At 48.7% G+C, this 70,904-nt stretch overlaps 4 protein-coding genes, 1 non-coding gene and 1 pseudogene across 5 annotated transcripts; 2 read left to right on the forward strand and 4 right to left on the reverse strand.

Annotated features, from left to right (window-relative positions):
• Positions 1–3,298: 3,298 nt before the first annotated feature.
• LOC100083691 (olfactory receptor 1361-like) lies at positions 3,299–4,240 on the reverse strand. Its single transcript, XM_001514207.3, has one exon. It carries the CDS (start codon positions 4,238–4,240, stop codon positions 3,299–3,301), a length of 942 nt encoding a protein of 313 aa, XP_001514257.3.
• Positions 4,241–10,360: 6,120 nt separating this feature from the next.
• Positions 10,361–11,326, reverse strand: LOC100089750 (olfactory receptor 1361-like). The gene has a single exon (XM_001519030.3). It carries the CDS (start codon positions 11,324–11,326, stop codon positions 10,361–10,363), a length of 966 nt encoding a protein of 321 aa, XP_001519080.3.
• A 3,279-nt stretch (positions 11,327–14,605) lies between these two features.
• Positions 14,606–17,004, reverse strand: LOC100089757 (annotated as a pseudogene).
• An 18,192-nt stretch (positions 17,005–35,196) lies between these two features.
• Positions 35,197–35,334, forward strand: LOC114807856. The gene has a single exon (XR_003755895.1). It is a non-coding gene; the product is annotated as a small nucleolar RNA SNORA7 (small nucleolar RNA).
• A 14,230-nt stretch (positions 35,335–49,564) lies between these two features.
• LOC100681172 (olfactory receptor 1-like) lies at positions 49,565–54,841 on the forward strand. The gene is made up of 4 exons (XM_007661198.2): positions 49,565–50,508; positions 51,870–51,927; positions 54,109–54,180; positions 54,824–54,841. Exons 1-4 carry the CDS (start codon positions 49,565–49,567, stop codon positions 54,839–54,841), a joined length of 1,092 nt encoding a protein of 363 aa, XP_007659388.2.
• Positions 54,842–55,320: 479 nt separating this feature from the next.
• Positions 55,321–56,974, reverse strand: LOC100092276 (olfactory receptor 1361-like). Its single transcript, XM_029054206.1, has 2 exons — positions 56,060–56,974; positions 55,321–55,497 (listed from the first exon to the last, which is right to left on the reverse strand). The coding sequence occupies exons 1-2, from the start codon at positions 56,972–56,974 to the stop codon at positions 55,321–55,323; spliced, it is 1,092 nt and encodes a 363-aa protein (XP_028910039.1).
• Between the last annotated feature and the right edge of the window lie 13,930 nt (positions 56,975–70,904).

The following is a 70,904-nucleotide window of genomic DNA, read 5'->3' on the forward strand; positions in this document are numbered from 1 at the left end:
GTGGGGTATGAAAGGGACTGGCACTGCACCTGCAATCCAATCCCCAATGGTCCTCATTAGGGCCAGTCCTGAGTTGGTTCCCTGGGCTCTACTCTGGGGAGATCATCGCTTTGGGGAAACCTTGTCTTAGGGGTTTCCCCAATCTAACTATCCTCTTAACCCCTGATTGTAGTGAAACTGGCTCAATTCTTGGGCCTTAGGAGCCAAGCAGTGGAGTTACTCTATGGTTTTTGTCTTCCCAGTCCCCTCTTCTGGCTACCTGTAATTTACTCCATTGTCTGTCTCTCCTGCTAGCTTGTGAGCTTCTCGAGGGGTGTGACTGTGTTTACTTTAGGCTTCAGGGCTCTCCATCACCTTTCCCCTTCCTATCTCCCCTCCCTTCTTTCTTTCTACTGCTCACCCCCCACGCTCCGCTCCTCTGCCGCCCACCTCCTCACCGTCCCTTGGTCTCGCCTATCCCGCCGTCGACCCCTGGGCCATGTCCTCCCACGGTCCTGGAATGCCCTCCCTCCTCACCTCCGCCAAACGAATTCTCTTCCCCTCTTCTAAACCTACTTAAAGCTCACCTCCTCCAACAGGCCTTCCCAGACTGAGCTCCCCTTTTCCCTCTGCTCTCTCTACCCCCCCCCCCACCTCTCTGCAGCTAAACCCTCTTCTCCCTCCTTTCCCTCTGCTCCCCCCCCCCCGTCCCATCCCCTCAGCACTGTACTTGTCCGCTCAACTGTATATATCTTCATCACCCTATTTATTTTGTTTAATGAGATGTACATCACCCTGATTCTATTTATTTGCAATTGTTTTAATGAGATGTTCTTCCCCTTGACTTTATTTATTGCCATTGTTCTTGTCTGTCTGTCTCCCCCGATTAGACTGTAAGCCCGTCAAAGGGCAGGGACTGTCTCTATCTGTTGCCGATTTGTACATTCCAAGTGCTTAGTACAGTGCTCTGCACATAGTAAGCGCTCAATAAATACTATTGAATGAATGAATATTATCTCTACTGATCTTTGATTAGAACAAGAGCCAGAATTAGAACCCAGATCCCCTAACTCCCACATCTGTCTCTTTCCAGTTGGCCATACTGGTTCTCCAAGCTTCTCCAGAGCAGAAATATTTTCTACTTACACTATTTTAATCTTCCAAATACTAGTACAGTGCTCTGCACAGAGTAAGTGCTTAATCAAAAAGTATAACACTTACATAAATGACATATTATCTACTATTGTCCTATACATAATTTATTTTAATGTTTGTCTCCTCCCCTGTAAAATGTAAGCTCTTTATGGGCAGGAGTCATGTCAACCAAATTTATTATATTGTACTCTTCGATGACCTTAGTACATTGACACAGTAAGCACTCAATGAATGATTCTGATTAACTGATTATTTGAAATGTGCTCTTCTCTTTGGCACTTCTCCCTGCACTGAGACCTCTCCTTCATATGCACTGTGGGTCCTCTTGTCCCGAATCACTATGGAAGGGCCCAAGGTCTGGGCCATGGGTCAGGAACTGACCAGCATGAAGAAACCAGGAAAACTCCAAGCACCATTTCCTGAATTAGGTGGAAAATGACAATAGGTCAGCAAATGCCCACTTCCAAGAAGTGCCATTCTTTAGGAAGGACCACAGAGTCTCTGGGAGGGGTGGGGGTCTGGGAGTGGACTAATGCCAGCCTCAGGAAGGAGCCCTAGCTGAGGGAGCAGAGGACACACTGACTGGCTGTCCAGGGGAAAACAGTAACAATAATAATAATAATGGTATTTCTTAAGCATTTACTATGTGCCAAGCACTGTTCTAAGTACTGGGGTAGATACAAGCAAGCAAGTTGCCCCACATAGGGCTCATAGTCTTAATCCCCATTTTAGAGATGAGGTAACTGAGGTACCGAGATGTTAAGTGACTTGCCCATAGTCACACTGTTGATAAATGGCAGAACTGGGATTAGAACGCAAGACCTCTGACTCCCAAGATCATGCTCTTTCCAGTAAGCCACGCTGCTCAGGAAGATTCCCAGGTGTCAAGAATAGGATGAGTAATGGGAAAGAAAAGGATACAGTTAGAAAAAGAGGAAAAGGCAAGTGTATGGAGTCCTGTCCTGAGACATGGGTCAGACTGGGGAACAATGGGGATTGTTGGACCACAGAAGTGTAGGGGAATGGTCAGCGGGGAGTCAGGAGATGGATGAGAGACTGGGATGGGAGGTAACAGAGGACCAGAGAGGCTGGACTGGTCGAGGAGGAGGTGCTCAGGACGGTGGCGGTCAATGAAGAATAACGATATGGATAATGCCCAACCAATTCCCAGGAAATTGTATACTTTGGAGTCTTTGTGAAAGTACACTAGCCTCATCAGTACTCACTCCCTGAGGAGAAGCTGGGAGCTCAGGCCCAGGCACTGTGGCTGGTTTCCAGTGAACTCGTGATGGCTTCAGATGATCCGTCCCTTGCTGCCCCTTACCTTAACATCCCCCTACAGTGCACATAATCATCGAACCCCTAGTTCACCCTTAGCCCCGTACCATTCTCCGCACCATCTCCTGCAGGCCTGGAGCCATAATCGGTTGGTTTCTTGAATATGGAAGGGAAAAGATGAGCTTCAACAGGGAAATGTGATTCAGGGAAGGTAGTCTAAGATTCAGGGAGTTTGGAAAATCTGAGCCCCAGAGGTCTGGTTCCAGCTCTAGGGGAGCAGAGAAGCAGCATAGCTTAATCAATCGATCAATCAATCAATCAATAACATTTATTGAGCACTTACTGCGTGCAGAGGACTGTACTATTTGCTTGGGAGAGTATAATATTGCAGAGTTGGGAGAAATGTTCCTTTCCCAAAAGGAGCTTACAGTTTAGAAGAGAAGATAGACTTAAATATAAATAAATTACAGATATGTACGTGTTGTGGGATTGAAGGTGAGGTGAATAAAGGTGCAATTCCAGTTACAGCTGCGACACAGAAGGGAGTGGGAGAAGAGGAAATGAGAACTTGGTTGGGGAAGGCCTCTTGGAGATGTGATTTTAATGGAGTGAGCTCAATGTAATGAGCACAGTACTGTGAGTCACAAGGCCTGGGTTCCAATTTTTTCTGCAACACTTGCCTGATGTGCAACCTTGGACAAGCCTCAGTCTCTTCATCTGTAAAATGGGGATTAAAAGCTGGTGTCCCTTCCCCTTAGACTGTGGGACAAAGTCTGTGTCTGGTCCAATGGCATTGTATCTACCTCAGTGCTTAATATGGAGCTTAGCATAGAGTAAGTGCTTAACAAATATGAAAATTATTACAATTAGGGGTCTGAAATCACAGTTACAGATTGGAGGGTTTCTTCCTACCGAGAAACCTGTGCAGGGCCCGTTGCAGTTTGTGGTTGCGAAGGCTGTAGATGAAGGGGTTGAGCATGGGGGTCACCACTGCGTACGACACTGCAGCTAAGCTGCTCTCATCAGTGGAGCCCGGGGGTGAGGGGCACAGGTATTCACCGATGACCGTCCCGTAGAACAGCGAGACCACAGCCAGGTGGGAACCGCAGGTGGAGAAGGCTTTGTGCTTGCTTCCTGCTGAGGGCATTCTCAGGATGGCAGAGATTATGTGGGCATAAGAGCCCAGGATGCACATCAGAGGTAGTACAATCACGGTCCCACCCACAGATATTAGTGCCAGCTCATTGATGGAGGTGCTGGAGCAGGACAGTAGTAGCACTGGGGCCAGATCACAGAAAAAGTGGGGAACAGTGCGGTCAGCACAGAAGGTTAATTGAGCCAACAGGATGGTGTGTAATAGAGAATTGAACTGAGCCATGACCCAGCAGGCAGCCACCAGCAGGACACAGCGCCGGGGGCTCATGGCTGTGGTGTAGCCCAGAGGCTGGCAGATGGCCATGAAGCGGTCATATGCCATCACGGCCAGGAGGAATTCATCCAGATCACCAAATAGAAATGAAAAATATACCTGGCTCAGACAGCCGACATAGGATATGGTGTGGCTGCCGGTCTGCATGTTGGCCAGCATCTTGGGGACGGTGGTGGAGGAGAAGCAGATGTCAACAAGGGACAGGTTGGAGAGGAAGAAGTACATGGGGGAGTGGAGGTTTGAGTCAGTGCCGATGGCCCCGACAATGAGTAGGTTCCCCCCGACAGTGACCAGGTATAGAGTCAGGAAGAGCACGAAGAGGATCCGTTGCTGCCCGGGGTCACTGGAAACACCCAGCAGGATGAACACTGAGTCACCCGTCTGGTTTGCGGGACCCATGGCTGGGTTGGTTCTGCAATGAGAAAGTCATGATTGAAAGTAAAACAACATGTATATACATAGGCACAAATACACACACAAACATATCTGTTCACCCACATATGTACATATATACATACAAAAATGCGCAGACATGTCACATATCACATCTCACATCTCCAAGAGGCCTTCCCCAACCAAGTTCTCATTTCCTCTTCTCCCACTCCCTTCTGCGTCGCAGCTGTAACTGGAATTGCACCTTTATTCACCTCACCTTCAATCCCACGACACGTACATATCTGTAATTTATTTATATTTAAGTCTGTCTTCTCTTCTAAACTGTAAGCTCCTTTTGGGAAAGGAACATTTCTCCCAACTCTGCAATATTATACTCTCCCAAGCAAATAGTACAGTCCTCTGCACGCAGTAAGTGCTCAATAATCTTATCATAAGTCAGTCAATCAGTGGTATTTATTGAGTGCTAGGTTGAGTGCAGAGCACTGGATTACATGACTGGAAGAGTAATAGCAATAATAATAATAATAATGGCATTTATTGAACACTTACTATATGCCAGGCACTGTACTAAGTGCTGGGTGGATATAAGCAAATAGGGTTGGACACAGTCCCTGTCCCACATGGGGTTCCCAGTCTCAATCCCCATTTTGCAGATGAGGTAACTGAGGCCCAGAGAAGTTAAGTGACTTGCCCAAGGTCACACAGCAGACAAGTGGCAGAGCCGGGATTAGAATGCTTGACCATTTGACCCCCAGGTTCATGCTCTAACCACTAAGCCATGCAACACAATTAATGGACACATTCCCTGCCCATAATGAACTTGCATGCTTGCAGATACAAATACATTCATATGCACATTTTTATATGTTAACACATGTATATATATGTGTATATACATGCATGTACACACACATGTTACCAGGCACACTTTTGCATATGTATACATGTATATACTCATATGCATGCAATTGCTTACATAAACACATATACACATTAATCTGCATGAGGGAGGGTCTGGGCAGATAGAAAACCCTCTGAGAGATATACAAGCCATCCCTTGCTGGTGGTTGGTCCGTCATGGGAGCCATTTGCTGTCACTAAGCCTATTCTCGCTTGCCTGCCCATTGCCTTCCCCTTGCTCTGGCTTCCTCACTGCTGATCTGCTGGGAATGCCTCCATCCTCTCTTCCTTTTCCCTTGCTGCTCACCCCCAGCCAGCCCTTACCTGCAGCCCAATTTCAATACCGTCTTTGCTTAGTGTTAACCTTGTACAGGGGTGGTGGGCAGAGGTGCTGAGTGTGTCTGTGGGGGTAGGGATCCTACCCCCTGGCTCTTTTGTCAACACCAGGGTCAATGGCCCTACACCTCCTTCTCCAACAGCAGGGTGAGTGATGGAAGGACTTCCTGTTACACAGCATCCACTATGCAGTGACTCACTCGCTGAGTCATTGACTATTCCTCTAATCCCTTCTCCCTCATCCCTCTCCCCTGAAACAATCTCCCAAACCAGAGCTGGGGAAGTGCTCAGCTGCCCATGGAAGTCTAGGCCACAGGCCCTTCTCCTCTTCTGTCTCTGCTACACCAGTCCCCAGCCATCCCCTCTTCCCATTTCCAGGGACAGCAAGTCTGGCAATTGGAGCCCAGGCACAGACACACAACTTATGGGCCCAGGAGAACACAAGGCCCAGGAGAAGTAGCATGGCCTAGTAGATAGAGCACAGGCTTGGGAGTCGGAAGGACCTGGGTTCTAATTCCAGCTGGACTATGTGCCTGCTGGGTGACATTAGGCACAACACTTTACTTCTCCGTACCTCAGGTGACTCATCTGCAAAATGGGGATTAAGAGTGTGAGCCCCACATGGGACATGGACCATGTCCAACCTGATTAGCAGAGTGGCTTAGTGGAAAGAGCACGGGCATGGGAGTCAGAGGTCGTGGCTTCTAATCCCGGTTCCGCCACTTGTCTGCTATGTGACCTTGGACAAGTCACTTAACTTATCTGTGCCTCAGTTACCTCATCTGTAAAAATGGGGATTAAAAAATGTGAGCCCCACGTGGGACAATCTGATTACCCTGTATCTACTCCAGTGCTTAGAACAGTGCTCAGCACATAGTAACCACTTAACAAATACCATGATTATTATTATTATTATTATTATTATTATTCTTAGCTTGAATCTACCCCAGTGCTTAGTACAGCGTCTGTCACATAGTAAGTGCTTAACAAATACCATTAAATAAAAACAAACAAACAAACAAAAACACCATCATCAGCCAGGACTACCACCCCAGGGACACAGCCCCTCTCTGCTGAATCTTTGGAGCCAGAGTGGATAAAGGCTGGGGCTTCGGCAGCAGAGACCCAGCCTGACACCACAGACAACCATAGACATGTGCATGCACACACATGTACACAGTCATACAAACAATAACATGAACCTCTCAAGGGAATTCCCATCTTATCTCTGGACCAGGGACCTTCCCACCCCCTTCTTTATTTCCCCCCACCACACCCCGCCCTTTGTCCTGTCAATGTCTCATTCTAATTCTGGAGCTCAAATCCTGCTCTCGCCTCTCCCTAGTCCACCAGTCACTTAGGGCTCCAAAAGACCTGTCCCCTGGCAGTGTTGTGAATAGATCCAGGCCCTTTCAACACTAAGCTCCCTCGGAGGGAGCAGTTGGGTGGGTTGTGATAGGGAAGGGGCTTCGTTTGCCAGGTGAAATTGGAGCCCCTGGCCTCTGCTCTGCTGCTTTCTGGAATGGCTACTCTATCCTGTCTGTTGTCCAGGGGATTTTGAGCATGACTCCTTGGGAGATGCTGCCTGCAGGGAGGGAGGCATTTGGTGGTGGTGGGAGAGGGTTGGATTAAGGGTAAGGGAAGTGGGGTTTGTATGTGTGTGTGTGTGTGTGTTTGAGAAAGAGAGAGAGAGAGTCCCCCATCTCCCTTCCCATCATTCTGACCTGACTGGTCAGTCCATGTGAACTCAAACACTGTCACCAAGAGCCCTGTCTCTGCTGCCTCCACTCTCCCCGGACCTGCGGTAGAGCCGGTTGGGCCGGGGGAAGCTATGGGTCCCTCTGTGAGATTCTTCAGTCCCTCTTCCTGCAGCTCCAATCTGGCTAGCCAAAGCCACAACCAGAGACTTGTCTAAAACTGCTGACTCAGTCACATGACGCCTTGTGGGATGGAAAATTCCAGATAAGGTGTGGGTCTAAGGATGGAGACGGGAGACAGAGGACCTTTCCTCTAATTCCAGAGAACCGAAGGTGTTTTCGAGAAGAGAAAGTGGTTTATAAAGGGGGAAGGCACTCCACCTGGCTATCCAATCCCCATGCTCCTCATTAGACTCAGTCTTCGGTTCGTGCCCGGGCTCTGCTGCTCCCTAGGGATACCATCACTTCAGGGAGACCTTGTCCCATGGGCGTCCCGACTTTAGCTATCTCCCTAAACCCCTGAGTCTAGCAAAACTGGTTCAAATCTCAGACCCCAGGCACCGAGCAGTGGATTTATTCTAGGTTCTCTGTCACTCTTTTCATCATCCCATTAGTCTCTCCTGCTAAATGGTAAGCTCTCTCAGGGTAGGAATTGTATCTGCTATTTCTACTGTACACCCCCAAAGTGTTTAGCACTCTGCTCTGCACTAGATTATAAACTGGTCGATAAGAGAAATCTTGTCTATTTACTGTAGTCTTCCAAATATTAGCACAGTGTTCTGCACCTTAGTAAGTGCAAAATGAAAAGTACACCACTTAATGTAAATATCCGTACATTCTACTATTTCCCCTAACAGTAATTTTGTTTAATGTCTGTCCCCTCTGCAAATGTAAGCTCCTTGTAAGGCGGAGTCTTGTCTACCTACTCTATCATATGGTACTCTCTCAAGCACCAAGTGAAATGTTTGGGGCATGGTAAGTGCTCAATGAATACCATTAATTGACTATTATTGTTAATAATAATAATAATAAGGGTATTTGTTAAGCACCTACTGTGTGCCAGGCACTGTAATAATAATAATAATAATAATCCTGATATTTGTTAAGCACATACTGTGTGCCAGTCACTGTACTAAGCACCTGGGTGGACACAAGCAAATTAGGTTGGACAGAGGCCATGTTCCCCATTGGATTCACAATCTTAATCCCCATTTTACAAATGTGGTAATGGAGGCTCAGAGAAGTTAAGTGACTTGCCCAAGGTCACACACCAGAGAGGTGGTGGAGCCAGGATTAGAACCCACAATCTTCTATTGTACTAAGCATTAGGGTAGATACAAGCGAAACGGGTTGGACAGAGTCCTTGTCCCATTTGGGGCTCACAGTCTCAATCCCCATTTCACGGATGAGGTAATCAAGGCACAGAGAAGTAAAGTTTCTTGCCCAAGTCACAGAGCAGATAAATGGTGGAGGAACTCATGACCTTCTGACTCCCAGGCCTGTGCTCTATCCACTACGCCATGCTGCTTCTCATACATGATTGATTGAGCTGTGCCCTGCTCCCTGGGTGGATCCCCTCCTCCAGACTCACTGTGGGTCCTCCCATCCCTAGACACGAAGTCACCTTGCAGCAGGGCCCCAAAGAAAGTAATGCTGGCTGCCCCCAAAACTCCCTAAGGAAGGGCCCGATGTTCAGGGAAGGGTTGGGAACTGGCTAATGAGACCCCTGCAGTAGAAACAGGGAAAAGACTAAACACCATTCCCTGAATTAGCTGGAAAGAGATGACCATTCAGCAGTTGCCCACCTCCAGGAAATGCTGTTCATCGAGAGGGACCACTGAGCCTCTTGGTTGGTTGGAGGTGGGGTGGTGGTGTTTGAGCATGGTGGAGCCCTTGTCCGTGGAAGGAGCTGCGGGAGAGTGATGCACACTGACTGGCCACCCAGGGAAGAACAGTTAGGGTGTTGCATGGGGCAGAAGATTTCACAGTGAAAGACAGGGAAGGAGGCCAGTGTGAGGAGCTCCACCCTGGGGTAGGGGTCTGCATGGAAAAGAGAGAAGGCCCCTGGACTTTCAGAGGTGTGGGAAGATGGTCATCTGGGTTGGGAGATGGGTGTGAGATGGGTTTGAGATGGGGGCATGGGACAGCAGAAGACCAGAGAGGCCAGATGAGTCAAAGAAGAGGTACCCAGGAGGATATGGTGGAATGGCCAATGAATTCCCAGGAAATTGTGCACTTTGGACTCTTTGTGAAAGTCCCGTGGCTTCGTCAGTGCTCACTCCCTGCAGAGAAGCAGAGAGCTCAGGCCGAGACACAGTGGCTGGTTCCCCAGTGAACTCATGATTGCTTCAGATTGCTTCCCCTTACCTCATCATCACCATCCAGAGGATATAATCTTTCACCCCCAAATTCAACCTTGGCCCAACCCCATTCCCCTCCCCATCTCCTGCAGGTCTGGAGCCACCAAGCCTCACCCCTTCTGAATATGGAGGGGAAAGGGTGAGACCCCAACAGGAAATATGATCCTGGGAAAGTGGTCCAAGCTCTAGAGGGTTTGGAAAATCTGAGCTAAAAGCCCCAGAGATCTAGCTCCAGCTGAGGAGAAGCAGCATAGCTCAATTGATCAATCAGTCACCCAAACAATCAATCATTCAATCATATTTTTTGAGCATTTACTTTTGCAAAGGACTCTACTATGCACTTGGGAGAGTATACTATAACAGAGTTGGTAAATACATTTCCTTCCCACAAGCAGCTTATGGTTTAGCGGAGAAGTCTAAAATTAATATAAATAAATTAATTACAGATGTGTACATAAGTAGTGTGGTGCTGAGGGTGGGGTGAATAAAGGTGAAAATCCAAGTGCAGGGGTGAAGCAAAAGGGAGTGGGAGAAGAGAAAATGAGGGTTTGGTGGGGGAAGGCCTCTTGGAGATGTGATTTTAATAGAATGAACTCAGTGGAATGAGCACAGGACTGGGAATCACCAGGCCTGGGTTCTAAGTTTTGCTGTACCACTTAGCAGATGTGTGACCTTGGACAAGTCACTGAACTCCTTATGCCTCAGTCTCTTCATCTGTATAGTGTGGATGAAATAGCTGGTATCCCTTACCCCTTAGACTGCGGGCTATTTTATTTACCCCAGTGCTTGGTATGGTGCTTGGCATAGAGTAAGAACTTAAACAAATTATTCTATTTAGGGCCCTGGAAGCTCTCTAGCAGGATAAAGGGCATCCTCTGGAAGAAGAGCTTGTGCAGGGCCCGGTGCAGGTCATGGTTGCGCAGGCTGTAGATGAAGGGATTGAGGAGGGGGGTCACTACTGCATACAAAACTGCGGCTAGGCTGCTCTCATCTGCGGAGCCAGAGTGTGAGGGGCAGAGGTACACACCAATGACCGTCCCGTAGAAGAGCATGACCACAACCAGGTGAGAACCACAGGTGGAAAAGGCTTTGCGCTTGCTTCCCGCTGAGGGCATTTTCAGGACGGCAGAGATTATGTGGGCATAAGAGCCCAAGATGCATATTAGCGGGATTAAAATCACCACCCCACCCACGGACATTAGCATCATCTTATTGATGGAGGCGTCGGAGCAGGACAGAGCAAGCAGGGGGGTCAGGTCACAGAAGAAGTGTGGGACAGTGTGGTTGGCACAGAAGGCTAACTGAGCCAACAGGATGGTGTGTAGAAGGGAATTGAGCTGAGCAATAATCCAGCAGGTGGCCACCAGCCGGACACAGCACCGGGGCCTCATGGCTGTGGTGTAGCCCAGGGGCTGGCAGATGGCCATGAAGCGATCAAAAGCCATCACGGCCAGGAGGAAATCATCCAGATCTCCAAATAAAAATGAAAAATACACCTGGCTCAGACAGCCGACGTAGGATATGGTGTGGCTGCCGGTCTGCATGTTGGCCAGCATCTTGGGGACAGTGGTGGAGGAGAAGCAGATGTCGACCAGGGACAGGTTGGCGAGGAAAAAGTACATGGGGGAGTGGAGGTGTGAGTCGGCGCCTATGGCCAGGATGATGAGCAAGTTTCCCCCCACGGTGACCAGGTACAGAGTCAGGAAGAGCAGAAAGAGGAGCTGCTGCTGACCGGTGTCACTGGACAGACCCAGCAGGACAAACGCCGAGTCGCCCGTCTGGTTTGCGGAACTCATGGCTGTGATGGTTCTGCAATGAGAAAGTCATGATTGAAAGCAACATGTACATTCATAGGCACAAACATATATACGCCCACTCATAAATACACAGGCATGTTCGCATGCATATGCACACATTTGTTCACACATACACATAAAAATAAAAGGACATATGGATGTATATGCTTTCAGGCATACTATTCATGCACATATACACAAATATACATACACAAATGTAGACACATATGCATGCATGGACATATACACAAAGACACAAATGCATCTGCCCATATATACTCAGATGCATGCACATATACACACCTACCAATGCAAACTTTCACATGCATATGCAGGCACAAATACATATTTTTTAATATACTTATATATGCATAATCTGTTGATCTGCTGGGAATGTCTCCTTCCTCTCCTCCCTCTCCCCTGCTGCCAACCCTAGCCAGCCCTTATCTGCAGCCCCATTGGATGTCATCTCTCTTTAGTTGGGTGCTTGGCTAAGTGTGTCTGTGAGGATGGGGGCCTGGAGGGGTTAAGTGTGTCTGTGAGGGTAGGTGGCCTACCCAATGAATCCTCTCCAACCCCAGGGTCAATGAGGGAAGGACTTCCTGTTACACAGCAGTCACTACGCATGGAAGGTCACCCGCTGGGTCACTGACCATCCCCCCAATCCCCTCTTCCTGCTCCCTCTCCCAGACACCAATCTCCTGATCCAGGGTCAGGAAGATGCTCAGCTGCCCATGGAAATCTAGGCCACCAACCCTTCTCCTCCTCTGCCCTCACTCCAGCCCCTGCTATGCCAGGATCCCATTCATTCATTCACTCATTCACTCATTCATTCAATCGTATTTATTGAGCCCTTACTTTCATTCAATCATATTTATTGAGCATTTACTGTGTGCAGAGCACTGTACTAAGCTCTTGGAAAGTAAAATTCGGCAACAGTTAGGGACAATCCCTAACCAACAACAGCTCAGGCTCACAGTCTAGAAGACTCCAGCCCCCAGTCATCCTCTCTCCCCATTTTCAGGGACAGCGTGTCTGACGATTTGGAGCCCTGACTCAGACCAATGACTGATAGGCCTAATGAAACCCCACTGCCAGTCATGACTACCATCCTATGGACCCGGCTCCTCTCCACTGAACTTGTGGGGCCAGAGTAGGTAAAGACAGGGGTTTTGGCAGCAGAGACCCAACCTGGCACCACGGGCATCCGTAGACATTACTTGGTTAGGTTCTGCTTCTCTTCCATCTCCTCTTTCTCACCACCTCTGAACCAAAGACTAGGATTTAAAGCTTTTCCTGACACCCATGCCACCCCCTCCACCTTACCTTCCATGTCCTGCCCCTTCCCTGCTGTCATCACTCCCACCCTTCCTGCTATTCCTCCACCCACACTGCCCCCTCCTTGCTAGTCATTCATTCATTCATTCGGTCGGTCAGTCAGTCAGTCAGTTAGTCAGTCAATCGTATTTATTAAGCACTTACTGTGTGCAGAGCACTGTATTAAACACTTGGGAAAGAACAGTACAACAAAATAAACAGTGACAATCCCTGCCCACAAGGAGCTCAAAGCCTAGTCTACACACTCTTCAGGCTGACACACACACATACATACAATTACACAAACAATAGCATAAACCTCTCAAGGGAATTCCTATTTTTGCTCTGGTCCACAGACCCTTTCCACTCCCTTTTGCTATCCTCTTCCCTCCTTCACTGCCCTGGCCCCCTGTCCCTTGTGCTGTCAAGCTCCTCTATGGTCCCAGAGGCCAAATCCTCCTCTTGCCACTCCCTAATGCACCCCTCACTCAGGACTCTGATGGGCCTGTTCCCTGGCAGCTCTGTTAACTGATCCAGTGCCCTTCAACTCCAAACTTCCTCGGATGGAGCAGCAGGGTGGGAGCTGCCAGAGGAAAGGGGCTGCACTTGCCAGGCAAACCTGAAGCCCCTGGCCTCTGCTCCGCTGTTTTCTGGAATGGCCACTGTGTCCTGTCTGCTGTCCGAAGGATTTTGATCATGGCTGCCTGGGAGATGATGCCCACAGGGAGAGAGGCAGTTGGTGGTGGAGAGAGGACTGGGTTAGGAGATGGTTTATGTTTGTGGGTGCATGTGGGGGTGTGAGAGAGAGAGACAGACAGACTTCCCCATTTCCCTTTCCATCCATCATTTCTGACCTGAATGGTCAGGCTGGGTGAGCTCAGAGATTATCACTGAGGGCCTTGGCTCTACTGCCTCCACTCTCCCCCATCCTGTGGACCAGCCAGCTGGGCTGGGGGAAACTATGTATCCCTGTGTGAGATTCTTCAGTCGCCGTTCCTGCAGCTCCTATCTAGCTGGTCAAAGTCACCAATCCGAAACCTATCTAAAACCACTGGCTCTGCTGCCTGAGGCCTTTTGTGATGGAAAATTCAAGACAGGGTGTGGGTCTAAGGAGGGAGACAGGAGATAAAGGAAGCTTTCCTCTAATTCCAGAGAACCAAGGAGCTGAGGGATGAGGTGCATATGAGAGGAGAAATTGGTTTATGAAGGGGGCTGGTACTGCATCTGGCTATCTAATCCCCAATGTTCCTCATTAGGGCCCATCCTCAGTTTATGCTCTGGGCTCTGCTCCTCTCTAGGGAGACCATTGCTTCAGGGAGATTTTGATCCAGGTGTGTTCCCACTCTAGCAATCTCCCTTAACATTTGGGTTTAGTGAAAGTGGTTCAGATCTCGAGCCCCAGGGGCCAAGCAGTGGAGTTACTCTAGGATCTCTGTCTACCTGATCCCCTCTTCTCACTATCTGCAATTCATTTCTGGGGCTGTCACTCCTGCTAGATTGTGAGCTCTTTAGGGCAGGGTTTGTGTCTGCTAACTCCACTGCACTCTCCTAATGCTTAGTTCACTGATCTGAACTAAATAAATTGAAAGCTGCTCTATAAAACAGATATTGTCTATTTATTGTAATTTTACATTAGTACAGAGTTCTGCACCATAGTAGGGGCTTAATTAAAAGTACCAACTTATGTAAATATTCTTATGCACTACTATATCCCTTATCGGGATTCATTTTAATGTCTGTCCTCCTCTGTAACTGTAAGATCCTTGAGGGGAGGGGTCCTCTCAAGCACCCTCTCAAGCACCTAATACAGTGCTTGGTACACAGTAAGTGCTCAGTGAATACCATTAGTTGATTGGTTGACTGATTGAACTGTGCCCTTCTCCTTGCTCCAGCTCCCTGGGCTGGATTCCCTCCTCCAGACACACTGTGGATCCTCCTGTCCCCAATCACTGCAGCAGGGGTTCAGGGGGAGCCATGCTCACTGGCCCCCAACTTTCCTTCTGAAGGACCTGAAGTCCCAGCAAAGAGCAGGAACTTGCTGGTGTGACCCCTGCAGTAGAAATCAGTGAGAAGTCTTAAAATGACTGGTCAGCAGCTGTCCATTCCTAGGAAACACTGCTCATTGGGAAGGACTACTGAGCCTCTAGAGGGGGGAGTGGGGTTCTCGGGGTGGATGAGTTCCAGCTCCTGGATAGAGCCCTAGTCACCAGAGCCTGGGGCATGCTGACCAGCCACCCAGGGAGAAGCAGTTAGTTGCCCAGGTGCCAGGGGATGGGATGTGTGATGGTGGCTTAGAAGAAGAGAGCCAACAGCAGGTCCCAGAAAAAAAAAACAAACAGGCCCACAGCCCCTAGCCCAGTGTATATCTGCCTGCACCTGCCACAGGCAGGAAGGAAAAAGGAGCAATTAAAAGTTCAAAGGAGGTCATGAGATGTCCCATTAGACATTGGAAGGACAGGGGCCCACAGAGGTGGGGGTAGAAGAGGACATGATGAGGAAAGGAGGAAAGTGCTGGTGTAAGGGAGCCCTGCTCCGAAGTGGGTCTACAAGGGGAACAGAGGAGGCACTCATCTGGAGCCACTGGACTATCAGAGGAATGGAGGGATAGTTGGGGGGCAGGAGATGTGTAAGAGTGAGGAGAGCATCAGCAGAAGATCAGGGACACTGAGTGGGACAAAGAGGATGGCCCAGGAATGAGGCAGCCAATGGAGGCTGAGGATATGGAGGAATACCTAACCAATTCCCAGGAACTGTGCACTTCAGAGTCATCATGAAAGTCCATCAGTGCTCATTCCCTGTGGAGAAGCAGGGAGCTCAGGCCCAGACACTGAGGCCAGTTTCCAAATGACCTCTTGATTGCTCTAGATGGCATCCATCTCTGGCTGCTCCATACCTTGTCATCATTCTCTGGGAGAGACGACCCTCATCCCTCAAGTTCATTCTTCACTCTGTGAAGAATCCCCCAAACTATCACACGTGAATCTGGAGCCACCATCACTGCTGCAATTCGTTTTCTGAATGTGGAGGGGAAGATGTGGGACCTGGCAGTGAAATGCAATCCCGGAGAGGTGTGTCAGGCTCTGTTGAGTTTAGAAAATCTTAACTAGGGCTAGGACATGGGTCCCTGGGGAACTGGAGGCGTAGAGAAACAGCATAGCTCCATGGAATGGGTACAGTACTGAGCGTTTTGAGGCCTGGGTTCTAATCCTGACACTGTCATTTTTCAGTTGAATGCCTTATTCTCTTTATCTGTAAAATGAGGATTAAATACCTGTTCTCCCTGCCCCTTATATCGTAAGCCTCATGTGAAACAGGGATTCTGTCTTATTTGATTGTATTATACTCAGCATTTACCACAGTGCTTGGCATATAGGGAATGCTTAACAAATACTACGATTATTATATTTGGGGGCCTGGAATGTCTGTAGCAAGATAAAGGGAGTCTTCCTGCAGAAGAATGTGCACAAGGCTCGGTGCAGGTCATGGTTGCGCAGGCTGTAGATGAAGGGGTTCAACAGGAGGGTCACCACTGCATACAACACTGCGGCTAGGCTGCTTTCATCAGAGGAGCCAGAGAGTGAGGGGCACAGGTACTCGCTGATAACTGTCCCATAGAACAGCGAGACCACAGCCAGGTGGGAACTGCTGGTGGAAAAGGCTATGCGCTTGCTTCCCGCTGAGGGCATTCTCAGGATGGCAGAGATTATCTGGGCATTAGAGCCCAAGATGCACATCAGAGGAATTAAAATCCCCGCCCCACCCATGGACATTAGCACCAACTCATTGATGGAGGTGTCAGAACAGGACAGCGGCAGCAGCAGGGCCAGATCACAGAAAAAGTGGGGGATGGTGTGGTCAGCACAGAAGGTTAGCTGAGCCAACAGGACAGTGTGTAACAGGGAATTGAGCTGAGCGATGACCCAACAGGTGGCCACCAGCAGGACACAGCACTGGGAGCTCATGGCTGTGGCGTAGCACAAGGGCCGACAGATGGCCATGTATCAGTCAAACGACATCACAGCCAGGAGGAAGTCGTCCAGATCTCCAAATAGAATGGAAAAATACACCTGGCTCAGACAGTCAGCTTGGGAGATGGTGTGGCTGCCCGTCTGCATGTCAGCCAACATCTTGGGGACGGTGGTGGAGGAAAAGCAGACGTCAACAACGGACAGGTTGATGAGGAAAAAGTACATAGGGGAGTGGAGATGCGAGTCGGTGCCGATGACCAGGATGATGAGAAGGTTCCCCACGATGGTGACTAGATACAGAGCCAGGAAAATCATGGAAAGGAGCTGCTGCTGCCCGGGGTCCGTAGACAGGTCCAGTAGGACAAACGCTGAAACACTCGACTGGTTAATCATCCGTGTTTCCAGGATAAAACTTAATCTGATGGATGGAGATGAGAGAAAATATTTCACAGGCAAGGAGGATGCAGTAAATTTTTACTCACTTGGCTCTTTGATGTAACCTTAGGTTTCAAGCGTTCAGTGGAGGAAGTGTTTCCAGTCAAAGTTGAATGCATCATCTGATCCTCATCCTTTTCTCAGCATGTTGCACTCAATTAACCACTTGACTAGGCACGAATTCCTTACCATGAAAAGGGTATCTTCTTCTATGCAATCCATGTCCTTCACATCATCGCATCAGCTTCCAGCTTCACCCCTGCTCCAGTCCCTCATCCCCTCAATCCCTGATCCCTTTACCTCTCTCAGCCCCACATCTCCCCTGCTCCACCCCTGAACCCCACGATAATAATAATAATAATAATAATAATAATAGTATCTGTTAAGCACTTACTATGTGCCAAGTACTGTTCTAAGCATTGGGGGAGATACGGGTTGTCCCAGGTGGGGCTCACTGTCTAATTCCCCTTTTTATAGATGATGTAACTGAGGCAGAGAGAAGTTAAGTGACTTGCTTAAAGTCACACAGCTGACAAGTGGCAGAGCTGGGATTGGGACCTACGACCTGTGCCTCCCAAGCCCATGCTCTTTCCACTAAGCCACGCTGCTTCTCAGCCACGCTGATTCCCCAAGATTCTTGGATGCTCCAGGAGTCCGGACCAGGGTAGCAGGCTGACCCATTGCCTCACAAAAAGAAGTGCCGAGGCCCTTATTCGAAAGTTCTTTGTTTTAATGGAACTGAGGGAAATGAGATGTGCCTTCATCTCCTACCCCAGATCTTATTTCCTGCAATGCTTTGTCCAGCTGCTAGAGTAAAAGGAGAAAAGTGAGAGTAGAGTGAAATCTGAGGGAGCTAGACTGAGTCCTCACCAGCTCTGTCCCTGATAGAGCCTTTTATTGGGTGGGACCCCTGTAGATAAGGGAGTCAAGGAGAGAAATTTCTGTTATTCCCCATTCCCATTCATGCTGCTTTGTCCCTCTCCATATCTACACACACACACACACACACACACACACACATACACACCTCTCACACACATACAGTCCTTCCTTACTGCTTTCAAGCATACCCATGCATCTCCTATCCTAAAAAAAAAAACCCACCATAAAACCTCCCTTGACCACTTGGAATCAGTTTTCACCCCATTTTTCTTTTGAAATTCCTTTCCAAACTAATTGAGCAAGTTGTCAGCACTCACTACCTTCATTTCCTCTCCTTTATTGATCTCCTTCTCCCCAGCAACCTGTCTTTCACCCCCTTCACTCCACAGAAACTTCCCCCTCTAAGGTCACCAGTGATCTCCTTTTTGCCAAATCCAACAACTTCTACTCCTTTCTAATCTTCCCTGACCTTTCTGCTGCATTCGACCTGTAGGCCATCCCTTTCTCCTAAAAATATTATCCAACACTGACACTGTCCTCTCCTGATTCTTCTTTTATCTCTTTGGCTACTCCTTCTCAATCTGACAGACCCCTCCTCTCCCTCCTATTGCCCAACTATGGAGGCGCCTCAAGATTTAGTTCTGGATCCTCTTCTTTCCTACATCTACATTTACTGCCTTGGAAAACTCATTCCCTCCCACGGTTTCAACTAATCATCACTATACTGATGATTCCCAACTCTACTTTCCCAGCCCTGAACTGTGTTCTCTGCAGGTGTTGCATTTCCCCCTGTCTTCAGAACATCTCTATTTGGCTGTCCCATCAACACTTCAAACTTAACATGTCCAAAATAGAACTCCTCAACTTCCCACCCAATCTCTATCCTCCCCGTGGCAATCTCATCACTATTGAACACACTACCACCCTCCCTGTCTCATAAACACAAAATTCTAACATTATCCTTGACTCATTTCTATCATTCAACCACATATTCAATCATTTCAATTCTACCATCACATCTCTAGAATCCACCCTTTCCTCTCCATCCAAACTGCTGTTACCCTAATCCTGACATGTATCATACCCCTCCTTGACTACTGCATTAGCCTACTCCCTGACTTCCCTGTCTCTTGTCTCTCCTGACTCCAGTCTCTATTTTACTCTGCTTCCCTGATAATTTTCTTAAAATAAATTCAGCCCAAGTCTCCCCACTCCTCAAATAACCAAAACTGTTTCCCATCCACCTTTGCATCAAATAGAAACACCTTATCACCAACTACAAAGCACTCAATCAGCTATAACCCTCCTACCTTACCTCACGGACTCCCTACTACAACCCAATCTGCACACTTCATTCCTTTCATACCCACTGACTCTCTGTACTCACCATTGGCCCCTTGTCGATGCTGCACGAGAAACAGCGTGGCTTAGTGGAAAGAGCATGGGCTTGGGAGTCAGAGGTCATAGGTTCAAATCCCGACTCTGCCACTTGTCAGCTGTGTGACTTTGGCCAAGTCACTTAGCTTCTCTGTGACTCAGTTACCTCATCTGTAAAATGGGGATTAAGACTATGAGCCCCACATGGGATAACCTGCTTACCTTATATCTACCCCAGCACTTAGAACAGTGCTTGGTACATAGTAAGTGCTTAGCAAATACCATAATTATTATTATTATTGTTGTCTATGTCCTCCCTCTTGCCTGGCACTCCCTCCTCTTTCATATTTGACAGACCACTACTCTCCCCACATGCAAGGCCCTCCTAAAATCACATCTACTCCAAGAGGCCTTCCCTGGTTAAACCTTCATATCCTCTACTCACTTTCCCTTCTGCATCATCTATGCACTTGGATTCGTACACATGAAGCACTTAATATTAATCCCACCCTCAGCACCACAGCACTTATGTGCATTTCCTTTTATCCTTCCATTTCCCCTATGCCTGACATTTCAATGCCTGCCTACTCCTCTAGATCGTAAGTTTCTTGAAGGCAGAAAAGATCATTATCAACTCTATGGTATTATACTCTCTCCAGCACTTAATACAGTGCTCTCTACAGAGTAAGTGCTCTCAATACCATTGATCGATACATTCACAACTGCACATAAACCCATCATTCAGTGATGAGGTATCTCCATCTCTTTTCCTTTCTCCACCGCCCTTTGACCCTGCCATCCATTTCATCAATCCTCCTGTTTCTGGGCAGCCCTGTGCATGGGCTCTGGATCCTCTCAGCCCTACCTCCCTCAGAAGAAGCAGCAGGAGTAGAGGTTGCCAGAGAAGATGGACCCCAACCCTAAACAGGACCTCCAGGGGCTGCACTAGCTTGGAAAATGTGAAGCCCCTGTGATCTTCCCCTCTGACTTTTGGGATGGCCACTGGGTCCTAGATGCTCTCCAGGAGGGATTAGGGAAGGACAACCTGAGAGATGCTCCCTTTCAGAGTCTGGGGCTGGGCTTTTCATTCATTCATTCAATAGTATTTATTGAGCACTTACTATGTGCAGAGCACTGTACTAAGCGCTTGGGATGAACAAGTTGGCAACAGATAGAGACAGTCCCTGCCTTTTGACGGGCTTACAGTCTAATCGGGGGAGATGGACAGACAAGAACAATGGCAATAAATAGAGTCAAGGGGAAGAACATCTCGTAAAAACAATGGCAGCTAAATAGAATCCAGGCGATGTACAATTCATTAACAAAATAAATAGGGCAATGGAAATATATACAGTTGAGCGGACGAGTACAGTGCTGTGGGGATGGGAAGGGAGAGGTGGAGGAGCAGAGGGAAAAGGGGAAAAAGAGGGTTTAGCTGCGGAGAGGTAAAGGGGGGGGGTGGCAGAGGGAGTAGAGGGAGAAGAGGAGCTCAGTCTGGGAAGGCCTCTTGGAGGAGGTGAGTTTTAAGTAGGGTTTTGAAGAGGGGAAGAGAATCAGTTTGGCGGAGGTGAGGAGGGAGGGCGTTCCAGGACCGCGGGAGGACGTGGGCCAGGGGTTGACGGCGGGATAGGCGAGACCGAGGGACGGTGAGGAGGTGGGCGGCGGAGGAGCGGAGCGTGCGAGGTGGGTGGCAGAAAGAGAGAAGGGAGGAGAGGTAGGAAGGGGCAAGGTGATGGAGAGCCTTGAAGCCTAGAGTGAGGAGTTTTTGTTTGGAGCGGAGGTTGATAGGCAACCACCGGAGTTGTTTAAGAAGGGGAGTGACATGCCCAGGTCGTTTCTGCAGGAAGATGAGCCGGGCAGCGGAGTGAAGAATAGACTGGAGTGGGGTGAGAGAGGAGGAAGGGAGGTCAGAGAGGAGGCTGACACAGTAGTCTAGCCGGGATATAACGAGAGCCCGTAGCAGTAAGGTAGCCGTTTGGGTGGAGAGGAAAGGGCGGATCTTGGCGATATTGTAAAGGTGAAACCGGCAGGTCTCGGTAACGGATAGCATGTGTGGGGTGAACGAGAGAGATGAGTCAAGGATGACACCGAGATTGCGGGCCTGAGAGACGGGAAGGATGGTCGTGCCATCGACGGTGATAGAGAAGTCTGGGAGAGGACTGGGTTTGGGAGGGAAGATGAGGAGCTCAGTCTTGCTCATGTTGAGTTTTAGGTGGCGGGCCGACATCCAGGTGGAGACATCCTGGAGGCGGGAGGAGATGCGAGCCTGAAGGGAGGGGGAGAGGACAGGGGCGGAGATGTAGATCTGCGTGTCATCTGCGTAGAGATGGTAGTCAAAGCCGTGAGAGCGAATGAGTTCACCGAGGGAGTGAGTGTAAATGGAGAACAGAAGAGGGCCAAGAACTGACCCTTGAGGAACTCCAACAGTTAAAGGATGGGAAGGGGAGGAGACTCCGGCGACGGAGACCGAGAATGACCGGCCAGAGAGGTAAGAGGAGAACCAGGAGAGGACAGAGTCCGTGAAGCCAAGGTGAGATAAGGTATGGAGGAGGAGGGGATGGTCGACAGTGTAAGAAGAGCTGGAAGAGAGACGGCTGGAAGAGAGACGGATGGGGAATGGTTCAAATTAGGGGAGGATCAATGACATGTGTCTCTGAGTAAGACTCTCCCATGTCCCTCCTCAGCATTACTGACCTGTCCAGTCCGTCTGGCTGATTTCAGTGCTCTGACTCTGTTTCCTCTGATTTCCCTCTGCCTGTGGTAGAGGACTGCTGGGCTGGAGTGAAGCTGGGTGTCCCTGTGTGAGATTCTCCAGTCTCTCTTTCTGCAGCACCAATCTAGTTGGTCAAAGCCGGCATACGTGACCTGCTTCAAACCTCTGGTTCTGCCGCCTGTTGTCTTTTGAGATGGAAAATTCCTAGTAAGACAAGGACCCAGGCCCTGCCCTTCCAGAGATAAATTTAGGGGGAGTCAAAGGCTTGAGACTGGGGACAGAGGAGCCATTTCCTCAGATCCCAGAGAACCAAAGGGCCGAATGATAAAATGCTTTTGAGAAGAGAAAGTGGTTTATGAAGGGAGCTGTCCCAGCACCCTGCGATCCAACCCCCAATGCTCCTCATTAGGCCGATTCCTCGATCAGTGCCCTGGACTCTGTTCCTCCCTGGAGAGACCATCACCCCAAGACCTTAGAGGAGAAAGTACTCCTGGTATTAAGTTGCTCTGGTACCTCTCCTCCACCCCTGAGCCCAGGGTCTCAACTCCAGTCTCACAGACAGGGTTCTCCATTCTTCATCTCCCTAAACAGGGCTCCTTGCTCTCCAGCACCAAAGACAGACCCTTCTACTCCCACCACCCTAGTATCCAGCCCCTAAAACTGTGCTGTGCTCCCATCTCCAGTCTCAACAACTGGGCCTTTTGATCACCAACAGCAAAGACGGAGCCTCATTCACCAGAATCAAGGACAGAGTCCTCATCACCAGCCTCAAGGACAGGCCTCTTCCAACTGCATCCCTAAGGGCAGTTTTTCTTAGTCTCTAGCTCCAAAGACAGGGCCCCCAGGTCTTCATCTCCTAGTACAGGGCCCCATTCTCCAATCCCAAGGGCAGCAACTCTAGGTTTTCGTCTGAAAGAAAAGGGTCTCCTTTACTCCAGTGCTAAAGAGAGGGCCTCATTTCCAATCCTTCAGACAAGGCCTCGTTCTCCAGCTTCAAGGGTAGAGCCCCTCATATTTGACAGTCAGTTACCCTCCCCTCCCCCTTCAAAGCCTTATTTAAAGCACATCTCCTCCAAGAGGCCTTCTCTGACTAAGCCCTCTTTTCCTCTTCTTCTACTCCCTTCTGTGTTGCCCTGATTTGCTCCCTTCATTCATTCCCCACTCCCAGCCCCACAGCACTTATGTATTCATTCAATCATATTTATTGAGCACTTACTGTGTGCAAAGCACTATACTAAGCACTTGGAATGTATTATAGACACACACTTGATATCAACTCAAGCTACTGCAGTCTCTACCCTCACCAACTCTGAAATCCCTCTATTTGACCACAACCTCCTCACTTTCCTTCTCTCGCACCCTCCTCCTCCCTGTAAATCTGTACTGTTCCCCCACAGAGACCTCCGATTTTTAGACCCCATCCAATTTTCTCAACTCATAATGCCCCGCTTAGCCTCCATACCGAAACTAGCTTCTCTTGATGACCAAAATTGACACACTCAACACCACCCTCTCTACTCAATTCAACTCACTCATTCCCCATCCCTTCATCGATCTCATACCACTAACCCACAGCCCTGCATCACCTCCACAATCCACCTACTCCGCTCTTGTGCACGAGCCACAGAGCGATGTGGTGGAAATCTAAATATCAGGCCAACTTCTTTCACTTCAAGTCTATTCTTGCATGCTTTAAATCTGCCCTCTCCTCTGCTTAAAATTATTTCTCCATCCATATTGACACCCATGCCCAATGCTCTCACCAGTTGTTCCAGGCACTTAACTCCCTCCTCAGGCCTGCTTTACCCCCACCTCCTCCATCCCTTGCCCCTTGGCCCCGACGACCTGGCCACCTACTTTATTAGAAAACTGAAACTATAAGGCATCATCTCTCTAAAATCTCCCCTGCCCCATCTTTAACTCTCTCATCTTTCCCAGCAGTATCTCTAGATATTTCCAGCATTCTCTCAAAATCCATCTCCCCTTCTTGTGAATCTGACCCTATTCCTACGCCCCCTCCCTTCATCCCTCCCTAACAACCATCTTCAACTGTTTGCTCTCCAATGGCTTCTTCCACACTGCTTTCAAACATGTCTATGTCTCCTCTTTCCTAAAATAAAACCCCTCTCTTGACCCCACGTTGCCCTCCAATTATCACCCCATCTCCCTATTACCATTCATTCCTCTCCAAACTCTTTGAGTAACTTGTCTACACCTGCTGTCTCATATTCCTCTCTTCCTATTCTCTCCAAAACCCTCTCCAATCTGACTTCCGTCCCCTTCACTCCATAGACACTGATTACTCAAAGGTCACTAATGATTTCCTTCTTGCCAATTCCAATGGCCTCTACTCCATCCTTATTTTCCTCGACCTCTCAGCTGTCTTCAACACTGTCAACCACCGCCCCCCCCGGAATTATTATCTAACAATAATAATAGTAATAATAATTATGACATTTGTTAAGCATGCACTACATGCCAGGAACAGTACTAAGCACTGGGATAGATACAAGCAAATCAGGTTGGACACCATCCCTGTCCCACATAGGGCTCCTAGTCTCAATCCCCATTTTCTAGATGAGGTAACTGAGGCACAGAGAAGTGAAATAATTTGCACATGGTCACACAGCAGACGAGTGGAGGAACTGGGATTAGAACCGATGACCTTCTGACTCTCAGGCCTGTGCTCTATCCACTGTCATGTTGCTTCTCTGGCTTCACTTGGCTTCACTGACACTGTTTTCTCCTGGTTCTCCTCTTGTCTCTTTGATCTCTCATTCCCAATCTCCTTTGTGGGCTCTTACTCTCTCTCCAACCTCCTAACTGTGGAGGTCCCTCAAGGTTCAGTCCTGGGTAATCTTCTACTCTCCATCTGTATTTACTCCCTTGGAAAACTCATTCACTCCCATGGCTTCAACTACCAACTCTATATGGATGACACTCAAATCTATATCTCCAGTCCTGATTGTTCTTTCTCTCTCTGCAGTCTCATATTTCCTCCTGCCTTCAAGACATTTCTACTTGGATGTACTCCTGCCACCTCAAGCTTTACATGTCCAAAATAGAACTTCTTCCCTCCAAAACCCTGTCCTCCCCTTGAATTTCCCATGAATGTAGACAGTGCCACCATCCTTCCTGTCTCACAGGCCTGTAACCTCGGAGTAATTCTTGACTCTTCTATGTCATTCAACCCACATATTCAATCAATTACTAAATCCTGTAGGTCCCACCTTCACCACATCACTAAAATCTGCCATTTCCTCTCCATCCAAACTGCTACCCCCTTAATGCAATCACTTATCTTATCCCTCCTTCAATACAGCCTCCTTGTTGACCTCCCAGCCTCCTGTCTCTTCCCACTCCAGTCCATATTTCACTTTGCTGCCCAGATCATTTTTCTTCAAAAGCCTTCAGGACATGTTTCCCCACTCCTCAAGAAACTCCAGTGGTTGCCCAACCACCTCCACATAAAACAAAAACTCCTCACCAGTGACTCAATCACCTTGGCCCCTCCTACCTCATGGCACTACTCTCCTACTACAACCCAGTCCACACACTTCACTCCTCTAATGTTAACTTTCTCACTGTACTTCAGTCTCATCTATCTCACTGCTGACCCCTCACCTATATCCTGTCTCTGGCCTGGAATGCCCTCCCTTCTCAAATTCAACAGACAATTACTTTCCTCCCCTTCAAAGTCTTATTGAAGGTACAATTCCTCCAAGAGATCTTCCCTGTCTAAGCCCCCCTTTCCTCTTCTCCCACTTCCTCTGCATCACCCTGACTTGCTCCCTTTATTCATCCCCACCTCAGCCCCATAGCACATATATATCTGCATATATCTGTCATGTATTTATTTATATTAATGTCTGTCTCCCCCTCTAGACTGTAAGCTTGTTGTGTTCAGGGAATGTTATGTTTATTGCTATAGTGTACTCTCCCAAGTGCTTAGTACAGTGCTTTGCACACATAATTACTCAATAAATAAGATTGGATGAATATCTGTACTTTATATTACTGTTTGTCTTCCCCTCTGGTCTGTAAGCTTGTTGTGGGCAGGGAATGTGTTTGTTATATTGCACTCTTCCAAACACTTATTACAGTGCTCTGCACACATTAAGCTCTCAATAAATGCAATTGACTGACTGATAATAATACTAACAATGATTATGGTATTTGTTAAGCACTTACTATGTGCCAAGCACTGTTCTAAAGCACTGGGGTAGATACAAGGTAATCAGGTGGTCCCACGTGGGACTCACAGTCTCAATCCCCATTTTATAGATGAAACAATTGAGCCATGGGGAAGTGAAGTGACTTGCTCAAGGTCATACAGCAGGCGAGTGGTGGAGTCAGGATTAGAACCCAGGGCTTCTGACTCCCAAGTCCATGTTCTTGCCACTAGGCAATGCTGCCAGTGCCCCCATCTCCAGGCCCGAAGATGGAGCCCCAATCTCCAGTCACTTGGAGAGGGTTCCCTGGTCTCAAGCATTTAGGACAGGGCCCCATTTCCCAGTCTCAAGGGCAGGATCTCGATCTCCAACCTCAAGGGCAGAGTCCCGGGGTCTTCATACTCATCTAAGGAACCTTTGTTCTCCAGAGCCAAGGACAAGGCCCCTATCTTCAATCTCAAGGACAAGGCCCTTCTGTCTTCATAACAATAATAATAATAATGATGTATTTGTTAAGAATTTACTATGTGCCAAGCACTGTTCTAAGCTCTGGGGTAGATACACGGTAATCAGGTTGTGTCACGTGGGGCTCACAGTCTTAATCCCCATTTTACAGGTGAGGTAAATGAGGCACAGAGAAATTAAGTGACTTGTGCAAAGTCACACAGCTGACAAGTGGTGGAGCTGGGATTAGAACCCATGATCTCTGACTCCCAAGCCTGTGCTCTTTCCACTAAGCCAGGCTGCTTCTCATCCCCATGAACATAGTTCTTATCTCCAGCCAAGGGCAGGGCCCATACATTCAGAACAAGAACATGGTCCCATTCTCCAGCCCATGTCTAGCTTCAAAGATAGGGCCTCTCAGACTTCATCCTTAAGGACAGGGCCTCATTCTCGAAAACCAAAGGCAGGGTCCATTTCTTCATCCCAAGGACAAGGTCACATTCTCTAGAACCAAGGACAAGGGGCCCATTCTTAAGACCCAAGGTAGGGCTCCCATGTCTAGTCTCAAAGCCATTCAGACTTCATTCCTAAGGACAGAGCTTCACTTCTACAGAACTAAGGGCAGGGTCCCATTCTTCAGCACAAGGCAGGGCTCCCATCACCATCCTTAAGGACAGGGCCCATCAGTCTTATTTTCCAAGAACAAGGCCCTATTATTCTCTTATAAAAGCCCAGTGAACTGAACCCTGAGGGTTGTTTCATGAAGACCTGCCTCCTCCCACATCTTCCTGTAAGTAGTCTAGGGAGTCTGGAGATGGAACCTGGTCTGGCTAGACTCTGGGCTCGATATCCAAGCTGATTGAGTCCATATTCCAAACCTCACATACTTTCATTTGTGCCTCTGGTTACTGAGCTGAAAATATTCTTCCCAGGTTCTATTCACGTCTCCTAGGTCTACAGACTACAAATGTCATTGCAAATGTTCAACACAGAGGTAATTATAACATTTGTGGTATATTTAAATACTATTTTTAATAGTATTTGTTAAGCCCTTACTATGTACCAGACACTGAACTAAACCTTGGGGTAGATATAAGTTAATCAGTTTGGACAGAGTCCCTGTCCCACATGGGGCTCATTGTCTTAATCCCCATTTTACAAATGAGGTAATTGAAGCACAGAAAAGTTAAATGACTTGCCCAAGGCTACACAAGTAGTGGAGCCGATATTAGAAACCAGGTCCTTCTGACTCCTAGTTCCGTAGTCTATCCACTTGGCCACGCTGCTTCAACCACTAAGCCAGATTGCCTTGTTTACTATGTGCTGAACACTCCTACAGTTAGAAGGTGGGAGGCTGAAGAGGAGCTTGTGAAAGAGACTCCCTCTCTATACAGAATAGCAATCCTCAGGCCTAACAGCTATGAAGTAGCAGTGACATAGCTTGGAGAATATACCTTCTCTATACAGAGGAGCAATCTCTGTGCAGTACACAGCCTAGAGGACGCTCATGCTGTATATAAAGAAGAGCCATCTCAGCCCCATCATCTGTGAAATAGCAGTCTTACAAGCCTAGAGGCGATTCATTTCATGGGGGGCAGCCCATGCTTGAATGGGGGCCATGGGTGTAGGGTGTGCATGGGCCTACATGTGTGTGGCGTTTGGCCTGTGGGTGTGTGTGCATTTGTGAATATATGGGTGGTGTGTGCATGTGTGTAAAAGGATCCAGCAGGGGAATTTCCTCTCTGTGGTCTCACTTCTTTCCCAGAAGACTCTCAAGCTCCTTCTGTCCAATCTATCCTGCCCTTCCTGTCCCTCCAACTCTGTGCACAGACTTCCCCCAGTAATCCTGTTCCTTTCCCCTTGCTAACAGATGCTGGCACAGTCTTAGGCCTAGAGATAGTGATCAAGGCTCAGAGCCACCAGCCTGATAGAAACCAGAAAGACTCATGGGCAGAGAGAGAAAAACAGCTCTCTGAAACAATAGCTTGGGGTGGGGAGAGCTCCCCTTGGAACAACTGCCAGAACATGGGTGATTGCTGCATGCCGGGACACACAGAGAAACTCTAGGTCCCTAGAGCCGGGATCATTGGCAGAACACAGCTGGGAGATGGGGCGGGGGGAATGTTTAGCACACGGGGACAACAGAAGAGACTTTGGGGAACAGGGAAACACTAGAAGCCGCTAGAGAAACAAACAACCAAGGCAACAGGTAACTGAAGCAGCGAAAATTGGCAATTAAAATTTGCCTCAGTATCTGTGAAGAAATAATTGCCAAGTTAAGAAGTTGAAGTTATCAGCGTAGAAAAACAAGCTGAGATTGCTGTCTCTGGAGGAAATTCCCAAAGCACCTGAGTCAGAGGAGAGAGGAGAGAGGAAGAAAGGAGGGAGAGTGAGAGAGAAAGTGAGTGGGAGGGAACAATATGAATCTCTGGGAAATGACAACAACTTTGATCTGGCCTTCTGAGACAGGCCATTAATGGAGTAGAACTTTGCTGATCTTGAGCCAAATTTCAGGAACTCAGCACCACTGTCTGGCCTTTATTATTTCTTCTTGCTGAGGCCTCGGGAAGGGGATGGGGGGGTAGGGCCAGAGGAAAAGGAGGTGGGCAGGGGCAGTCTTTGCTTGGGTAGATTTGAGGGGAAACAAGCCTGAGCCATAGGAAAAGAGATCAGCTCCCTCATTCCTGCTGCCCCAAGGGTCGAGATGGGGGTAGGGAATCCTCCTTTTTCCCTTCACCCCCTCTCAAGGTCTTCCCTCTGCTGCAACACCTAGGGAAGGGAGAAAGAAAGTGTCAGAAACCCAGGGAAGAGAAGGTGGGATTCAAACAGGATGTGGTGAATGGGCACGAACTAGAGCTGTCTGGGGAGAACAATAATAATGTTGGTATTTGTTAAGTACAGAGCACTGTTCTAAGTGCTGGGGTAGATACAGGGTAATCAGGTTGTCCCACATGAGGCTCACAGTTTTAATCCCCATTTTACAGATGAGGTCACTGAGGCACAGAGAAGTTAAGTGACTTGCCCAAAGTCACACAGCAGACAAGTGGTGAAACCGGGATTAGAACCCATGACCTCTGACTCCCAAACCCAGGCTCTTTCCACTGAGCCATGCTGCTTCTCTAACAGGGGTCAAAACTCTTGAACATCACTGGACAATGCCCAGGCTGCTTTCTCCCTGCAAGTTGACCAGGGGTTTCCTAGCTCCCCTAGCTGGAGAGGGAAAGTGTTGGGGCTTTCCTGGGGAAGCCCTGGGCAGGACCCCCAAAGCAGGTGACAAGAAGAGGAAGGGAGGAGCCCAGAATAGATCTTCCCATCCACCATGGGGAAGGCAGGTGCTGGAGAAAGCAGGCTCTGTGTGGGGAAGGGGGTAGTTCTGCATCCACAGCCTGGATCCCTGGGGGACAGGGGAAAGGGAGCAATCTGGGCTACTGTGGCAGTCAATCGATAAATCAATAATTCAATCAATCATTTATTGAAAGCTTACTATGTGCAGAGCACTGTACTAAGCACTTGGGAGAGAACAATGCAACAGAACTAGCGGACATGTTCCTTGCCCATAATAAGCTTACAGTCTAGAGGGGGAGACAGACATTAATGTGAATAAAGGTAAGTAAGAATAATATGAATAGCAGAAGCCAGACCCAAAGGGAGCCTTGGAGGGAAGCAGACATGAGTGCAATGGCAGGCAGGAAAGTCAAGCACAGGCCAGAAATAACCTGTCCTGGGCAGTTTTTCAACCACTGCCATCATACAATAACTATTGCTCAGGGTTCCAGAAGGAGGTGCCACCAGGCCCTCCTCATGACCCAGGTGTCAACAGGGGATACTGATTATTATTATTAATTAATTATATAATAATAATAATAATGTTGAATTTGTTAAGTGCTTACTATGTGCAGAGCACTGTTCTAAGTGCTGGGGTAGACACAGGGTAATCAGATTGTCCCATGCGAGGCTCACAGTCTTAATCCCCATTTTACAGATGAGGGAACTGAGGCACACAGAAGTTAACTGACTTGCCCACAGTCACACAGCTGCTGACAAGTGACAGAGTTGGGATTCGAACCCATGACCTCGGACTCCCAAGCCTGTGCTCTTTCCACTGAGCATTAATCAATCAATAAATGGTATTTATTGAGCACTTACTTGGCATAGAACACTAACTAAGCTCTTGGGAGGGTACAGTACAATAGAGTTGGTAGACAAGATCTCTGCCCCCAAGGAGCTTAAAGTTTAGTGGAGGTAGTAGCAGCCCAGGACACAATTTCCAGATGGGAGGCAGGGGAGGAACTGCCTATCATTGCAGCCACAAACACACTTGCCATCATCTCCTAAAACCAAGGAAAGCTTTGGACAGGAAAACAGACATCTCCAGCTTCACGCCCCAACAGCCTATCTGACAGGCAGATACATTTACATAAAATTATTAATCACATAAAATGGGAAGCCCAGCATGTTTACAGATGACGCCCATGGAGGTGAAGTGAGCCACCATTCATTCAATCAAATTTATTGAACGCTTATTATGTGCAGAGCACTGAATTAAGTGCTTGGGAAAGTAGAACACAACAATAAACAGGACATTCCCTGCCCATACCAAGCTTGCAATCAAGTGGGGGAAGACAGAGACCAATACAAATAAATAAAATTACAGATATAATAATAATAATGATGATGGCATTTGTTAAGCGTTTATTTTGTGCCAAGCACTGTTCTAAGCGCTGGACATAAGTGCTGTGGGGCTGGGAAGGGGGAAGAGGAAAGGGAGCAAGTCAGGGTGACACAGAAGGAAGTGGGAGAAGAGGAAAGGGAGGCTTAGTCTGGGAAGGTCTCCTGGAAGAGATGGGCCTGAAGGCCTTATTGAAATAAACCTTTGAATTGGGGGAGAGTAATTGTCTGTCAGATTTGAGGAGGGAGGATATTCCATGTCAGAGGCACGGTGTAGGCTAGGGGTCAGCGGCAAAACAGGTGAGATTGAGGCACAGTGAGGTTAGCACTAGAGGAGCCAAGTACGTGGGCAGGGTTGTAGATACCACAAGCCGACATGAGGGACCAGGGACCTTGGCTGGGTTGCTCTTGGGGTTCATCGGAAATCAACGAAGCTTGAGATCCAGGTCAGGTTTGATCCCTCTCAAGAGCTTTCACTTCCAGAATGTCTCTTCCTACACATGACCAGTGTCAATGCTGCAAATATAAAGCTGCTCTGGGCTACTAGTCCCTGAGGGTTCCTGGATCGGGCCAGAGTTGGGAAACCTGGACACTGTTGCCTCACTGGGAGGACAGAGTCCTACAGTTCTCCCCACTGCTGACTGATCCCTCAGGGCTGGAGTCTGGGACGACTAGACCAGGGGCTTTGCCCCCAAGGTGGGGGCAAGGTGGGGGCTTCCCAAATCCACTTGGGAGACAAGGACTCTCCCAGTGCCCCTCCCCTACCTCCCTCATCCCTAGGAGAGGCAGCAAGTCTTAGTGGAAAGATCCCAGTCCTGGGAGTCAGATAACCTGGGTTTAAATCCCAGATCTGCCAATTGCCTGCTGTGTGTGTCCTTGGGCAAGTTCCTCAACTTCTCTGTGCCTCAGTTGCCTAATCTGTAAGATGGAGATTAAATGCCCATTTTCCCTTCCACTTAGATGGTGAGCGCCATGTGGGACAGGGGCTATTTCCAACCTGATTATCTTGTATCTAACCCAGTGCTTAGAGCAGTGCTTGACACATAGTAAGTGCTTAATCAATCAATTATTCAATCAATCAGTGGTATTTGAATACTTACTCTGTGCAGAATACACCAAGTCCTCTTCCTGCAATGAACCAATGAAGGAAATACTCTGAAATTGTCTCCAAACCAGTACCAAACCCTGAAGTCAATTGTATTTATTGAGCACTTATGTGCATAAATATCACTTTTAATAAAACACTCAGTAACTGCATGGGGAGAGTCTTGTCCTCTCTGGTTATCTTAGGGTTAGTGATTCACTTCATTGTACTGGTATGGAACCAGATTGTCCCAGGAATGAAACAACAACAATAATAATAATAATATTTATTAAGCACTTACTATGTGCCAAGCACTGAACTAAGGGGCAGGGCAAATATAAGATAATCAGGTCGACACAGTCCCTCTGCCATATGGGATTCACAGAACAAGTGGGAGGAAGATGGGTAGCAAAACCCCATTTCACAGATTACTGCTCTCTCTAAGGTCACCCATGACCTCCTTCTTGCCAAATCCAATGGCTCCTACTCCATTCTGATCCTCCTTGACCTCTCTGCTGCCTTTGACACTGTCGACCATCCCCTCCTCCTCCATACCTTATCTCACCTTGGCTTCACGGACTCCGTCCTCTCCTGGTTCTCCTCTTACTGGCTGGTCATTCTCGGTCTCCTTCGCTGGTGCCTCCTCCCCCTCCCATCCTTTAAGTGTTGGAGTTCCTCAAGGGTCAGTTCTCGGCCCTCTTCTGTTCTCCATTTACACTCACTCCCTCGGTGAACTCATTCGCTTTCATGGCTTCGACTACCATCTCTACACAGATGACACGCAGATCTACATCTCCGCCCCGTCCTCTCCCCCTCCCTTCCGGCTCGCATCTCCTCCTGCCTCCGGGATGTCTCCACCTGGATGTCGGCCCGCCACCTAAAACTCAACATGAGCGAGACTGAGCTCCTCATCTTCCCTCCCAAACCCGGTTCTCTCCCAGACTTCCCTATTACCGTGGATGGCACGACCATCCTTCCCATCTCTCAGGCCCGCGATCTCAGTGTCATCCTTGACTCATCTCTCTCGTTCACCCCACACATCCTATCCGTTACCGAGACCTGCCCTTTCCTCTCCACCCAAACGGCTACCTTACTGCTACAGGCTCTCGTTATATCCCGGCTAGACTACTGTGTCGGCCTTCTCTCTGACCTCCCTTCCTCCTCTCTCGCCCCGCTCCAGTCTATTCTTCACTCCGCTGCCTGGCTCATCTTCCTGCAGAAACGATCTGGGCATGTCACTCCCCTTCTTAAACAACTCCAGTGGTTGCCTATCAACCTCCGCTCCAAACAAAAACTTCTCACTCTAGGCTTCAAGGCTCTACATCACCTTGCCCCTTCCTACCTCTCCTCCCTTCTCTCTTTCTACCGCCCACCCCGCACGCTCCGCTCCTCCGCCGCCCACCTCCTCACCGTCCCTCAGTCTCGCCTATCCCGCCGTCGACCCCTGGGCCACATCCTCCCACGGTCCTGGATCGCCCTCCCTCCTCACCTCCGCCAAACTGATTCTCTTCCCCTCTTCAAAACCCACTTAAAACTCACCTCCTCCAAGAGGCCTTCCCAGACTGAGCTCCTCTTCTCCCTCTACTCCCTCTACCATCCCCCCTTCACCTCTCCGCAGCTTTACCCTCTTTTCCCCCCATTTCCCTCTGCTCCTCCCCCTCTCCCTTCCCATCCCCTCAGCACTGTACTCGTCCGCTCAACTGTATATATTTTCATTACCCTATTTATTTTGTTAATGAAATGTACATTGCCTTGATTCTATTTAGTTGCCATTGTTTTTACAAGATGTTCTTCCCCTTAACTCTATTTATTGCCATTGTTCTTGTCTGTCCGTCTCCCCCGATTAGACTGTAAGCCCGTCAGATGGCAGGGACTGACTCTATCTGTTGCCGACTTGTTCATTCCAAGTGCTTAGTACAGTGCTCTGCACATAGTAAGCACTCAATAAATACTATTGAATGAATGAATGAATAACCATGCCCCCAAGTCTATCAATTCATTTTTAACAGAAAGTAACTCTGCAAATCTCATGTTAATCCCAGAGGAAAGATCTTCGCCACCAGCAGAAGTAAAAGATCACTAAGTAGTGAGCAGGGGTACAGAGCACAATGACTTTAGGCAAAGAAGCACATGACTAGATGATTAGCCAAAGTTAGAGCGACATGGCCACTTATACAAGCTTCTCCAATCTGAAATTGGAACTCTGCAAGCTTGTACATGAGAGTTTCAGGCCTGAATCTCCTAGTTTACTGCCAGACAAGAGCAGCCTGGGCAAATTTGGGTTGTTGTCCAGGTCAGAAGTGAGATTCCCAGAGCAAACATCTGTCAGCATGTGCCCAAGCTGCAAAGAATGATGCAAAGGGATAAGCAAATCAGCCTCTTCCAGTCATTGTCAAGGCCAGCTAATGGCACCAGAACAATGAATTTTCAGAGACTCACTCAAGTTTCTTAACTTTACAGTTGGTGGGCCTGAGGTCCTTACAGAGCAGGGTTATCTCTCTGTTCCCCAGGGAGCTGTGTGCAGGGCTAAATCTCCAAGGTTCCCATAGCACACAAAACTGTGAGAGGGCTTGAGAGATAGTGGAAAGTAAAAGACACAGAGCCTCAGAGTGGCCAGGAAGAAGGAATCAGGACAACCCCGGGCAAATCCGCAAAACCCTTGGCCAAGTGGCTCCACCTTCACTCTTGGAGATAACGGGCCAGAGCAGAAGAGTAGATGATCACTCTGACTAGTTGCTTGATCCTAAGGATCAGAAGACCAGTAGTGCCAGGGATAAAGCAGTCTTTAAGCTAAGTCCATGTTGGGTGGGGCCCTCTCAGGGTCACACCGGGAGAGTTTCCAGTACTCTACTAGTCTTGGCTACAGGAGGGGGAGTCAAGCAGAGGCCTACCCATTCCATTCCTAGCTTGGGCAGTGGCTAGATAGTGGAAGACTATCTGCTACAAGTCAAAACTCACCCATAGCTGGGCAGCAGCAGCATGGGAGAGAGTCAAGGGGGAGACTTGAGTTTATTGTATGTAAAGCAGCAATGGTAAACCACTCTGGTATTTTTTACCAAGAAAACTCAATGGATACGTTACCAGAATTATCGCAGATGGAGAGGGGGCATTCTGGGAGAGATGTGTTCTTGGTGTCACAATGGGTCAGAAACAACTTGATAGCATAAGACAAGATGTTGGGTGGAGAGGGAAGGAGAAGGGAACTTCCAGGGAGTCATTCCATTTCATTGTCTCAGAGCAGGATCTCTTCCCAAGCCCTCCTGTGGATACAACTGTTAACTCTGAGCTGACTTGGCACCTGCTGTGTGCCAGACCTGGGATAAGCACTGGACCAGATCCAAGACAATCAAGTCAGACCCAGTCTCCTGTTGATTTCCGTCTTTGATGACCTCCAGGGAGACTTCAACAATCACTAAGTCAGTCAGTCAATTATATTTATTGAGCACTTACTATGTGAAGAACACTAAACTAAGCAGTTGATAGAGTACAATATAACAATACAACAGACACATTCCCTGCCCATAGCGAACTTACAGTCTGGGGCAGAGACAGACATTAATATAAATAAATAAATAAATTGCAAGTATCTACATAAGTGATGCAGGGCTGGGAGTGGGGATGAATAAAGGGACCATGTTATAGGGAGAAGCCAAAGGGAATTGAAGAAAAGGAAAAGAGGGTTTAGTCAAGGAAGACCTCTTGGAGGAGATGTGCCTTCAATAGGACCTTGAAGTGGGGGAGAGTAACTGTCCATCAGATATGAGGAGGGAGGGCTTTCCAGGCTAGAGGCAGGACATGGGCAAGAGGTCAATGGAGAGATAGATGAGATCGAGGTAGTGAGAAGGTTAGCATAAGAGGATTGAAGTGTGTGGGCTAGGTTGTAGTAGAAGCCTAGTAAGGAGAGGTGGGAGGGGGCGAGGTAATTGAGTTACCTTGCTTTAAAGCTAATGGTGAGGAATTTCTATTTGATGCCGAGATGGATGAGCAAAACTGAAGGTGTAAGCAAAACTTCTCACCAAGCTCCAAGCATCTGACTTTTTCTCTCCCTTTTTTCCTGTCTTTCTTTCTTCATCTCACCTTCTCTTCTTGTCTCTCCCCTCACCCTTTCATCCTCTCCATCTCTTTCCCCTTTCTCCCTCTCCTTCACTCTCCCTTTCTCTCCCTCGTCTTCTCTCTCCACCTTCTCTCTCTCCCTTTCTTCCTGTCCTTCACTCTCCCTCCCTTTCTCTTTCCCTCTTTCTTCCTTAATTTCTCTCTCTCTCTCCCCTCTCTCTCTCCTCTTTCTCTCTCTCTTCATGAATCCCAGAAGTGGCACTCAAACCTCTTGGAGTAATCCTGTGAAGGCTTCATTCATTATCCTTTGGCTGCCTTGGTTTCCAAGTTGAAGGGAGCTCACTTTCTCTGACTAATACCCAGTAACTTTATATTTTACTTACCCAGTCTTTACTCACCACACCCCAGTTTACACTCTTCATTCCTCCCAAGACAACCTCTTCTACCCACTATCCACTTTCTGGTCACACCCTGCCCAAAACTTCCTCCCCATTCACATAAAGCAGGCCACAGCTCTACTTGAAAGTCTTCCTAAAATTACATCTCCTCCAGCAAGCCTTCCCTGATTAAACTCTCATCCATCGAGGTTATATTCCCCAATCAATAATCATATTTATGGAGTGCTTACTGTGTGCAGAGTAATGAACTAAGCCCTTGGGAGAGTACAATATAACAATAAACTGACACATTTCCTGTCCATGATGAATTTACAGGCTAGAGTGATTGGCAGGGGTGAGTTAGCACAAGTGACACTTCTCAAGTTCTCAGCATTAGGATTGATTCCTTTGTGCAGGTTCTTGGTCCTGAAATCCCAGATACCAGATTCATACCAGGAAGAGTACAACACAACAATATAACAGACACATTCCCCCAAATGCTAACAGCATTTCTTCTCCAACTATGAACCTAGGCTCCTCTCCACCCATTCTGCAACATCTACGCAGTCTGTGTTGTCTCCCCTATCCCCACGGGGCTCTGCAGCACCACAGTGCAAGCTGCTACAGGCTGCGCATCAATGCCTCAGAGCCTGAGGGCATCCCTGGGCAAGGAACCATTAGGAAGAGAGCACCCAGGAATGGAACGGTGAGGCATGGTGTCACAGGGCAAAGCTCCACAGGGCAGGAAACCATGGGCAAGACACTACCAGGCAAAATGTCACAGCCCTGTAGTCCAGAGGGGAGACACACGTTTGTATTCATCCTACCCAATCAGAAGCACGGATTGGCGGGGGCACTGGATACCTGGATGCTTGGTCATTCCTCCTCTTCAGGGTCTAGCAAGCTGTGATGGCCCAGGCAGAGCCGGAGTTGGGGTGGGGCAGATGAGACAGAAACAGTACAGCTGGCCTAAAGTCAGGGATGGACTGACCCCCTTCCCACCCAGGCCTTTATTCCCCAGTGCCAGGGAGACTGAAGGGCAGGCTGCCAGTTCCTCTCTCCCCCTGCTGCTCGAACTGGTGGGGGTGGATTAGGGACAGGAGGGAGAGCAGCGGGGGAGGGGGTGGAACAAATAGGAAGATGCCGGGGGGGAGGAAGGGGAGGGAAGACACATCCAGCGTTGGAAGGGGCTGCTACCAGGTCTCTTCTGGCTCCTTCACCCAGAAACCAGGAAGAGAGAAGCCCAAGATTCTGCAGGAGGGAGAGGAGTTGGGGGAAGTCACTGGGCACCACCCTACTGGACAGAGACTCCTTCGGGGAACCCCCTACCCCAGACCTTTAACCCTGTGAGTTCCTTCACTGGTTAGCCCCTTTCTCCCCTCCAGCAGGGATCCCAGTGGTATGGTGGACTCTGAGTGAGGAGCTCTCCGAGGTGCTCAGTATTATGGGCCTTGTTGTTGGGGCTCAAGAGTTGAGTTTGGAAGGAAAGAAGAATGCAACCTGGGCTACAGTTGTAGTAATAGTATTTATTGAGTGCCCACTTGGTGTAGTGCACTGAGCTAAGCAACTGGGAAGTGCAAAGCATACAAATGACACATTCAAGGGGTGTAAAGCGAGAAGAGAGCTAACTGAGGAGAAGGAAGGAGAAAAGGACCCTTAAAATCAATGGTCAGGCCCTTCCAATGGGATAAATGACACCACTGCTCCAGGAAAAGGGGGAGCTGGGCAGGGGGAAGAGGCCTGAAGAGGGGCAGACTTACCCACCTCACCCTTCCTTGGTCCCAAAGTCAGTAGTTCTGCAATATGCAAACCACTGTAGTGGCAACCCCATTCCCATCATCACCAGTCATTTGTGCCCACTCAGTCAATCAATGGCATTTACTAAGAATCTCCTATTTGCAGAACACTTGGAAACCGAATTGGGAGACATAATTCCTATCCTCAAAGAACTTACAGTCTAGTGGGGAAGACAGTCCTGAAAATACATTCAGGAAGGAGGAAGCAATAGAGTAAAAACATAAACATAAGTGCTGTAGGTGGGGGTTGTGGATACTTAAGTGTTTAAGTGTGGGAGATTGGCAAGGTAGGGGTATTGTAAATTGAACAGAGAAGGCCTCCTGAAGGACTTGTGATTTCAGATGGGTTTCAAAGATGGGGAGAGTTGTTGTGTGGCATATTTGATGGAGGAAGTAGTTCCAGGTAGGGGATAGGGCATGAACAGGAGGTCAGTAGCTGTAGAAATTAGAACGTGGCACAGTGAGTTACGTTAGTTTTAGAGGAATAAGAGTGTAAGCTGGGGTGGACTGGGAGAATAAAGTGGATAAATAAGAAGGAGAGAGAACTGAATGAATGCTTTAAAGCCCATGGTTAGGAGTTCCTAGTTGAAGCAAAGGGATGGACAATAATTGGAGGTTTTTGAGGTTTCTGTGGGGAGATGTAGACAAAATGATAGTTTAGTAAAATGATCTAGGTGCCAGAATGAAGTATGAACCGGAGAGGGGAAAGACAGAAGGCAGGGAGATCAGTGATGTAACAGCCAAGCCAGTATGCAGAAGTTCCTGGACAAGCATAGTGGCAGTTTAGCATTGTGGAAGGGCAGATCTTACAAATGTTATGGAGGAAAACCCAACAGTATCTGACAACAGACTGAATATGAGGGTGGAAGACGAGAGAGGAATCAAGGATGACCTCAAGGTTGTAGACTTGAGGCAGGGAGGATAGTGGTGCTGTCCATTATGATGGGAAAATGAGTTGGAAAAGAAGATTTTGGAAGGAAGTTCAGTCTTGAACATGTTGAGCTTGACTTGTCAGTGGGATATCTGTGTAGAGGTGTTCTGGAGGCCGGAGGAAAAGTGAAATTGGACTACCAGTCTCAAGGCTAACAAGACTTTCAGAATTTTCAGGGCTCACTAGATAAATTTAGGGTAATCCCTGAACTGGACTACCAATCACTCATCCCAGATTTCTGACAAGACAACTTTCCAATCAAGGCTGAAAAGACCCAAAATGACAGTTTCCAGTTTGCTCTTTGAAGCCTGCCTCCTCCTAGTTTTCATCCTCATAACCAATCCCTGCCCTCTTCCACCTCTATACCCACAGTGAGAAGTTGGAATCTATGTTGCCAGTACAGGCTGGGCACAGAGCTCCCTCTGGCCTTTTGGGGAACACACAATGATAAGCACTTTGCACTCACTACTTCCCAACCCTAAAGCACTTAGTCAGTCAATTGTATTTATTGAGCGCTTACTGGGTATAGAGCACTGTGTTAAGTGCTTGGAAAGTACAATTCAGCAACAAATAGAGACAATGCCTACCCAACACTGGGCTCACAGTCCGAGCTTACAGTCTAAAGGGGAGACAGGCATTAATGTAAATAATGACCAATATATTAATATAAAATGGTATAAATATCAATATATTAATAGAAGCAAATATTAATATACATTATAAATATGCTATGTACATATCGTTTCCCCTCTCAGGGTTGCACCTGGAGAGTTACCAGTCTCGGTTATAAGAGGAAGAGTCAAGCAAAGGTATACCCATTCCATTTCTAGCTTGGCCAGTGGCTAGCTAGTGAAAGGCAACCTGCTACAAGTCAAAAGTCACCCATGCTGGGCAGCAGCAGCATGGGAGAGAGTCGAGGGGGGCGGCTCGAGTTTATTGTTCGGAAGGTGGCAATGGTAAACCACTTCGGTATTTTTACCAAGAAAACTCTAGGGATACACTACCAGAACGATTGCATATGGAGAGTGGGGCATTCTGGGAGACACATTTCAGTGGTGTCGCTATGGGTTGCAAATGACTCAATGGCATTAGACAGAACAGATCCTGTTGCTTCCACCACTCTGTAATTTTTTTTAATGTCAGTCTCCCCCTCTAGATTGTAAGTTCCTCAAGGGCTCAGATTATGCCTACCAACTTCAATTTATTGTCTCGAGCACTTAGTACAGTGTTCTTCAAACAGTAAGTACTCAATAAAGACTATTTATTGGTCGACTGAAGGATGGGCATCTGAGGCTATCAGGTCTTCCCAGATCCTGTGAACTTGGCCCCACCCCTGGGGTTGGTGATTTACTAATGTTCTGCTCTGCTAACTAACTGGGTGAGAGGGAGTGAGTTATGGCCAGGGGATGCGTTGGGGGCTGCTCCTAAAGCCAGGGGTCTGTTAGGACCAGGGATGTCCTTGTCTCCCCCACTGCAAGGAGTGGAGACAGAGCACTCAGTTCTGTCTGGCCTAGAGCATAGGCCTGGGAGACAGAAGGACATGGGTTCCAATCCTGGCTCCTCCTCTTGTCTTCTGTGTGCCCTTGGACAAGTCAATTAACTTTTCAGTGCTTCAGTTACCTAAACTATAAAATGGGCATAAAGATTGTGTGTGCTTTGTGGGATAGGACTGTGTCCAACCCAATTAACTTGTATCTACCTCAATGCTTAGTACAGTCCCCAGCACATAGTAAGCACACAACAAATGCTCCAATTATTATTGTTATCTTTCATGGAGCAGTGCCAATGGACTGGCAGGAGTCAGCCCCACTCACCTCAACTCCATACTGAGACTAATAATAATAATTGTGGTATTTGTTAACTGTTTAATCTGTGCCAAGCAATCTGCTAAACTGTTGTGTAGATACAAGATAATCTGGACACATGGGGCTAACAGTTTAGGGGTTAGAGAGAACAGGTGTTTAATCCCCATTGCACATATGAGGAAATGGAAGCATAGAAGAGTTGAGTGACTCATCCATGGTCTCATAGCAGGCAAGTGGCAGAGCCGGGTTTAGAACCCAGGTCTCCTGTTTTCTAGTCAATCGGTGGTATTTACTGAGCACTAAATGTTTGCATCATATTGTTCTAAGCACTTGAGAAAGGACCACATCAACAGCATGGCCTAGTGGATAAATTATGGGCCTGGGAATCAGAAGGATCTGGGCTCTAATTCTGCCTCTGCCACTTGTCTGCTGTGTGACCTTGCACAAGTCGCTTCACTTCTCTAAGCCTCAGTTACCTCATCTGTAAAATGGGTATTAAGCCCAGGTGGGACATGGACTGTGCCCAACCTGATTACCTCTGAGCACAGTGCCTGGCATATAGTAAGTGCGTAACAAATGTCGTAGAAAATAGAGTTGGTAGACCTGAACCGTACCCAGAAGGAGCTTACAGTCTTCAGAGGAAGAGAGACATTAAAATAAATTACAGATAGGGGAAATAGTAGAGTATAAGGATATAATAATAATGTTGGTATTTGTTAAGCACTTACTATGTGCAGAGCACTGTTCTAAGCGCTGGGGTAGGCACAGGGGAATCAGGTTGTCCCACATGGGGCTCACATTCTTAATCCTCATTTCACAGATGAGGTAACTAAGGCACAGAGAAGTTAAATGACTTGCCCACAGTCACAGAGCTGACAAGTGGCAGAGCCGGGATTTGAACCCATGACCTCTTACTCCAAAGCCTGTACTCTTTCCACTGAGCCACGCTGAAGGTGCTTAAAACCAGCATAAATACTGTGCTCTTTCTTCTCTGCACACTGCATTCTGCCCAATAAGGGGTGAGCAGGGAGCAAAGTCCACCAGGGTCTCAGTATAGGAAGTGGAGGATTGGGGGAAGTTAATGAGCTTGGAGATGCTTGGACAGAGATTGGGTCTTTGTGACAAGAAGAAAGAGATTCTAGTACTGCTAGAGGCTAGGTTGGCTAGGGACTTAACAAATACCATAATTATTATTAGAGAATTGGGCAGTTTGGTGAGGAAGGGTTCTGATCTCTGGTGGCAGAGAGCAGAGATGCCCAACCTTCTCAGCCTTGACCCAGATTGCTTTGCTTTTGCCCCTGGGGTGAGGGACTCCCAAGGCTGGAAGCAGGCTGGAACTCCTCTCCCCACCCAGTGCACCCCATATATGGATTGTCAGTGTCCTCACCACTCCCCACTTCTTGCCCAGACCCCAGGGAGCCCCAGAAGAAGCCGGACGATTATCCATGTTTGGAACAGGAGCTGTGGGGGTTGAGTCTCTGGAGTCCCCAGCCCTGTTAATAGTTGTGGGAAGCCATGAAGCCAGGGACAGCACAACCATTTCAGCCAGCCCATTCCTAGCCGCTAGGATCCAGAGGCTTCACCTGGACCCTAGGGCTGGGAGCAAAGGCTTAGAAGCGAAAAACCAGCTGCTTCCTCTCCATCCTGGTAAGTGCTTTTGGGACTCTCCCGGGGAGCTCTGTCCTGCCAGTCTGGGACAGGCAGTCTGGAGTTGGTCCAGAATCACCAGTACCTTCAACTCTGCCTCCACCTCCCTTGCAGCTGCTCTTTCCCAAGCTCCCATTGCCACAACTCCTCAGTCCTGGACCCTACCCCACTGCTCTTCTTTCCCAACCCCCATCCCACAGCTGTTGTGTTTCAGCCCTCATCCACAGCTGCTCTGTTCCAGCCCCTCCCAAAAAGTTGCTCTGTCATTAATTCATTCAATTGTATTTACTGAGCGCTTACTGTGTGCAGAGCACTGTACTAAGCACTTGGAATGTACAATTCGGCAACAGATAGAGACAATCCCTGACCAACAATAGGGTCACAGTTTAAAGGGAGGGAGACAGACAGCAAAATAAAACAAGTAGACAGACATTAATACCATCAAAATAGGTAAATAGAATCATAGATATATATATACATCATTAATAAAATCGAGTAATAAATAATATATACAAATATACACAAGTGCTGTGGGGAGGATAAGGGGTAGAGCAGAGGGAGTGAGTAGGGGGAATGGGGAGGGGCAGAGGGGCAGAGGGAAAGGGAGGGTTCAGGGTGGGAAGGCCTTCTGGAGGAGGTGAGCTCTCAATAGGGCTTTGAAGAGGGGAAGAGAGTTAGTTTGGCGGATGTGAGGAGGGAGGGCATTCCAGGTCAGTGGTAAGACATGAGCCAGGGGTCAGCAGCGGGATAGGCGAGAACGAGGCACAGTGAGGAGGTTAGTGGCATAGGAGCGGAGTGTACAGGGTGGGCTTTAGAAGGAGAGAAGATAAGTGAGGTAGGATGGGGCTAGGTGATGGAGAGCTTTGAAGCCATTAGGGAGGAGCTTTTGCTTCATGCGAAGGTTGATAGGAAACCACTGGAGGTTTTTGAGGAGGGGAGTGACATGCCCAGAGTGTTTCTGTAGAAAGATAATCCAGGCAGCCCACAACCCACAGCTATTCTGTCAGCCAGTCAGTCAGTTAATTGTATTTACTGAGTGCTTACTGGGTGCAAAACACTGTATTAAGTCCTTAGGAGAGTATAATATAACAATAAACAGACATATTGCCTGCCCACTCTAAGCTTACAGTCTAGAGGGGGAAACAGACATTAATATAAAAAATGAATTACAGATATGTGTATAAGTGCTATGGGGCTGGGAAGGGAGATAAAGGGAGCAAATCAAGGCAACACAGAAATGAATGGAAGAAAAGGAAAAGAGGGCTTAGTCAGGGAAGGCCTCTTGGAGGAGGTGTGCCTTCAGAGAAGGCTTCCCTATCAATTAATCAATTGATCAGTGATATTTATTGAGCATTTACTGTGTGCAGAGTACTGTACTAAGCACTTGGGAGAGCACAATATAGCAATAAACAGACACATTACCTCCCCACAGTGAACTTACAGTCTAGTGGGGGAGAGAGACATTACTATATCTAAATAAATTACAGATATGGACATAAATGCTGTGGGGCCCCCACCCAACAGCTGCTTTGTCCATGCCCTTACTCCACAGCTACTCTGCTCCAGCTCCTACCCCACAGCTGCTCGGTCCCAGCTTCCACCCCACAGTTACTTTGGTGTTGTTCAGGCCAATCAGACCCCCCGTCCCCTTCTCCAGCTAGAGCTGGAGAGGAGAGAGCTGCATGTCTGAGTCCCTCCCCACCCTCAGCCTGGTCCTGGACTATGTCAAGAGACAGACGGACCCCAACCAGAAACCACCACCATCCAACAGTAGCTCCTCCCATGTGTGGATTCTGAGGTGGAAAATGGGGTCAAGACACTGGAAAGCCTGAGCCTTTTCTGAACACTAAGCTTAGCCTCCCCACCTCCCCTCCCCCACAAGAATAAAACACCCCCTGGATGGATCTAGAAGCTGATTTCATTCTTTTCCCGTGCAGATGGACAAGCAGAAAGATCCAAAGATAGAAAGTCGGGCAGCCAATCTGAGGCAGACAGGCAGGGATTCAGGGGTCAGTCAGTCACAGGCAGACAGGCTGGTGAACAGAAAGTCAGTCAGTCAAAGACAGGTAGCTCTCAATCATTATTGGACTTCTCCATAGCTTCTCCCTGATTAGATGCTTCTTGACCCATATATTGATCTTGGCTGCCTGATTCAGAGGTAACTCAGGCCTACTTCACAGGCCCACTGGGAAGAAAAGAAGAATGGATGGGTCAATCTCATCAAGCAGGAGATGGCTTCCTGCTCTTAGCCAAGCAACCAGCCACTGAGGTTGAGGAGGGGGCAGGGAGGCCAATTGCCCTCACATCCCTGTCCCACACAGGAATCTGGGGAATGATGAGGGGTCTCCTGGGCCCTTTGGAGTGTGAGGTGTGGGGCGTGATGGTGGTGGTTGGGGATGGGGGCTGTCTTCCCCACCTGAGTCCAGTTCCCACTGAAGGATCCAGGAGGGCAAATTGTAGCTGTTTTCAACTGCCTGATTCTACTCTGGCCCTGGGCCCTGGCCTAAGGACATCACTCTTCCTTCTTGAAATCAAACCCTTCCCCGGCCCCAAGAGAAAATGACCTTTTTTTTTTGATGATATTTGTTAAGCACTTACTTTGTGCCAGGCACTGTACTAAATACTGGGGTAGTTACAAGCTAGTCAAGTTGGACTATATCCATATCACACATAGGGCTCACAGCCTTAATCCCCATTTTACATATGAGGTGGCTGAGGCACAGATAAGTGAAGTGACTTGCCCAAGGTCACACAGCAGACAAATGGAAGAGTCAGGATTAGAACCCAGGTCCTATTGACTCCCAGGCCCATGTTCTATCCACTAAGCTACCGGCTTCTCTCTTCTCTCTTCTCCCTTCTCCATTTCACAGGATCTGGGGGGCGCTGATCCTCTGGGCAGCTTCCCTCACTGGCACACATCTCTGCTGCATTGCCACCTTCTGAACCCAGAGGAGGACTCCCTCCTCCAGCCTGCAGACATGGGCTGGGCTGCTCTGCCTTGGTGGCCAATTTAGAGGCAGTAGTAATCGTGATGGTATTTACTGAGTGCCTTCTGGTTGAGAATTACAGTACTAAGCAATTAGGAAAGTTCCACTGAAGCATAAGATATGCTCTCTGCCCTCAAGGAGATTTCAGCCTAGATGGAGAGACAGACAGAAATGTATTTACAAATAGAGCAATTAGAATAAATAATCATAGGTTCAATTAGTTGAACCTTCATTCAAGAGAGCTAAGGAGGGACATAAATAAATACGTAAGTGCTAGAGAAGACTGTTGGGTTGATACCCCACCTGGTGTTGGGAGTTGATAGGGGAAAGTTTGTTGGATGAGGTGGGATTTTAGGAGGACTTTGAAGGTAGGGAGAGCTGAGGTAAGGTGGATCTTTTGTTGGGGATGGGAGACCCAAGGTGGGGAAACAGCGTGAGCAAGAGGTTGGATTGGGCGAGATAAGAGCAGGAGACAATTGGAATGTGAACATGGGCATAGCGAAGAGTGACGGCTGGGGATTAGTGGGTAGAAAGAGCTGAAACTTAAGAGTGGGGTGAGCCGCAGGAGAAATGTGAAGCCAATGGTAAGGAGGACTGTTTGATGCAGAGGGAGAGGACAACCACTGGAGGAGTTTGGGGAGTAGTGTGCTGAGAGATGTTTCAAGAAGATGATCTGGCGAGCAGGTCCATGCAGATCGAAGAATGAGAAAGACTGGAGATGGGGAGACTAGTGAGGAGGTTGATTTGATAGTTTAATCATGTCATGATGAGTTCTTAAACCCAAGTGGTGACAGTATGGATGGAGAAGACCATGGATCTGGATCACTTTTCTGAAGAAAAATCAAGAGAGTTTAGAAGTAGATTGGGTAGAAGAGCAGAACGACATTGAAGAGTCCAGGATGCCACCAAGGTTGCAGGCTTCAGGAACAGAAAGGATAGTGATATCTTTTTCACGGTTCTTGTTAAGTGCTCACTCTGTGCCAGGTACAGTACTAAGCACTGAAGTAGACATAAGATAATAAGGTTGGACACAATCCCTGTCCCATATGGGGCTCACTATCTAAATTGGAGGGAGGATGATTTAATCTCCATTTTGTAGATGAGGTAACTGGATAATAAAGAAGTTAAATGACTTACCCAATGACTTACTCAAGGTAAGTTAAATGACTTACCCAAGCAGACAAGTGAAGGGCCTGGGATTGGGACCCAGATCCTGACTCCCAGGCCCATGCTCTTTCTACTAGGTCATGCTCCTTTCCTGAATTTGATAGAGAAGGGAAAATTGGGAGGAAAGTTCAGTTTTGGGCATATTGAGTTGGAAGTGATATGCCTGCCATGTGGAGATGTCATGGAGGCAAAAGGAGATGAAAGACTGAGTAGCTGGGGAGAAATCAGGGCAACAGAGATAGATTTGGGAATCATCAAAGTAGAGGTACCTGAAGCTATACAAGTGAAGACAAGAAGTAGGCCCAGGACAGAGCCTTTAGGGACACTCACCAAGAGGGGATGAGAGGTATAAGGGAAGTTAGAAAAGGAAACTGAGACCCAGAGAGAGGAGAGTACAGAGTCAGCGAAACAGAGATTAGAAACAATTCTAAGGAGAATTGAAGTTGACCAAGAGGTTGAATTTTCTGTAGGGCAGTGGGGAAAGGGGACAATGAAGGGTAAACCCAGGAACTTCAACCACTTCTCTTTCTCATCTTCAGGAAAGGCTTCTTGGACTAGATGAGATCTCAGTTGAACTGAGAGGCTGAGGACTGGGTGGGCTGGATGAGGAAGGATTCTTGGGCTTAATGACATGAACCCTGGGACAGAGGATGCTCACAACCTAAGAGGTGGGGAGACAGACACTTAGAGAAAGATTATAAGGGTCAAGTCCATGAAACAGCAGCAATTCAACAACAGAACCAACAACAAGAGAAGGCGTTCCATTGCTTTATGGGAAAGACTCGTTGGGCTCCATTCAACTCCAGGAAGAACAACTCCTGATTGAAACAGTCAGAACCTTCCCAACGTCCTAAAAGTCATCAGAAGGGGATCTGCCCCCTCCAATTCCCATGTTACAGAGTATTCTGACCCCCCTCTATTCCCAATTCATTCATTCATCCATTCATCCCTTCAATCGTATTTATTGAATGTTTATTATGTACAGAGCACTGGACTAAGCACTTGGGAGAATACAGTACAATCATATACAGATACATTCCGTGCCCACAGTGAGCTTACAGTCTAGAGGGTGGAGACAGACATCAATACAAATAAATGAATGACAGACATGTACATAAGTGCTCTGGGGTTGGAGGGGGGAAGAAGAAAGAGAGCATGTCAGGGTGATGCAGAAGGGAGTGGGAGAAGAGGAAAGGGGGAGCTTAGTCTGGGAAGGCTTCTTGGAGGAGATGTGCCTTCAATAAGGTTTTGAATCAGAGGAGAGAAATTGCCGGTTGGATTTGAGGAGGGAGTGCATTCTAGGCCAGAGACAAGATGTAGTCTAGGGGTCGGCAGTGAGATAGGCGAGCTTGAGGCATAGTGAGAAGGTTAGCATTAGAGGAGCCAAGTGTGCAGGCTGGGTTGTAAAAGGAGAGTAGCAAGCTGAGGTAGGAGGGGGCAAGGTGGTGGAGTGCTTTAAAAACTAATGGTGAGGAGCTTTTGTTTGATGAGGAGGTGGGTAGGTAACCGCTGGAGTTTTTCGAGTAGTGGGGTGACTGTCCTGAAAGTTTTCGTAGAAAATTTATCTGGGTAGCAGAGTGAAGTATGGACTGGAGTCAGAAAAGACAGGAGGCTGGGAGGTCAGCAAGGAGGCTGATGCTGTAATTCAGGCGAGTTAGGATGAATGATTATATTAACATGGAAACAGTTTGGATGGAGAGCAAAGGGTGGATTTTAGCTATGTTGTGAAAGTGGGACCAACAGGATTTAGTGATGGATTGAATATGTGGGTTGAATGAGAGAGAGCAGTCAAGGATAACGCCAAGGATATGGGCTTGTGAGACCGGGAAGGTCGACATAGGGGCTTTTACCCCCCATAACCACCTCCCCAACAACCCACCCCACTCCCAACAATCAAAACATTCCCAACATTTTAATGGTCATTATAAAGAATCCTGCCTCCATTATGCACAGTCTAACCATTGGTATAGGGGATTCCACTAATCCATTCCCCACATCATTAAATTCTCCAGTTTTCATTCTCCATGTTCCAACAATTTTCACTGGGGATAGTCTCCTTCCATTCTCAGTGATCGAAAAATGGTTACAGGGAATGCTATTTCCTCAATCCGTATGTTCCTACATTCACTAAGGCATTCACTAAGCCTGGTCCCCGGGCTTCTCCCTGGTGGTGGTGGGTGGAATGGAAGCCAGGCCCCATCCCATCTATGGGCAGCCTGGCCCAGATCCCTGTCTTCAGTGAGAAGAGCACTCAGCATTCCCTGCTTCCTTGGCTTTCCCCTCTGCATTCAACTCAATCTGCTCCTCCTAGTTCCTAACCCACCCCCGACCCCAGGGCTCAGGTGCATCCCTGCTTCCACTAATGTCCTCAACCATGATGTTTGCATTTTTCTCCCACAGCTGGTCCAACAGAGCATGGAGATGGAGAACCAAAGCTACATCACTGAGTTCATCCTGCTGGGATTGCCCACCCCACCGGGGCAACAGGAGCTGTGTTACATGCTGTTCCTGGCTCTGTACCTGGTCACCATAGGAGGGAACCTACTCATCATCCTGGCCATTGGCACTGACTCACACCTCCACTCTCCCATGTACTTCTTTCTTGCCAACTTATCCTGTGCTGACATCTGCTTCTCCTCCACCACTGTCCCCAAGATGCTAGCCAACATGCAGACACACAACCTAGTCATCTCCTACACTGGATGCCTGAGCCAGATCTATTTTTTCCTGTTCTTTGGAGATCTGGACAATTTCCTCTTGGCCGTAATGGCATATGACCGCTATGTAGCCATCTGCCAGCCCCTGAGTTATGTTACAACCATGAGCCCCCGGCTTTCTGCACTGATGGTGGTTACTTGCTGGGTCCTCACTGCTGTCCATGCACTGGTCCACACCCTCCTAGTGGCTCGGTTGTCCTTCTGCACAAACAGGGTGGTCCCCCACTTCTTCTGTGACCTATCCACTCTGCTGCATCTCTCCTGCTCTGACGCCTCTGTCAATAAACTGGTCATCATCACTGTCGGGGGAGTGGTGGTAGTGGGACCGTTCTTGGCTGTCCTGATCTCCTACGCCCACATCTTCTGTGCAGTCCTGCGGGTGCCATCTGTCCGGGGGCTGCGTCGAGCCATTTCCACCTGCGGCTCCCACTTGGCTGTGGTGTCTCTTTTCTATGGGACAGTGATCGGCCTTTACCTTAGCCCCTCCCCTAGCCACTCAGCAGAGCGAGGCTCTGTGGTGGCTGTGCTGTACACGGTAGTGACCCCACTGCTCAACCCCTTCATCTATAGCCTGCGCAATCGTGACCTGCTCCAGGCACTGTGCCGGACCCTGAGCTTGTTCTGCCGAAGGAAAACTCGTTGGTAATTCAGCAGCCCGGGGACATGGCCACTTGATCACTAGAGGTCAAGCGGAGAGTTGAAAACTTGGCTGGACACTCAGGCGTGGGCTATGTGGCAGCTGCAAGGAAGAGGAGAAATTAGTTACCAGTTAGTTACCCAATTACCTGCAGATGGGCAGGCTGTTCACCCGCTGACTTGGACAGGAAATCTAATGGAGGAGTCGGGTACAAATCTATTGTGCTTGTATGAAGGGAACAGGAGGAAACAGGGATGCAAATGGAAATAGCAATGGTGAACAGTGAATGAATGGATAATGCATAAGTGGAAGAAATAGAGCTGTTTCTCAAAGAAGACACCTTTAATGGTGAAATTTACCCATGGAGGTGCTTGGGCCTGCAAAGGCCACTATGGGTTCTAATCCCAGCTTCACCACTTGACTGCTGTGTGACCATGGGCAAGTCACTTTATTGCTCTGTACCTCAGTTACCCCATCTGAAAAAGGGGGATTAAGACTGTGAGTCCTATGTGGGACATGGATTGTCCCACATGGACCTGATCATTTTGTATCTAACCCAGAATTTAGTAGAGTGCCTGGGACATAGTAAGCAGTTAGCGAATATCATTAAAAATGGAATGTACAGTCCCACAGCACTGTGCAAGCACACACACACACACACACACAATCAGCTCCTATGGCTGGGGTGACACAAACGGGGAGGTAGGAATTAGCTGGGGAATCCCTCCGCAGGAAGTGGGATTTCAGGGATTTCTGGTGGGAAGAGAGGTGGTTTGGTGGATTTCCCAGGAGCCAGGGGAAGTTTCAGTCAGGGTAAAAAGGGGTGAGCCAGAAGGATAGAGGCAATAAAGTTGGAACAAGGGACATGAGCCCTTTTCGCTAGGGCTCAGTCCAGTGCCCAAAATAATCCCAGAAATATTCAGAGCTCAATTGAGACTTCTAGTCATTTTATCTGCTAGGAGCACAATTGCAACTCTGCTTTGCCTCAGAACCTACTCAGACTGGTCCTTAGCTATCCCAGGCTCTTCCTTGTGGTCCAGGCAGGGGGCCCCTTGGTGTAAACTCTAAAGAAGTGAGGGCTATGCTTTCTATGTCCAGACAAAGTTTCTTCTGCCCTCCCGGATTATGCACACCTTCTTCTGGCCTCTAGTCCACCCAGAGGCTTTCCAAAGATAAGGCCTGGCACATACAGGAATAAGACCAACCTAGTGTGTGTCCAAAGATGTGTCCTGGCATGTGATTCACAGGTAGGGTCATGGACAAGATTTCTGCTATTCCCCCTGGGGACTAGGGCTCTAGTGGCTATTCTTCTTGAGGGTCACCATAAGCTCATGACCACATTTACTCCTGTTTACTCTATGCTCAGTACTGGTGGCCTTCAAGCTAAAGGGGCCATGAACTGCATGGTTTGCTCTGCCATGCAAGTATCATTTTAGTACTCCTTTTTGGGCTCTCAGCTGTTTCCCTTCCTACCACAAGGAACTTCCACGCCTGCCATGGGAACATAATGGATGTTAGAGGTGGGCAAAACTCCGTTGGGAGCCAAGGGGGCCCTGGCCCAGCAGATCTGAGGATTCTGACCCCGAGGTTCACCCAGCCATAACCTCTTCTGTGAATACCAAGGTGGGTGAGGATCTCCTGAACTGCTGGATCTACATTGCTCAACAGTCCCTGGGGAAACTGTATCTGCCCAGTAGCACTACCGGATGTAAACCTGGATCACTTCTGTTTGGGCCAGGAAGAACCTCCAGCCCAGTTGAGCCCTCAGGCACTGCATTCTTGCCCCAAGGGTGGGATGGGTGGGCCTTTATGGGACTCCACACTTACCCAACAAGGTCACACTGAGGTGCAACATCACAACATTAGCAATAAACTCCAAAGTGGGTTGTTTCTCACCGGGTGGAAATTGGGACCATTTTACTGTATCCCATTGAACCAGGGCGAAACTCTCCAACAACTCTTTCTTCATTAGCCCCCAAGGCCAAATCACACCAACCCATCAACCATCTCTAGCTCATTCATATTTATTTATTTATACTCTCCCTTATCACTTATGTACACAGCAAGATTGGGGATTGCAGCAATAAAGAATAGTCTTGAACCAACCAAGGGGCTCAGGTTTTGGGGTTTTTTGACCTGCCACATTTGATGACCACATTTATAGATATTTTTATGTCTGTCTCTCCAGTTAGAATATGAACTACCTTGAAATGTGCCTCGTATTTCTGTTGTACTTTCCAAGTGCTAAGTACAGGGCATCACAACCAATGTACAGTCAGTAAGTAACCTTACTACTTCTCTCTGCACAACATCTGCCCCAAGGGGGTCAGCACAGGGTTGGTGATGCCCAAGTTGGGGGACTGACACAAGGGCTGGCTTCACTTTAGGCACAAGGGATTCACTGGTGGCTGAGTAGCTGTACCAGTGGCAGAAAGAGACCCACGTTGTGCATGTTGGGGAAGAGGGGAGTCATAGTGAGTTGGGAGTCATGGATGGAGAGACCTAGAGTTTGGCTGAGAGGTAGTAGATGTGGCAGATAGGGACAAACACAGACACAGGACAGTGATTTGTGTGTGTGTGTGTGGAGAATGCAAAGTTCTTGACATGCAATGTTTCTACTTCCTCTTCACCAACCCTCTTCTTCATCCATTCCAAGGATTTGCGACCCCTTAACTCCACTGAAACCTCCCTTTCCAAGGCCCAAAATACTCTACTCTGTTCTAACTCTCCTTGACCTTTTGGCCCACATCCTACCTCTGGCCTGGAATGCCCTCCCTTCTCTCATCTGCCAAACTAGCTCTCTTCCCCTCTTCAAAGCTCTACTGAGAGCTCACCTCCTCCAGGAGGCCTTCCCGGTCTGAGCCCCCCACTTTTTCCTCTGCTCCTCCTCCCCTCCCCATTGCCACTACTCCCTCCCTCTACTCTATCCCCTTCCCCTCCCCACAACACTTGTGTATATTTGTACACATACACATTTATTACTCTATTTTATTAATGATGTGTATATACCTATAATTCTTTTTATATATTTTGATGGTATTGATGCCTGTCTACTTATTTTGTTTTGTTGTCTGTATCCCCCTTCTAGACTGTGATCCCATTGTTGGGTAGGGATTGTCTCTATATGTTGCCAAATTGTACTTTCCAAGTGCTTAGTGCAGTGCTCTGCACACAGTAAGCGCTCAATAAATACAACTGAATGAATGAATGACAGACTTTGATCCACTGAACGACCTGCTATGGGAAAACCTATTTTTGGTGGCCAAGAGCTCCCGTAGCCATCTCTTCCATAGCCCCAAACCCCTAAAACCTGAGCCCCATGCTTGGTTCAAGAATATCCTTTATTGCTACAATCCCCAATCTTACTTTGAGTGCCCAGTGAAGGGAGTCACCCATCTGATTAGCCCAATAGTAAACTGTCTTGATGCTGCATCCCCCTGTCCTTTTACTTTGAGAAGACGTCGAAAGAGCCTCTCAACATAAACTACAGCAAGCAAGAAGACTTGATACAGGGTGAATGCTTTTTTATATACTTCCAACCCTTGGTTCCATGGCAGGGTGGCATGCCATGAATTTTTCTGATAAGTTTTCCATTCTTCCCAAAGAAACAGGACATGCAGAGTCAAGCAGTTTCAAAGGTGGTTGAGTTGTTCCCCTTCATTGATCCTTGTGTCCTGGTAGTCTGTATTTTTTCACAGCAGTTGACCCTTCACCTATATTGCAAGTCTGACCTTTCTTCTTACACACAACCATTACATCTTGTCTGCACCCTTGGTTCTGCAACTGACCTTCTACCATATATCTTAGCTGTGTTTCATCTTATATCCTTTTTTTTCAATTTGGCTTTCTACCTTACGTTCTATAGTCCTATTGGGGCCAGGCAGGATTCAGCATCTATGGTCATCCCTCTTTTTGGCGAGGTCATGCTGCCTTAAGTGACACCACACTCTCTACCTCGGAACTCTTTCAGGTCTTGGTTTTGTGGACATGGTACTATCTTGGCTCTACTCCTATTTTTCTTACCCCTCCTCAGTTTAATTTGTTGGCTGGTTTTCTGCCCCACAATCTTTAACTGTTTTAGGTTCTCTGCTCTTCTTGCTCGAAATTTAGTCTCTCAGGGAGTTCATTCACTCACATGGTTTCAGGTACCACCTCTATGAGGATAATTCCCAAATCTGCCTTTCTGGTCATAATGAAAAAGCACTCCATCACCATGCCCCCTCCTACCTCACCTCGCTTCTCTCCTTCTACAACCCTGCCCACAGACTTTGCTCCTCTGCTGCTAATCTTCTCATTGTTCCTCGATCTCGCCTGTTTCAGCAGCTGAGGGCCAGGTAGTCGGAATAAGAGTTACTTTTACTAGGCAGTAGGTGTTCAGCAGCATCTTGAGGACATGATTTTTACTTAGAACTTATTACGTGTGAACCACTGTGCTGGGTGCTGGAGTAAATATGAGATAAATTAAATAACCAGAGTACCAGCTCCACATGGGGCTCCCAATCCAGGCCCAGAACAATGTCTCTAGACTGTAAGCTCGTTGAGAGTAGAGAATGCAGTTTTTTATTGTATTGTACTCTCCCAGGCACTTAGTAGAGTGCTCTGCACACAGTAAGTGCTCAGTAAATATTATTGAATGAATGAATGAAAGCAACAACAACAATAATGGCAAAGGTAACAGTGCAAGATAGTAGGAATGTGACATGAAGTAGCTTAACAGATTTTGGAAAAAGAGTGCTCACACACCCCTCAACACCACTTGGCATCTTGGGTCCATGTTCAGGTGTGGCTTCAGCTGTGGTGATGGTGTGAGATAAATGTCAGTGCCTTAAAGTGCAGAGGAAGAGATGCCCCAGGGTGTGGATGTTGAAGATGGTCAGGACCATCACAGTCGGACTGTCTACAACACTGACCCAGACCATTGAGATATAGAGAGTGTAGGTCGACCCCTGGGGGCTGCCATGATTTGTGCTGAAGAGATGCATCCTTCCCTCTGCCTGCAGGGTGGAAAGGGTGGAGAACACCATCGTTGTGGGCTGCAGGCTTCTGAACCCTGTGACTATCAGCTGTAAGCAACCCCACCCAACTCCCCTTTCGGGGCTACAATTCCTTTCCTGTGCCCACCGCTGCCCCACCATCCAGGACATTTCCTGGCCAGTGATGACCTACCAGACTGTGGGCTCAAGGGCTGGGAGGAGCGTTTTCGTCAATAGAAATGTCAGAGACCAATCCCTGGGGGGCTCATGATCCAAGTTCCTGGTCTTTGAGTGGGGGTCGCCGAACAATGACCTGGCTGACAAGAGGGGGGAGTACAGGATCCAGGGATGCAGAGTTGGGGGCACAAGGTTGGGAGTGCAAGGCAGGGGATGCAGAGCTAGGGTCGCAGGGTCTGAGGGCACAAGGTTGAGGGTGCAGGATTAGGTATTCAGGGTCAGGGGCACAGACGGGGGGTGAAGGACTGCGTTTGGAGGCACAGGGCCCACGTTGCCAGGTCTGGGGACATAGGGCTGGGGTCTCAGGATCCTGAGGACCAGGGCCAGGGATGCAGGGTCTGGGGGCACAGGGCCAGGAGTGCAGGGCCCGGTGTAGGTCTCTGTTACGCAGGCTGTAGATAAAGGGGTTCAGGAGTGGGGTGATGGTTGTGTAAATGACTGTGGCTATGGTGTCTCGCTCAGAGGAGAAGCTGGATGATGGCTGGAAGTAGACCCAGATGACTGTGCCATAGAAGAGCCCGACTGCAGCCAGGTGGGAGCTGCAAGTGGAGAAGGCCTTGCGCTTCCCATGGGCCGAGGGCACCCGCAGAACAGCGGGGACAATATGGGCGTAGGAGGCCAGGACCATCAGAAGGGCACTGTTGACTATGACAGCCCCTTCTGTGTACACCACAAGGAAGTTGATGTGGGGATCAGAGCAGGAGATCTTCAGCAGGGGGAAGACATCACAGAAGAAGAGAGGAATTTCACGGGAGGCACAGAAGGTCATCTGGGTCATCAGGAGGGTGTGCAGCAGGGAGTGGAGGTGAGAGACCAGCCAGCAGGTGACCACCAGCAGGACACAACGCTGAGGGCTCATGACCACTGAGTAAAGCAGCGGGTTGCAGATGGCCAAGTAGCGATCATAGGCCATCGCAGCCAGGAGGCAGCTCTCAGTGATCCCAAAGGCAATGAAGAAATACATCTGGGCCAGGCAGCCACCGTAAGAAATGTCCTGGTGTCCAGTGAAGAGCGTCCCCAGCAGGCTAGGCACAGTGGTACAGGAGAAGCATATGTCTACCAGAGACAGGTTGGCGAGGAAGAAGTACATGGGGGAGTGGAGGCGGGAGTCTGTCCGGATGGTCAGGACTATGAGCAGGTTGCCTACCACGGTGACCAGGTACAGACCCAGAAAGAGCACAAAGAGGAGCCGCTGCTGCTCAGCGTTGGTGATGCTTTGGAGTGTGAATGTGGAGCCGCTGGTCTGGTTTCTTGTCCCCATGGGGAAATGGTAGAGCTGGAGGGCAAGGGGCACCGGAAACAGATCTGGAGAAGCATGGTCAAGCCCTACTGAAAGCTCACCTCCTCCAGGAGGCCTTCCCAGACTGAGCCCCCCTTTCCCTCTGCTCCCCCTTCCCCCCCACTTTCTGCTCTTCCCCCTTCCCCTCCCCTCAGCATTGTGCTCATTTGTATATATTTTTTATTACCCTATTTATTTGTTAATTAGGTGTATAGCTCCTTGATTCTATTTATCTTGATGATGTTGTCTTGTTTTGTTTTGTTCTGTTTTGCTTTGCTGTCTGTCTCCCCCGCTTAGACTGTGAGCCCGTCACTGGGCAGGGATTGTCTCTGTTGCTGAATTGTACATTCCAAGCGCTTAGTACAGTGCTCTGCACATAGTAAGCACTCAATAAATACTATTGAATGAATAAACAGCTGGAAGGGCAGGGGCACCAGAAGCAACTAAAGGCTAAGAGGCACTGGAAATAGCTGGAGAAAGAGGTACAGAAAACAATTGGAGGGAGGGGGCATGGGAAACAGCTGGAGGGAAGAGGCACGGGAAAGCAATTTTTCCCCCAAGGATGAAGAAATCCGGATGGAGGGCAGGGGGCAAAGAGGGGAAGTGCGCCACCCCTTCACCAACACACACACACACACACACACACACACACACACACTCATCCTTTAGGAACTTCCCATCCATTTAGCTATCCAAACTGCCTGGAACCACCTGGGCATTTCACTGCACAGGATACTGGGTGAATCAGGGGTGCTAGATGGTCCTTAATGGGTCACTGGGGGAGTCTCAGAGGTGGAGCGAGAAAGTCAGGGGGCTTGTATGGACTGTGTTGAGTCACTGGAAGAAGAGTCAGGGATGGAGAGGGGACAGCGAGGGTAGTGGGGTGGTCCATCCCTAACTCTGAAGGTGGGTATCCAGGAAGGCAGGGAGCACATGCTATCTCCCAGCATCTTAGAGGGCCCTGTCAGAGACAGCGTCCTAAGCTGGCTAAGCCCTAGTCTGGGGATACTCAGGTCATTCAAAGCCCCCCTTTACAAGGTCACCTTCTCCAGAAAACGTTCTCTAATTGATCCCCACTTTCCTCATTCTCTCACCTCATCATGGGACTCTCTCTAAGGTCACCAATGACCTTCTTCTTGCCAAGTCCTCTATTCCCTCCTAATCTTCTTCGACCTTTCTGCAACCTTCAACACTGTCCACCACCCGATATCTCGAAAACATCCAACCTTGCCTTCACTGACAAGGTCCTCTCCTGGTTCTCTTCCTATCTCTCTGGTAGCTCCTTCTCGGTCTCTTTCACAGGCTCCTCCTCTACCTCCCACTCTTTAACTGTGGTGGGGGGGGCTTCAAGGATCAGTCCTGAATCCCCTTCTATTCTCCAGCTTCTTCCACTCCCTCCTATTCACTCCCACAGCTTCAATTCCATCCCAAATTTACATCTCCAGTCCTAATCTCTATCCTTCTTGGCATTCTCACATCTCCTCCTGCCTTCAGTATAACTCAAATTTAACATGTCCAAAACAAAACTTCTTATCTTCCAACCCCAACCCTGTCCTCCCGCTGACTTTCCTCTCACTGTAGTCAGTACTACTATCCTTCCTGTTCCATACCCTTGGTATTATACTTGACTTACCTCTGATTTTCTATTACAACCCAACACACTCTTTCCGCTCCTCTAACATCAACCAATTCCCTGTACCTCAATCTCATGTATCCCACCACCTACCATTGCCCATATCCTCCTCCTTCTGGTCTGAAATTCCATTCCACTTTGTATCAGACAGTTTTCAAAACTCTTCTAAAATCGCATCTTCTCCAGAAGGTCTTCCCTGACCAAGCCCTCATTTCCCCTATCTGCTCTCCTTTCTCTGTCACCTATGCACTTAGCTGTGAACACCTTAAGCACTTTGATACTCAACCCAGTCCCACAGCACCTATGTACATATCCTTATTCTTTACTATTTCCCCTATCCGTAATTTATTATAATGTCTGTCTCTCTCTATAGATGGAATGTTCATTATGGGCAGGGAATATGTCTATCAACTCTGTTATACACTACTCCAAGTACACTGCTCTGTACAGAGTAACTGCTCAAAAAATAACATCGATTGATTGACTGATTAATTGACTGACTGGGAGTTGATGGAGCCCTCAGTGAGGAGTTGGGTTTCCTGGAGGGGAACCAGGGATTTGTAGGCCTCATGTCTCATCCCTTGCTCCTTCTGCTCCCCATGATCCTCCTGATCAGATTTTCCCCGGCAGCCAGCAGAGCGAGGCAGCACAAGGGCACAGGCATCAGGCCTTTGAACCAGGACTTGCAGCCAAATGGATGGGAAGCTGCAAATGTTCTGCCCATTTATGGGGCAGCAATTCTTCCCTCCCAGCTGCCCCGGCACTCCTTGGAAGGTGGATGGTCTGAGTGGTCCTGGCCCCTGGGAATGCCATCTGTTCTCAGCCCTGCGGCAGTGCCAGCCCAACCATATCCACAGGGGATGAGGACTGAGTGCCCAGGACAACCATATGACATGGATAGTGGCGAACTTGGCCCCCACCCCAGTCCCTCTTCTGTCATATTCTCCAATCCACTCTGCAGGGGTGATTTCCCCAGTCTCCCCTAATCTCCCCAGTATCTCCTGTTTTCTCCAATTTACCCAGGTCTCCATAGTCCCACAGTTTTCCAGGAGTTCCTAATCTTCACAGTCTTCCCAGATCTCCCATCTCTCCTCTGGTCCCTCCAAGTCTTCCCAATCTCCTCACTCACCCAAGCTGGGGTGAGCTAGGTACTCCCAGATTGAGGATAAACTTTGACTCTGGAAATCAGAGAAGTGGAGAAAGACTTTTCATGGCTTAGAGAACAGTTGTAGAATAGGAGTCCTTGTGTTTCTTATAATCTCCCTTGGAGAACTCATTTGCTCAAACGGCTACAACTACCACCTCTATGCTGGTGATACCCTAATCGACATCTCCAGTCCTGATCTCTCTCCCTCTATGCAGTCTTGCATTTCCTCCTGCCTTTAAGACATCTCTACTTGATTGTCCTCCCTTGTGAACTTCTTACCTTCCCACCCAAACCATGTCTTCCCACTCACTTTCTCATCATTGTTGGCCACACCACCTTCCTTCTGTCTTACAAGCCCATAACCTTGGCATTTTCCTTGACTTCTCTCTGTCATTCAACCTATATTTTCAAGACATCACTAAATCCCTGTCAGTTCTACCTTTACATCTCTAAAATCTATCCCTTCCTTTCCATCCAAACTACTATGAAATTATTCATTCACCCATTCATTCAGTTATATTGAACACTTACTGTGTGTACTAAGCACTTGGGAGAGTACAGTACAACAATGAACAGACACATTTCCTGCTCACAATGAGTTTACAGAATGGGAAGTAATAAGGTTGGTATTTGTTAAGCGCTTACTATGTGCCGAGCACTGTTCTAAGCGCTGGGGTAGACACAAGGGAATCAGGTTGTCCCACGTGGGGCTCACAGTCTTAATCCCCATTTTACAGATGAGGTAACTGAGGCACCGAGAAGTTAAGTGACTTGCCCAAAGTCACACAGCTGACAAATGGCCGATCCGGGATTTGAACCCATGACCTCTGACTCCAAAGCCCGTACTCTTTCCACTGAGCCACGGTGCTTCAGTCATGAATACAAATAAATAAAACTACAGGTATGCGGGGCTGGGAGGTGGCAAGAGTAAAGGGAGCGAGTCAGGGTGATGCAGAAGGGAGTGGGAGATGAGGAAAGGTGGGGCTTAGTCTGGGAAGGTCTCTTGGAGGAGATGGGTCTTCAGTAAGGCTTTGAAGGGCAGTGGGGAGAGAGTAATTGTCTGTTGGATTTGAGGAGGTAGGGCGTTCCAGGCCAGAGACAGGATGTAGTCTAGAGGTTGGCAGCAAGATAGGAGAGATCGAGGCACAGTGAGAAGGTTAGCACTAGAGGAGCAAAGTGTGTGGGCTGGGTTTAGAAGCAGAGAAGTGAGGTGAGGTAGGTCGGGACAAGGTGGTGGAGTGTTCAAAAGCCAATAGTGAGGAGTATTTATTTGAGGTGGAAGTAGATGGGCAACCACTGGAGTTTTTTGAGGAGTGGGATTACGTGTCCAGAATGTTTTTGTAGAAAAATAATCGGGGTAGCAGAGTAAAGTTTGGACTGGAGTGGGGAGAGACAGGAGACTGGAGGGCAGCAAGGAGGCTGATGCAGTAAACCAGGAGGGTAGGGATGAGTGTTTGTATTAACATGGTAGCAGTCTGGATGGAGAGGAAAGGGCAGATTTTAGCTGTATTATGAAGGTGGGATCGATAGGATTTAGTGATGGATTGAATATATGGGTTGAATGAGAGAGAAATCAAGGATAACACCAAGAGTATGAGCTTGTGAGATAGGAAGGATGGCTGTGCAGTCTACAGTGATGGGAAATTCAGGGGGAAGACAGAGTTTGGGTGGGAAGATAAGGTACTCTGTTTTGAACATGTTAAACTCGAGGTGATGGGAGGACATCCAAGTAGAGATGTCTTGAAGGCAGGAGGAGATATGAGACAGCAGAGAGGAAGAGAGATCAGGTATGGAGATGTAGATTTGGGCATCATCTGCATAGAGGTAATACAAGCACTTATCCTGCCTTGATTACTGTTTCAGCCTCCTTGCTGATCTCCCTTCCTTCTGTTTCTCCCCACTCCAGTCCATATTCCACTCTGCAACCCAGATCATTTTCCTCAAAAACATTCAGGATATGTCACCCCAATCCTCAAAAACTCCCATCCACCTCCACATCAAACAAAAACTCCTCATCATTGGCTTTAAAGCATTCAATCACCTTGCCCCTTCTACCTTACCTCACTACTCTCCTACTACAACCCAACCTCCACACTTGGTTCTTCTAATGCTAGCCTTCTCACTCTACCTCGATCTTGTCTATCTCACCACGGACCTTTCACTCACATCCTGCTCTGGCCTGGATTGGCCACCCTCCTCAAATCAGATGGGTAACTACTCTTCCCCACTTCAAAGTCTTATTGAAGGCACATCTCCTCCAAGAAGCATTCCTTGACTAAGCCCTCCTCTCCCACTCCCTTCTGCATCGCCCTGACTTGCTCATCCTACCTCCCAGCCCCAGAGCACATATGTATATATCTGTAATTTATTTATTCATTTATTTATGTGCATTAATGTCTGTCTCATCTTCTAGACTGTGAGCTCATTGTAGACAGGGAATGTGTCTATTTGTTGTTGTATTGTACTCTCCCAAGCGCTTAGTTCAGTGCTTTGTGCACTGTAAGAACTCAGTGAGTACAATTGAATGAATGAATGAATGAAAGTTTCTTCCTCCACACTCCAGACCCTGGGAGTCTAGAATTTTGCAGGTGGAGAAATTGAGACAGAGGGAAGGAAAGAGGAAGAAAGAGGAAAGAGGAAGAAAGAGACATAAGGTTCCTAAAAACACCATATTGTGCTCCAGGTGGTGCCAACTGCTGCTTATGAGAAGCAGCATTGCCTAGAGGATAGAGCATGGGTCTGGGAGTCAGAAGGAGCTGGGTTCTAATCCCAGTTCTGCCACTTATCTATGTGACCTTGGGCAAGTCACTTAACTTCTCAGTGCCTCAGGTACCTCATCTGTAAAATAGGGATTAAGACTGTGAACCTCATGCGAAACAGGGACTGGTCCAATCTGATTAACTTTTGTTTACCCCAGCGCTTAGTACAGTGCCTGGCACATAGCAAACACTTAACAAATGCCATTGTTATTTTTAACCGAGCTAGATAGACCATGGCTCATCGGGTCTCTAGACCAGCCTCGCCACCTCTGGCAGCCTATGTTCTGCCACCCAAACCTGGTACCCAGAAGCTCCTGGGATGCTGAGCCATTTTAGGACATTTGCCTGGAGTGGGCAAGAGCCAGAGTAGCGTCCCCTTCTGGGTTTGCTAAGCTCTTCACTGCAATAACCTTGTTTAATTTTCAAATTTGCTCTTGTTGTTGTATCTTCTTGCTGTTCAAATTCTCTCTTACTATACCATGGGTTTTTGCTTCCCTACAATGGGGCAAGGACTATGGTGAGGCAGGCCATTTGTCACTCACCACAGCACTTAGCATAATGCCTGGCACCGAGTTAGAGCTCACAAATACCACTACCGACCGACTTGAGTGACACAATGTGAGTATGCACAGCTGCTGTTGTGTAGGGTTCTTAGGGATAATGGAAAGACCCAATCCGCCTATTGACCCCAAACTACGGTTGGAAGCATATGTGTATATGCATATACCTGTGCAAGTGTGCATGTATGCGTGCATTTTGTGTATGTGTGGAGCTTGGGCAGGGGAGATGTATGTGCCCAAGTGTCTGAGTGAGTCCCTACCATCTGCCTCCCCGGGGTTACTAACCTGGCCGGTCGGCACCACCGCTGCCACTGCAGACTGGAATCTACTGTCTTCCCTGAGCTTCACCTACCTGGATGGCGGGAAGACTCAGAGAGGGGTTCAATCACTGGGATTATTTACCTTGGTGCAGGGCCACTGGGATATGCATCTAGGACTTCCCTCTACCCTCCCCGAGGTACACCCTGAGTTATGGTCCCCCAAGGCACGGCCCCCAGAGGGGGACAGGAGCAGCTCGGGATCTTCCTTCCAACAAAAATCCCTCCTGGCCTCCCTGCCTCCTCACCTCCCCAGCTCTCTGGCCTGGGACTTGATCTGACAAGGAACCATGCTCCCGAGGGGAGGGTCCACACCAATGTGTACGGTTCCGTACAAGTGCTGGGCCTAAAAGGGGGCAAGGATTCTAGTAGGGGACAGGGAGGGACAGAATTAACCCACCAGAAAGCACTGCTTTGGGTGTTTTCAGTGCCGATTGAAAGCTTTCTGTTCTCTGTAACACACATGGGGTGAGCTGGTCTAGGACTCCAGGTGACCCAGCTTTGGGGCCCAATGGCCTCCTCTTTTTCACCTCCTCTCCCTGGCCCTTCCCTTGCCTCGTGTAAGCATGGCCCAGCTCAGGGAACTTTGCCGGAGGGTACCCTTCCCTCCTGCATGATGCCTGCAGGAAGGCAGAAAGTGGCGGAGGGATGGGGGGGGAGCTGACCACATCCAGATCCACTACTCAGGAGCAAAAGTGCTCAGAATATCAAAGCCCTGAGGTATGAGACATAATAATTATTATCACTATGGCACTTGTTAAATGCTTATTACGTGCCAAGCACTGTTCTAAGCACTGGGGTAGGTATGAGGTAATCAGGTTGGACAAAATTTGATAGCAGATTCCCTCCACCCTCCGACAGCAACCAGCTACAGACCCAGGAACAGCACATAAAGGAGCCACTGCCGACTTTTGCTTGAGTGAGTTGGATTTAAGGGAAGGAAAAACAGGAAATTTGATGCTTGACAGATTAGGCTGTAGACATTACAGGAGACTGAACTCTGTAATGAGGCTGTATATCTACGTTGCTCGGACCTGGCAGATTTGGGAGACAACCCCAAATCCCTATTTATGGAACACATGAAAGCATAAACTACTTCTCAGTGATTGCCATTTCTCAGCGTTTGACCTGTAGGTCCAGAGGCACATTTTGATGTCTGGACAAGGGCAAGGGTGGAAGGCCAAGGTCTGCTCACCATATCCACTATTCTCCATCACTCTTTTGCCCAAACTGGCCCATCTCCCTCGACCTCGCCTCTGACCAAGGGACCTTCTTCTGGGGGCTAACTCTCAGCTGAGCTGTAGCTGCTGGGGTCTCAGCTGTCCAAAGTGGTCAAGGGGCTCTGATAGCTCTCTTGTCTCCATGCCTGGCCTGGCCACCGTTAGGCTGGGAGCTCACAAGGGTAGAGATCTTGTCCTTCTCTAAATTTCACAGAGCAGAAACCTGAATCCCACCATCCTTCTTGTAGCTGGGTCTGGTCCTGGGCAGTCATGTCCATGAATCCAGGACCTTTTCATCCCTTCTCCCTTGGAGGAAACAGCAGGGATGGGCTTTGCATGGGGAGATACTCCAAGCTAAACAGGACTCCTAGAGGCTGTGCTGGTTAGGCAAACCAGGAATCCCTGGATTCTGCCCCTCTGGTTTCTGAGACCGTCTCTTGTTCTTTGTCACTTCCAGGAGGGTTTGGGGCAGGTCTCCTGGGAAATGCAGTCCACATGACCCTGGGGCTAAGTTGGGAGAGTGTGTGAGTTTGATGTACATGTGTCTGTCCATGTCCGTGGGTGTGTGTCTGTATATGTGTGTGTGCATGTGTGTGAGCAAGACTTACTCTTCTGCCTCGCCAGCATTACTGACCTAGTCTGTTGATACGATCTCTGACAGTCACCACATCCAATGGCTCGTCTGTCTCCAGTTTCTGCCTATCTAAGTGGACTCGCAACACGGAGATGGCTGGGCCTCCAGGGTTCTGCCCCCCATATGTGGAGCGCGGCCAGAGCTGGGGGCCGGGACTCTCCAGATCAGTTCTTGCACCTTTGACCAGGATCTAAGTCCTGGGACCAGGCCAATCTGAGAGAATCTGAGCTCTCTAAATAGAGATTTCAGCTTCTCATAGGTCCATTCCACCAGCCCCATTTTTCCTTCCTTTCTGTGTGACTTCCACTCAGTGTTCCCACATTGACTCTGCATCACTGTTTCTGTGTCTTTGCCTCACCACATGCTCCTGTGTCTCTGGCCGTGGTACCCCCCAGTCAGTGAGTGGTCTGAAGGGTGACTTGGCAGGAGCTGCTCATGGGGCCATTGGTCCTGCTTGTGGGAAGAGCCAGGGTCATTTTGGGGGGAACCAGTTTTAAGCATAGATGTGGTCCAGGGTGGAGAGCTGTGCGATGGTGGCTGTCCATGGTCTCTAGTCTCTCAATCACTGGCTAGAGGCTGTGGGTGGGGTCAGAGAGATAAAGTCCGGAGAGGATGACAAAGAGGGGAGGTGAAATCCTGGAGGGCGTTTGGGGGGTGTTGGGCCTGGAGCCTGGGAGGTGGGTTTAGGGCAGGACCTGGGGCCTGGGGGCAGGGGCACTGGGGGATTTGGAGTATTGCCGTGGGTACTAATCCCGCTCTGCCACTTGCCACCTGAGTGACCTTAGGCAAGTCACTTAACCTCTCTGTGCCTCAGTGACCTCATCTGTAAAATGGGGGTGAAGACTGTGAGCCCCACGTGGGACAACCTGATAACCTTGTATCTACCCCAGAGCTTACAACAGTGCTTGGCACGTAGTAAGCGCTTAACAAATACCAACATCATTATTATTATTATGGGCCAAGGTAAGATGCGCTTTCTCTCTCATTCCATCCTGATTAGCTCTTTCTCCATCCACCCTGGAAACTGAGGGAACACCCCCCTCCCCCATCTGCCCCTCCCAATCCTCACCTTCCCCTTCCCCTCTCCCACCCAGCTTTCCCACTCTCTCCTCTGCCTCCTCTCCTCCTCTCCTCCCCCGCCCTAGAACCCCACTTTACCAGTGCCATCCTTGACCTTTTCCTTTCCCGCTCTCTCCTCCTCCTCGCCCTTACGGAGACCTGGCTTACTCTTGATGACACGGTCTCTTCTGCTGCTCTCTCCAGAAGAGGACTCTCTTTCTCCCACTCCCCCGGCCTCAGCTTCTTTCTCTCACCTCAATGCCGTTTCCACACTATCCATTCTCTCCCGTCCATCTCCTTCCCCTCCTTTGAAGCCCATATTATTCGCCTCTACCACCCCCTCCAGATTATTGTAGCCGTCATCTACTGCCCTCCTGGTCCCACCTCCAACTTCTTCAACCAGCTTGACCCCTTTCTCGCTTTCCTTCTCTCCTTCTCTCTGCCCACTCTGATCCTCGGAGACTTCAACATCCACATGGATGTACCCGGTGACTCCTCTGCCACCCACCTGCTATCACTTCTCGACTCTGCCAACCTCCTGCTCCACCACACCTCGCCCACTCACCAACTTGGTCACAGCCTCGATCTCATCATCTCCTACCGCTGCACAATCTCCTCCCTCACCAACTCTGAAATCCCTCTCTCCAACCATAACCTTCTCACCTGCCTCCTCTCTCACACTCTCTCCCCCTGCAAATCTGTATTACTCTCCCACAGAGACCTCCACTCTCTTGATCCCATCTGTCTCTCCAAAAGCATCTCTCCCCACCTTGCCTCCCTATCCTCTCTTCCCACTCTCGATGATCAGCTTACCGCTCTCAACTCCACCCTCTCTACTCAGCTCAACTCACTCGCCCCCCTTTCCCTCCGCCGCTCTTGCTCCACTAACCTGCAGCCCTGGATCTCTGCCTCTGTCCGCCTCCTTCACTCTTATGCTTGAGCTGCCGAGCGCTGCTGGCGAAGGTCCAAGCACTAAGCCAACCTTATCCATTGCAAGTTTATCCTTTCCTGACTTCACTCTGCCCTCTCCTTCGCCAGGCAAAACTACTTTTCTTCCCTCATCGACGCCCATGCCCGTCACCCCCGCCAATTGTTCAGGACTTTTAATTCTCTCCTCAGGCCCTCTCTTTTTCCCCCTCCCCCATCCCTCACCCCCAACGATCTGGCCACCTACTTCATCACGAAAATTAACACAATCAGGTCTGATCTTCCCAAAGTCCCCCTTCCCCCTTCAGGTTCCCGCCCCCCCCAACCCTCTGCCCTACTTTCCCATCCTTCCCTGCAGTATCCTCAGAGGAGATTTCCTCCCTCCTCGCAAGTGCCACCCCCTCCACCTGTGCTTCGGACCCCATTCCCGCTCACTTTATAAAAAACCATCGCTCCTTCCCTCCTCCCCTCCTTAACTTCTATCTTTAACCACTCACTCTCCAATGGCTTCTTCCCCTCTGCCTTCAAACATGCCCATGTCTCCCCCATCCTAAAAAACCCCTCTCTCGACCCCACTTTCCCTTCCAGTTATTGCCCTATCTCCCTACTACCCTTCCTTTCCAAGCTCCTAGAACGAGTCGTCAACACTAGCTGCCTTGAATTCAACTCCAACTCTCTCCTGGACCGCCTCCAATCTGGCTTCCGTCCCCTCCACTCTACCGAGACTGCTCTCTCCAAGGTCACCCATGACCTCCTTCTTGCCAAATCCAATGGCTCCTACTCTATCCTAATCCTCCTTGACCTCTCAGCTGCCTTTGACACTGTTGACCATCCCCTTCTCCTCCACTCCTTATCTCACCTTGGCTTCACGGACTCCGTTCTCTCCTGGTTCTCCTCTTATCTCTCTGGCCGTTCATTCTCGGTCTCCTTCGCAGGCTCCTCTTCCCCTTCCCATCCTCTAACTGTTGGAGTTCCTCAAGGGTCAGTTCTTGGCCCTCTTCTGTTCTCCATATACACTCCCTCCCTCAGTGAACTCATTCGCTCTCATGGCTTCAACTATCATCTCTATGCAGATGACACACAGATCTACATCTCTGCCCTGTCCTCTCCCCCTCCCTTCAGGCTTGTATCTCCTCCTGCCTCCAAAACATCTCTACCTGGATGTCTGTCCGCCACCTAAAACTCAACATGGCCAAAACGGAGCTCCTCATCTTCCCTCCCAAGCCCTGTCCTCTTTCTGACTTCCTCATCACTGTGGATGGTACGACCATCCTTCCCGTCTCTCAGACCCGCAACCTCGGTATCATCCTTGACTTGGTTCTCTCATTCACCCCACACATCCAATCCATCACCAAAACCTGCCGTTCTCACCTTTGTAATATCGCCAAGATCCGCCCTTTCCTCTCCACCCAAACGGCTATCTTACTGTTACAGGCTCTCATAATATCCCGTCTGGACTATTGTGCCAGCCTTCTCTCTGATCTCCCTTCCTCCTCTCTCTCCCCGCTCCAGTCTATTCTTCACTCCACTGCCCGGCTCATCTTCCTGCAGAAACGCTCTGGGCATGTCACTCCCCTTCTTAAAAACCTCCAGTGGTTGCCTATCAACCCTCCGCCTGAAACAAAAACTCCTCACTCTGGGCTTCAAGGCTCTCCATCACCTTGCCCCCTCCTACCTCTCCTCCCTTCTCTCTTTCTACTGCCCGCCCCCCACGCTCCACTCCTCTGCCACCCACCTCCTCACCGTCCCCCGTTCTCGCCTATCCCGCCGTTGACCCCTGGGCCATGTCCTCCCGCTGTCCTGGAATGCCCTACCTCCTCACCTCCGCCAAACTAATTCTCTTCCCCTCTTCAAAACCCCACTTAGAGCTCACCTTCTCCTAAAGGTCTTCGCAGACTGAGCTCCCCCTTTTCCCTCTGCTCCCTCTGCTTCCCCTCTACCCACCCCCTTCACCTCCTCTCAGCTAAGCCCTCTTTTCCCCCCTTTCCCTCTGCTCCTCCCCCCCTCCCTTCCCCTCCCCTTAGCACTGTACTCATCCGCTCAACTGTATATATTTTCATTACCATATTTATTTTGTTAATGAGATGTACATCACCTTAATTTATTTATTTGCTATTGTTTTAATGAGATGTTCATCCCCTTGATTCTATTTATTGCTATTGTTTTTATCTGTCTGTCTCCCCCGATTAGACTGTAAGCCCGTCAAAGGGCAGGGACTGTCTCTATCTGTTACCGATTTGTACATTCCAAGCGCTTAGTACAGTGTTCTGCACATAGTAAGCGCTCAGTAAATACTATTGAATGAAATACTATTGAATGAATGCCAAGGCTGAATACTAGGACGAGGGGCAAGGAGGAGAGGGAGTGAAATGGGATAAGGTCAAACACCTGATCTTTCCCCCTCCCTTCAGGCTCGTAGCTCTTCCTGCCTCCAGGATATCTCCACCTGGATGTCTGCAGGTGTTTGCCCGCCACCTAAAACTCAACCTGTCCAAAACTGAGCTCCTTATCTTCCCTCCCAAACCCTGTCCTCTTCCTGACTTCCATGTCACTGTGGATGGCATGACCATCCAATCCAATCCATGACCACACATCCAGTCCATCACCAACGCCTCCCGGTCTCACCTTCACAACATCGCCAAGACCCACCCTTTCCTCTCCATCCAAACTGCTACCTTGCAGGTACAATCTCTCATAATATCCTGACTGGATTATTGCATCAGCCTCCTCTTTGATCTCCCATCCTCCTGTCTCTCCCTGCTTCAGTCTATACTTCACTCTGCTGCCCAGATTATCTTTCTACAGAAACACTATAGGCATGTCTCTCCTCGCCTCAAAAACCTCCAGTGATTGTCTTTCAACATTCACATGAAGCAGAAACTCCGCACTCTTGGCTTAACTTTGCCCCCTCCTACCTCACCTCCCTTCTCTTCTTCTGCAGCCCACCCTGTACACTCTGCTCCTCTGCCACTAACCTCCTCATGGTGCCTCATTCTCACCTGTCCCACTGTCGACCTCTGGCCCACATCGTGCCACTGACCTGGAATGCCCTTCCTCCTCACATCTGCCAAACTAACTGTCATCCCTTCTTCAAAGTCCTACTGAAAGCTCACCTCCTCCAGGAGGCCTTCCCAAACTGAGTCCTCCCTTTCCCTCTGGCTCCTCCTCCCCTCCCCACTGCCTCTACTCCCTCCCTCTGCTCTACCCCTTTCCCCTCCCCACAGCACTTGTGTATATTTGTATATATTATTTATTACTCTATTTTATTTTATTTATTATTTGATTCCATTTATCTATGTTGATGCTATTGATGCTTGTCTACTTGTTTTGTTTTGCTGTCTGTCTCCCCCTTTAGACTGTGAGCCCACTGTTGGGCTGAGATTGTCTCTACCTGTTGCCGAATTGGACTTTCCAAATGCTCAATACAGTGCTCTGCACACAATAAGCACTCAATAAATATGATTGAATCAGTGAATGAACTTGTATTGCTTACCTGATCCAGAGCCACGGGCCACACATTCTACCAATTAATGTCATGGAGGCAGCAGCAGCGGTAGTGATAAGAGTGACATTTTTGAGCCACCACTAGTTGCCATGCTATCCTCTTCACTGTCTATACCAGCCTCCTCTCCATTAGTCCTTGACAATTCCCGGGG

This window comes from Ornithorhynchus anatinus, chromosome X4, assembly GCF_004115215.2.
Source record: "Ornithorhynchus anatinus isolate Pmale09 chromosome X4, mOrnAna1.pri.v4, whole genome shotgun sequence".
Classification (NCBI taxonomy): domain Eukaryota; kingdom Metazoa; phylum Chordata; class Mammalia; order Monotremata; family Ornithorhynchidae; genus Ornithorhynchus; species Ornithorhynchus anatinus.

Excerpts from the sequence above, each read along its gene's own strand:
- LOC100089750 (XM_001519030.3), bottom strand. The coding sequence starts at position 11,326 with ATGAGTTCCGCAAACCAGACGGGCGACTCGGCGTTTGTCCTGCTGGGT.
- LOC100092276 (XM_029054206.1), bottom strand. The coding sequence starts at position 56,974 with ATGGGGACAAGAAACCAGACCAGCGGCTCCACATTCACACTCCAAAGC. Across the intron at positions 55,498-56,059 it reads CCCTGCACTCCTGGCCCTGT|GCAGAGGGAAGGATGCATCT; the intron begins GCCCCCAGACCC and ends TCCACCCTGCAG.
- LOC100681172 (XM_007661198.2), top strand. The coding sequence starts at position 49,565 with ATGGAGATGGAGAACCAAAGCTACATCACTGAGTTCATCCTGCTGGGA. Across the intron at positions 50,509-51,869 it reads TGCCGAAGGAAAACTCGTTG|TACTGGTGGCCTTCAAGCTA; the intron begins GTAATTCAGCAG and ends CTCTATGCTCAG. Across the intron at positions 51,928-54,108 it reads TGGTTTGCTCTGCCATGCAA|AAACAGGACATGCAGAGTCA; the intron begins GTATCATTTTAG and ends TTCTTCCCAAAG.
- LOC100083691 (XM_001514207.3), bottom strand. The coding sequence starts at position 4,240 with ATGGGTCCCGCAAACCAGACGGGTGACTCAGTGTTCATCCTGCTGGGT.